Source organism: Triticum urartu, chromosome 2 (genome assembly GCF_003073215.2).
Source record: "Triticum urartu cultivar G1812 chromosome 2, Tu2.1, whole genome shotgun sequence".
In the NCBI taxonomy this organism is placed as follows: Eukaryota; Viridiplantae; Streptophyta; class Magnoliopsida; order Poales; family Poaceae; genus Triticum; species Triticum urartu.
In genome coordinates this window covers 8,957,128-9,029,216 of record NC_053023.1, presented here as the reverse complement: position 1 = coordinate 9,029,216, position 72,089 = coordinate 8,957,128, and the positions used below count along the sequence as shown (strand labels likewise).

At 45.6% G+C, this 72,089-nt stretch overlaps 1 protein-coding gene across 1 annotated transcript; it reads left to right on the top strand.

Moving 5' to 3' along the window:
* The first annotated feature begins 42,871 nt into the window (after window positions 1-42,871).
* Window positions 42,872-45,272, top strand: LOC125534726. Its single transcript, XM_048697861.1, has 3 exons — window positions 42,872-44,141; window positions 44,871-44,890; window positions 45,268-45,272. Exons 1-3 carry the CDS (start codon window positions 42,916-42,918, stop codon window positions 45,270-45,272), a joined length of 1,251 nt encoding a protein of 416 aa, XP_048553818.1. The 5' UTR covers window positions 42,872-42,915.
* Window positions 45,273-72,089: the final 26,817 nt, after the last annotated feature.

Genomic DNA, 72,089 nt, shown 5'->3' with positions numbered 1-72,089 from the left:
GCTCATATTTCCAACAATCCAAAAACCTGATTATAGGCAATTTACTCCGAGTGGTTTTGCTGCGCATCTGAAACCGCCTGCCTTTAAGGGGGCGCAATATAAGAGGTGGCGCGTGAGAGCAGTCTACTGGTTTCAGACCATGGGCTGCTATGATGCCACCAAGGGCAAGCCTGAGGGCGATCTTAATCCAGCACAGCTGGAAGCTTTTGAGAAGATCGATACCCTCTTTAAAGGCGCTCTTCTGAGTGTTCTTGATGAGTCCATTGTGGATTCGTATATGTCGTTTGACAACGACAAGGACATGTGGGCTGCGCTCGAGGCCAAGTTTGGTGCCTCGGACGCCGGCAGCGAGTTGTACGTCATGGAGCAATTCTATGACTACAAGATGACTGATGAGCGCCCTGTTGTACAGCAAGCTCATGAGATACAGTCGCCCGCAAAAGAACTTGAGTACTTCAAGTGTGTGTTACCGGACAAATTTGTTGCCGGAGGCATCATTGCCAAGCTTCCACCTTTGTGGAACAATTTTGCTACTTCCCTGAAACACAAGAGACAGGAGTTTTCTGTTGCGGATCTCATTGGTACTCTTGATGTTGAAGAGAAGGCGAGAGCAAAGGACACACGTGCTCGAGTTGCTGAAGGAGGTACTAGTGCCCAAATGGTACAGAAGAAGAACTCCCAGCCCAACAAGTACAAAAACAATAAGAACAAAACTCAGGGCAAAGGCAAGTTTGATACAAAGAACAAGCCATCACATTCTACCAACTTCAAGAAGAATTCTCATAAGAAGGGGAAGGGACTTTGCCATGTCTGCGGTGATCCTAATCACTGGGCTCCAAAGTGTCCTAACCGCTTTGAGGAGCGCGAACATGAGAAGAGCGGCAAGTCCGCTAATGTTGTCATCGGTGATACTGATATGAAGGAATCAGGGTACGGTATTTTTCCTACCATCCTTTCAGTATTTCAATCCCCTGATTGGTTCACTGACACCGGTGCCAATGTACATGTTTGTGCTGACGCCTCCATGTTTTCTTCTTACCAGGCAACAGGGACTTCACCCATGCTGATGGGGAACGGGTCACATGCCATCGTTCGAGGTGTTGGTACGGTCGATCTGAAGTTTACTTCGGGGAAGACTGTGCGTCTGAAGAACGTTCATCATGTGTCGTCCATTAATAAAAATCTCGTTAGCGGTTCCCGTTTATGTCGAGATGGTTTTAAGTTGGTTTTCGAATCCAATAAAGTTGTAATTTCTTAGTGTGGACAATTTGTTGGAAAAGGCTATGAGTGCGGAGGCTTGTTCCACCTATCTTTGTCAGATATTTGCACTTAAGTTATTAATAATGTTTGCCACAATAATGAGTCTGATATTTGGCATTCACGACTCTGTCATATTAACTTTTGTTGCATGACGCGGTTAGCCAATATGAATTTAATTCCAAAAATCTCTACTGTCAAAGGCTCCAAGTGCAAAGTATGTGTGCAAGCTAAGCAACCTCGCAAGTCCCATAAGACTGCAGAGGCAAGAGACTTGGCGCCACTAGAGCATATACATTCTGACCTTTGTGAGATGAATGGCGTGTTGACAAAAGGTGGAAAAGAGATACTTCATGACGTTGATTGATGACTCCACTAGATATTGTTATGTGTATCTTCTGAAATCAAAAGATGAGGCTTTGACTTTCTTTAAAAACTATAAAGCTGAATCAGAGAACCAACTTGATCAAAAAATTAAACGGCTTAGGTCCGATCGTGGTGGAGAGTATTTTTCCAATGAATTTGATCTGTTTTGTGCGGAACATGGTATAATCCATGAGAGGACGCCTCCCTACTCACCCCAGTCAAATGGGGTAGCCGAAAGAAAGAACCGAACTCTAACTGATATGGTTAACACCATGTTAGACACTTCGGGTCTATCCAAGGAATGGTGGGGGGAGGCGCTAATGACTGCGTGTCATGTCCTAAACCGAGTTCCCACAAAGCATAAGACCATGACTACATTTGAGGAATGGGAAAGGAAAAGGTTGAAACTCTCTTACCTACGTACTTGGGGTTGTTTGGCGAAAGTCAATATACCAATTCCCAAGAAGCGCAAGCTTGGACCAAAAACCGTGGATTGTGTTCTTCTGGGCTATGCTTTTCATAGCATCGGCTATAGATTTTTGATAATAAAATCTGAGGTATCCGACATGCATGTTGGTACGATTATGGAATCAAATGATGCAACTTTCTTTGAGGACATATTTCCTATGAAGGATATGTCGAGTTCATCAAATCAGGAGATACCTACTCCATCTAGTGAGGAATTCACTGTAATTCCTGAACCCACCATTGCGATGGAACACGTTGAGAATCCTGTTGAGGATAACAATGGAAATCCTGTGAGGAGTAAGAGACGGAGGACTGCAAAGTCTTTTGGTGATGATTTCATTGTGTACCTCGTGGATGACACACCCAGGACTATTTCAGAAGCCTATGCATCTCCTGATGCTGACTACTGGAAGGAAGCTGTACGTAGCGAGATGGATTCCATCTTAGCTAACGGTACCTGGGAGATCACTGACCGTCCATATGGGTGCAAACCTGTAGGATGTAAGTGGGTGTTCAAGAAGAAGCTTAGACCTGATGGTACGATTGAAAAGTACAAGGCACGGCTTGTGGCCAAGGGTTATACCCAGAAAGAAGGTGAAGACTTCTTTGATACTTACTCACCCGTGGCTAGACTGACCACAATTCGGGTGCTACTATCACTGGCTGCCTCACATGGTCTTCTCGTTCATCAAATGGACGTTAAGACGGCTTTCCTTAATGGAGAGTTGAAGGAGGAAATTTACATGGATCAGCCAAATGGTTTTGTAGTACCTGGTCAGGAAGGAAAGGTGCGCAAGTTATTAAAGTCTTTATATGGCCTTAAACAAGCTCCTAAGGAGTGGCATGAGAAGTTCGAAAGAACATGAACTACTGCCGGCTTTGTAGTAAACGATGGTGACAAGTGCGTGTACTATCGCTATGGTGGGGGCGAAGGAGTTATTCTTTGTCTGTATGTCGATGACATATTGATCTTTGGAACCAAACTTGATTTAATCAAGGAGGTCAAGGATTTCTTATCTCGCTGTTCTGAGATGAAGGATCTAGGAGTAGCTGATGTTATCTTAAACATCAAGCTGTTGAGAGATGAGAATGGTGGGATCACACTGCTTCAGTCTCATTATGTGGAAAAGGTCTTGAGTCGTTTTGGGTATAGCGACTGCATGCCTTCTCCAACTCCATATGATGCTAGTGTGTTGCTTCGAAAGAATCGACGGATTGCTAGAGATCAACTAAGGTATTCTCAGATTATTGGATCGCTTATGTAATTGGCGAGTGCCATGAGGCCTGACATCTCTTTTGCTGTGAGCAAGCTGAGTCGGTTTGTGTCAAAACCGGGAGATGATCATTGGCATGCGCTTGAGAGAGTTATGCGCTATTTGAAAGGCACCGCGAGCTATGGGATTCACTACACCGGGTATCCAAGGGTACTGGAGGGTTATAGTGACTCAAACTGTATATCTGATGCTGATGAGATTAAGGCCACAAGTGGTTATGTTTTTACACTTGGTGGTGGCACTGTTTCCTGGAAGTCTTGCAAGCAGACCATCTTAACGAGGTCAACTATGGAAGCAGAACTCACAGCATTAGACACTGCCACTGTTGAAGCAGAGTGGCTTCGTGAACTCTTGTTGGACTTACCTATGGTTGAAAAACCAATACCCCCTATCCTGATGAACTGTGATAATCAAACTGTGATCGTCAAGATAAACAGTTCTAAGGACAATATGAAGTCCTCAAGGCATGTGAAGAGGAGACTAAAATCTGTCAGAAAATTGAGAAACTCCGGAGTTATTACGTTGGATTATATCCAAACGTTGAAAAACTTGGCAGATCCCTTCACAAAGGGTCTATCACGTAATGTGATAGATAATGCATCGATGGAGATGGGTTTGAGACCAGCTGCATGAGTTGTCCATAGTGGTAACCCACTCTATGTGATCGGAGATCCCGTGAAGTAGAAGTGGGAGACAAGCTGTTGGTCAGCTGGGAGGAGAGTATCCCTATATTAATTATCCCACTCCGTAAAGATGCAATACTCTCCTGATCTGCATGCCAGGTTGATAATTATCTTAATGTGTTCCAAGTGGCTTATTCGGGTAAGCAGAGATGCTGTCCTACAGAACATCTTCTGAGGAACACAGCTATATGAATTTGACTGTCAACGTCGCAGTCTATGAGAATTGGGTGTTCTCTAATAAATTCATGAAAGGCCCTGGAGTATGACGTATACGCTCCACCTACGGGGAAGCCTTGCGGCAGCCCAGTATCGGTCAAGAATTTGTGTGAAACTAGTTTCACATAAAACTTGTAGTTCAAGGCATAGTCCACTATTCAAGTTGTGATTTAGTGTAGCATAAATTTCTAAGTGGAAGTTCAACTTCACAGTCTCCACTAAGCACCGATATATAAAACAATGTTTTGGAACTAAATGATGAGATGTGCCAATGAGACTTTGTGGGGGATTGTTGGAATTTTGCTAGTAGGCCTTTGGCCCAAAGCCCAACTAAAATTCTGAAATTCTCTTGGCCCATTCATACACACATGTGAGTGGAGTGAGTGAGGCTAAAGTTTAGTCCCACATTGGAAGTTGAGAGAGAGTTGCACCTCTTTATAAGGTGAGCTCTTCTACCACTTGTATGAGCATGAGAAGAGGAGACCTACACGCGCGCTCCTCCTCCTCGCTCGCCTCGCCACGCCATGCCTCGTCACGACGCGCCGCGGGTTGCGGGATTGAGCCGAGCCGAGGACAGAGCTATGCACGTTGTCTATATTTTTGCTGCATGGGAAAATTAATGAGTCATTAATTAATAATTAACGGACACGTTAATTACTGAACCGTTTCTGATTCTTTTGGATCGTGATGACTCGGACGTGGGGTTTACTCCCACGACCTACCCAGCCCGCAATATATAGTCAGGCAGACGTCTACCCTAACCGCCGCTTCGTATGGTTTCTCATCACCGTTCCAGATCATTGCGCCGCCAAGCTAGTCTTCTCCATCCCTCCTTCCGGCGTGCACCGCGAGAAGGGACAGCAGGCCTCCGGAACCCCGCCTCTCGTGATCCTGTACGGGAGAGGGGCGATCAGGTTTTTGGGGAGCGCACTCGCGCGACTGCTGGCAGCGACGACTTCGCGAACGGCGACTTCTTCCCCGACCTCGGCAACCTCATCCTCGACGACATGGGCGACAACATCAATGCCGGCGGTGCTGCACCCGCTGCACCGAATGTGATTCTATCCTTCCTGTTCGAGATCGTGGTAGAATTCATGTTTCTAGTATGTCCCCTAGATGTGATATGTTCATATGCTATGCTAGTTCGCATGATTAGTTTAATCTCTGCTGCTGTGGTCATGATTTATATTCTGTTTATTCGGATTAGATCTCGTAGTAATTTGCTCATATTTCCAACAATCCAAAAACCTGATTATAGGCAATTTACTCCAAGTGGTTTTGCTGCGCATCTGAAACCGCCTGCCTTTAAGGGGGCACAATATAAGAGGTGGCGCACGAGAGCAGTCTATTGGTTTCAGACCATGGGCTGCTATGATGCCACCAAGGGCAAGCCTGAGGGCGATCTTAATCCAGCACAGCTGGAAGCTTTTGAGAAGATCGATACCCTCTTTAAAGGCGCTCTTCTGAGTGTTCTTGATGACTCCATTGTGGATTCGTATATGTCGTGTGACAACGGCAAGGACATGTGGGCTGCGTTCGAGGCCAAGTTTGGTGCCTCGGACGCCGGCAGCGAGTTGTACGTCATGGAGCAATTCTATGACTACAAGATGACTGATGAGCGCCCTGTTGTACAGCAGGCTCATGAGATACAGTCGCTCGCAAAAGAACCTGATTACTTCAAGTGTGTGTTACCGGACAAATTTGTTGCCGGAGGCATCATTGCCAAGCTTCCACCTTCGTGGAACAATTTTGCTACTTCCCTGAAACACAAGAGACAGGAGTTTTCCATTGTGGATCTCATTGGTACTCTTGATGTTGAAGAGAAGGCGAGAGCAAAGGACACACGTGCTCGAGTTGCTGAAGGAGGTTCTAGTGCCCACATGGTACAGAAGAAGAACTCCCAGCCCAACAAGTACAAAAACAATAAGAACAAAACTCAGGGCAAAGGCAAGTTTGATACAAAGAACAAGCCATCACATTCTACCAACTTCAAGAAGAATTCTCATAAGAAGGGGAAGGGACTTTGCCATGTCTGCGGTGATCCTAATCACTGGGCTCCAAAGTGTCCTAACCGCTTTGAGGAGCGCGAACATGAGAAGAGCGGCAAGTCCGCTAATGTTGTCATCGGTGATACTGATATGAAGGAATCAGGGTACGGTATTTTTCCTACCATCCTTTCAGTATTTCAATCCCCTGATTGGTTAATTGACACCGGTGCCAATGTACATGTTTGTGCTGACGCGTCCATGTTTTCTTCTTACCAGGCAACAAGGACTTCACCCGTGCTGATGGGGAACGGGTCACATGCCATCGTTCGAGGTGTTGGTACGGTCGATCTGAAGTTTACTTCGGGGAAGACTGTGCGTCTGAAGAACGTTCATCATGTGCCGTCCATTAATAAAAATCTCGTTAGCGGTTCCCGTTTATGTCGAGATGGTTTTAAGTTGGTTTTCGAATCCAATAAAGTTGTAATTTCTAAGTGTGGACAATTTGTTGGAAAAGGCTATGAGTGCGGAGGCCTGTTCCGCCTATCTTTGTCAGATATTTGCACTAAAGTTATTAATAATGTTTGCCACAATAATGAGTCTGATATTTGGCATTCACGACTCTGTCATATTAACTTTGGTTGCATGACGCGGTTAGCCAATATGAATTTAATTCCGAAAATATCTACTCAGAGGCTCCAAGTGCCAAGTATGTGTGCAAGCTAAGCAACCTCGCAAGTCCCATAAGACTGCAGAGGCAAGAGACTTGGCGCCACTAGAGCTTATACATTCTGATCTTTGTGAGATGAATGGCGTGTTGACAAAAGGTGGAAAGAGATACTTCATGACGTTGATTGATGACTCCACTAGATATTGTTATGTGTATCTTCTGAAATCAAAAGATGAGGCTTTGACTTTCTTTAAAAACTATAAAGCTGAAGCAGAGAACCAACTTGATCGAAAAATTAAACGGCTTAGGTCCGATCGTGGTGGAGAGTATTTTTCCAATGAATTTGATCTGTTTTGTGCGGAACATGGTATAATCCATGAGAGGATGCCTCCCTACTCACCCCAGTCAAATGGGGTAGCCGAAAGAAAGAACCGAACTCTAACTGATATGGTTAACACCATGTTAGACACTTCGGGTCTATCCAAGGAATGGTGGGGGGAGGCGCTAATGACTGCGTGTCATGTCCTAAACCGAGTTCCCACAAAGCATAAGACCATGACTCCATTTGAGTAATGGGAAAGGAAAAGGTTGAAACTCTCTTACCTACGTACTTGGGGTTGTTTGGCGAAAGTCAATATACCAATTCCCAAGAAGCGCAAGCTTGGACCAAAAACCATGGATTGTGTTCTTCTGGGCTATGCTTTTCATAGCATCGGCTATAGATTTTTGATAATAAAATCTGAGGTATCCGACATGCATGTTGGTATGATTATGGAATCAAATGATGCAACTTTCTTTGAGGACATATTTCCTATGAAGGATATGTCGAGTTCATCAAATCAGGAGATACCTACTCCATCTAGTGAGGAATTCACTGTAATTCCTGAACCCACCATTGCGATGGAACACGTTGAGAATCCTGTTGAGGGTAACTATGGAACTCCTATGAGGAGTAAGAGACATAGGACTGCAAAGTCTTTTGGTGATGATTTCATTGTGTACCTCGTGGATGACACACCCAGGACTATTTCAGAAGCCTATGCATCTCCTGATGCTGACTACTGGAAGGAAGTTGTACGTAGCGAGATGGATTCCATCTTAGCTAACGGTACCTGGGAGATCACTGACCGTCCATATGGGTGCAAACCTGTAGGATGTAAGTGGGTGTTCAAGAAGAAGCTTAGACCTGATGGTACGATTGAAAAGTACAAGGCACGGCTTGTGGCCAAGGGTTATACCCAGAAAGAAGGTGAAGACTTCTTTGATACTTACTCACCCGTGGCTAGACTGACCACAATTCGGGTGCTACTATCACTGGCTGCCTCACATGGTCTTCTCGTTCATCAAATGGACGTTAAGACGGCTTTCCTTAATGGAGAGTTGAAGGAGGAAATTTACATGGATCAGCCAGATGGTTTTGTAGTACCTGGTCAGGAAGGAAAGGTGTGCAAGTTATTAAAGTCTTTATATGGCCTTAAACAAGCTCCTAAGGAGTGGCATGAGAAGTTCGAAAGAACATTAACTGCTGCCGGCTTTGTAGTAAACGATGGTGACAAGTGCGTGTACTATCACTATGGTGGGGGCGAAGGAGTTATTCTTTGTCTGTATGTTGATGACATATTGATCTTTGGAACCAAACTTGATTTAATCAAGGAGGTCAAGGATTTCTTATCTCGCTGTTTTGAGATGAAGGATCTAGGAGTAGCTGATGTTATCTTAAACATCAAGCTGTTGAGAGATGAGAATGGTGGGATCACACTGCTTCAGTCTCATTATGTGGAAAAGGTCTTGAGTCGTTTTGGGTATAGCGACTGCACGCCTTCTCCAACTCCATATGATGCTAGTGTGTTGCTTCAAAAGAATCGACGGATTGCTAGAGATCAACTGAGGTATTCTCAGATTATTGGCTCGCTTATGTATTTGGCGAGTGCAACGAGGCCTGACATCTCTTTTGCTGTGAGCAAGCTGAGTCGGTTTGTGTCAAAACCGGGAGATGATCATTGGCATGCGCTTGAGAGAGTTATGCGCTATTTGAAAGGCACCGCGAGCTATGGGATTCACTACACCGGGTATCCAAGGGTACTGGAGGGTTATAGTGACTCAAACTGGATATCTGATGCTGATGAGATTAAGGCCACAAGTGGTTATGTTTTTACACTTGGTGGTGGCGCTGTTTCCTGGAAGTCTTGCAAGCAGACCATCTTAACGAGGTCAACTATGGAAGCAGAACTCACAGCATTAGACACTGCCACTGTTGAAGCAGAGTGGCTTCGTGAACTCTTGTTGGACTTACCTATGGTTGAAAAACCAATACCCCCTATCCTGATGAACTGTGATAATCAAACTGTGATCGTCAAGATAAACAGTTCTAAGGACAATATGAAGTCCTCAAGGCATGTGAAGAGGAGACTAAAATCTGTCAGAAAATTGAGGAACTCTGGAGTTATTACGTTGGATTATATCCAAACGTCGAAAAACTTGGCAGATCCCTTCACAAAGGGTCTATCACGTAATGTGATATATAATGCATCGATGGAGATGGGTTTGAGACCCACTGCATGAGTTGTCCATAGTGGTAACCCACTCTATGTGATCGGAGATCCCGTGAAGTAGAAGTGGGAGACAAGCTGTTGGTCAGCTGGGAGGAGAGTATCCCTATATTAATTATCCCACTCCGTAAAGATGCAATACTCTCCTGATCTGCATGGCAGGTTGATAATTATCTTAATGTGTTCCAAGTGGCTTATTCGGGTAAGCAGAGATGTTGTCCTGCAGAACATCTTCTGAGGAACACACCTATATGAATTTGACTGTCAACGTCGCAGTCTGTGAGAATTGGGTGTTCTCTAATAAATTCATGAAAGGCCCTGGAGTATGACATATACGCTCCACCCGCGGGGAAGCCTTGCGGCAGCCCAGTATCGGTCAAGAATTTGTGTGAAACTAGTTTCACATAAAACTTGTAGTTCAAGGCATAGTCCACTATTCAAGTTGTGATTTAGTGTAGCATAAATTTCTAAGTGGAAGTTCAACTTCACAGTCTCCACTAAGCACCGATATATAAAACAATGTTTTGGAACTAAATGATGAGATGTGCCAATGAGACTTTGTGGGGGATTGTTGGAATTTTGCTAGTAGGCCTTTGGCCCAAAGCCCAACTAAAATTCTGAAATTCTCTTGGCCCATTCATACACACATGTGAGTGGAGTGAGTGAGGCTAAAGTTTAGTCCCACATTGGAAGTTGAGAGAGAGTTGCACCTCTTTATAAGGTGAGCTCTTCTACCACTTGTATGAGCATTAGAAGAGGAGACCTACACGCGCGCTCCTCCTCCTCGCTCGCCTCGCCACGCCACGCCTCGTCACGACGCGTCGCGGGTTGCGGGATTGAGCCGAGCCGAGGACAGAGCTATGCACGTTGTCTATATTTTTGCTGCATGGGAAAATTAATGAGTCATTAATTAATAATTAACGGACGCATTAATTACTGAACCGTTTCCGATTCTTTTGGATCGTGATGACTTGGACGTGGAGTTTACTCCCACGACCTACCCGGCCCGCAATGTATAGTCAGGCAGACGTCTACCCTAGCCACCGCTTCGTATGGTTTCTCATCACCGTTCCAGATCATTGCGCCGCCAAGCTAGTCTTCTCCATCCCTCCTTCCGGCGTGCACCGCGAGAAGGGACAGCAGGCCTCCGGAACCCCGCCTCTCGTGATCCTGTACGGGAGAGGGGCGATCAGGTTTTTGGGGAGCGCACTCGCGCGACTGCTGGCAGCGACGACTTCGCGAACGACGACTTCTTCCCCGACCTCGGCAACCTCATCCTCGCCGACATGGGCGACAACATCAACGCCGGCGGTGCTGCACCGTATGTGATTCTATCCTTCCTGTTCGAGATCATGGTAGAATTCATGTTTCTAGTATGTGCCCTAGATGTGATATGTTCATCTGTTATGCTAGTTCGCATGATTAATTTAATCTCTGCTGCTGTGGTCATGATTTATATTCTGTTTATTCGGATTAGATCTCGTAGTAATTTGCTCATATTTCCAACAGCTCTTGCGGGCTCTGTAGCCCGTGTATTCCTTCCCACCCGGAGCGGATTGACTCTCCCCCGCCTCCGCCGGTTGCCGCCTCGTGGAAGGAGAAATCAACGTCGCGGTCGAGCAGGACGAACGAATGGGCCATGGCGGCTTGCTAGCTAGCTAGGGTTAGGATTGGGTGGAGGCAGAAGTGATTTGGGGATCGAGGATGGCAGCTCGGTTGTGGTTAGGGTAGGGTTGGGTGGAGGAAGCAGGAAGCTGGAAACGATCTGGGGATTGATCGAGGAAGGAGAAGGGGGGTTTCCCTGGTAGATCGAAAATAGCAGGGGAACGGCGTGAAGGAGAAGAGGGGACTTGCTCGCACCGTTAGATCGATCAGTGGACGGTGCATACGATTAGGTCAACTCCAACGGCCAACGTATTTTGTGTTTTTGTCTGCACCGATAAAAATCACGACCTAAGAGTAACTCCAATGCAACGACCTAAATGGACACAGACTTTATTCGCTTTTTGTCCGTTTGTATCATCTGTCCGCCTAGCGGACATGCGGCGGACACGCGTGAATGGTGGATGCACCCAACTTGCAACACATGAAGCGGATAGGACAACAACACCAGGCGAGCGCACAACAACAACACTAGGCATGCCGGCCCCGCGTACGACAGGCAGTGCCCCGGCACCGCGCCACCGCCGCCGGCCCTCGGGCAATCCGGCACATCATCACATCATCTGCCTCCGACGCGACGCTCCTCTTAAATGTATCCATGATAGACCGTATGCTCCGCACTACTAGTTTGTCACCTGCGTCAGGCCGCACCATGGTGCACCACGCCTGATCCGATACCAGTCGCCCGAGCTCCCCCGACTCCATGGCTGCCATGACGGATCCAAGACACAACCTGAGCTCAGACGCTATCAGTTCAGCGTTGACGAGCAGCCATAAGCGCGCTCCTCGATGCGTGCAGTCTGTGAGCAGGAACCTCATCTTCTGCATGGCTAGGTGTAGCTCCACGAGACCGACCACAACGCAGACGCCGACGCCACCGGGAGCACTCGGGTAGGCCAAGCGGCCCGTGCCCGGCTGTGACAGCGATGCCTGCCGCTCCGAGAGCGGCCATGGCTGACAACCCAACATGCTCCTGGGAGCGTCCTTCGATGAGATATGTAGTTCCCCGGGTCAGCCCGGCCCCGCGCCACCTGCATGTAGTTCCCAGACCCAGCAGTGCTCCAGTGGCCCGGCCCCGCGCCGCCCTACTGCTTGGCTCGGCTCAGAACAGGAGGCGGCGGCTAGTGCTAGTGGCCTCGCTAGTGAGCGCGGTGGCGACCTGCGCAGGTGGCCTCGTCGGTGCACATGGAGGCGGCTTGCGCTGGTGGCCTCGCTGGTGCGACAGGCCTCACTCATGAGGGGTCACTGATATGTGGGTCTAGGACGGACACGAGCGGGCAAGAGAGGGCGACGGGAACGTCCACTTTTGTTCTTCGCGGACCCATTTGTCACTCAAATTAGGGTTCAGTTTGGGTCGAGGTGGACAACAAACAGACAGCAGGCGAACGATTCGTTCATTTGGGTCGCTTCTTTGGGCCAACTTCTCAGTTCAGATGACCCAAACGGACAAAATGGGTCGTTGGGTTGGAGTTGCTCTAACACGTAGACCCAAATGAACCGACGTTAGTTTTGCCGTTCCCGGTGGCCCATTTCCAGCACAAATTTGGGTCGGGTTTGTGCCCGCATAGACTTTTCACAGACACATCCATTGTCCTCAAATGGCTCGTCCACCACTGGCACACAATATCCACTCCACCTTTTTCTCTCCCAAATCCCACATCGGCCCTAGAAAAATTTCAATATTGACGGTGTTCCGTCCCCATCCCCGTCGTGCCTGCCGGTACCATGGCCCCGGTGAAGCTGACGAAAAATCTCATCCTGAAATAGAGAGCTGCCAAGACGATGAAATGAGCCAACTAGAGGGAGGTCAAGACAAAAGAAGAAACCGCCGCCGCTCAGGCACGAGCCACCGTTGTGGACGTTGAGGCCATTGTCACCAAAGTTGTGCAATCCACCCTTCTCATGCCATGGATCGTCCGCAAGCCGGCCCTTGTCGTAGCCGCCACCATGATGACCAGCTCGACCTCGGCAATACCCCGACTGCCCAGGCTTCCGGAGTTACCATCCATATCAACATGGCCATTGACATATGGGTACCAACCCATACATGACCCGTCAACGTCCCACTTCTCCACCTCACCTCAGGACAACTCACTAGAAATCGGTGATTCATTGTCGATCGTCCCTGTGGTGCCTCCCATTTTAGCTATACGTCGCTAGTCGAAAAATCCTATAAGGGATGCCTATACTCCCATTTTAGATCAACTTTCCCCTAGCAGCCGCGAGGTCTTGGAGTTTGTCGCAACTGACCCCGAGTGGTCTCCTGCCACGAGGTGTGGGAGAATCAGGGGGCCTTCAAGCGGCCGAGGCCGCACGCGCCGATGATGAGTACATGGCCGAGCTCCACCGGAATTATCCGGATCTCGTCGTCTAGGAGCGTCGTTAGCTTGCGCCATACAAGAAGGGGGCTACCGATGAGGTCGGGCCATCCGATGGGGAGGTCATCAACCTTTGCTCCAGCGACTCTGACTACGACGACGGCGTGAATTGCAGGACACTTGTGAAGGAATAAGATGAGGGTTTTTTGTTTCCATTTTGTTTGAATCATTCAGTTTAAATTCGTGTTATGCAAATGTAGAATCAAATTGTGCTATCTATGTTTAAATTTATGTTATGCAATGTAGTTTGAATCACATTATACTATCTAGGATTAAATTTGTGTGAAAGAAGTTTAAGGAGTTAAATTAAAAAGTTCGGCTAGGAATCACATTTTTTTTAACTCCTAAAATCTGGCTTCGGCTAGAGATGCTCTTAGGACATTAAATCCAAAGCATTAAATATCTAGTTAATTTTATTATTTACTTGACTGGATGCCAAATATCTAGACATTCATGAGTGCTCATGAACCTTCTAGAATGTTCTCAAGTGTGCCTTGCTCATTCTCAACAATGTATTCCCTCCGTTTTTATTTACTTTGCATATTAGCTTTTTCTAAGGTCAAACTCTATAAAATTTCACCAAGTTTGCGGAAAAGTGTGCTCATTCAATGACAAATCTATATGATGTGAAAATAAAATTCAACGATATCACAATTCTATATGATGTGAAAATATATTCAACGATGAATCTAATGGTATACACCACCGAATCAATACCATTAGATTCATCGTTGAATATATTTTCACATCATATAGATTTGTCAATTGGCATTCTTCATATTATTTTCTATAAATTTGGTCAACCTTTATAAGTTTGACTTTAGCCAAACCTAATATGCGGAATAAACAAAGACGAAGGGAGTGTTAACAATTCGTAACGCTGATATGTTTTATCGGTAATATGAATATTGCAATGCAGGTCTGAGTCATGCACATCTTCCTCTCTTGCGTCGTTTGTTTGGTTCATTCCTGGTACATCGTAGGTGCTTTCACATGGTATTGCGTCCACTGTCTTTGCGTCACTGTGTAATGTGCATTATTTTCAAGACGAGTATATCATTCGAGTGTTTATGATGCCAACGCGAGATTATCACCTGCATCATCATTTCCTTTACTTTATTTGCGATGGACAAGTTTGTTTTCTTGTTCATTACTATTTTTTGGACAAGGGGAATATATTAGTATCGTGAAGATACCAATTACACCCAGCCTCTACAACAACAATGTCGTAAAGACATTATGGATGCACACAGCCAAAAAAACAAAAAAAAAGGAAAAAGAAAGTTCTTGCTACAATGATCAATTCCTTGTAGCTGCAGCACCAACCACCTCCTAGACAATACCCGAAGTCCAAACTCTCCAAAAACGACGCCTCCAAGAAGGAAACAGTGTACAAGCACCGTCATCGCCCGATCCTTGATCTTAGGTTTTCAATCTCGAGAAGACCCGCGCTCTCAAATGCCTTCAACAAGGTCACTGCCAGGCACAACCAATTAAGGCCAGTCCTTGGATTTTCACCCTGAAAGCTAAGACTATGTACTCCACCTGTGTTGCCGCACCCAATTGCCGATGCCGATGCTACGAGTCACGAATCACCAAGCAAAGTCCTCATCTGTAAACCTCATTACTATTAAACTTCTATTAACTTCTATTAATTTCTATGGACTTTGTCGAGGTTAGCCGGTTAGGATCGTTGAGAGCACATTTCATACACATGGAATCACCTCAACTCATTCAGGAGCATACACGTACCGTGTAGAACACATGCATGTTTACAGGAAGAACTTACTGTAGTGCACACCAAATAAAAAACAAAACAAGCTGCCCAATGGGCTAATAATCCAATCTGCATCGTTTAGCAGAGATCAAGGAGGCAACAAGACTGCACGAACAAATTAGACTTTTCATACACTTTCAGCCTCAAAAACCATATTTGTTTGGTTACAAGAAGACAGGAGTTTAACCAACATTTACAGTATCATATGTTTTACTTCACAACAAATAAACACTCCATCCGGAATTCATGGTTACTATTTTGCTCTACTACATTTACCTTGTCAATATTATTCCTTCTACGGTTTGCATTTGTTTGTCCGGTCAACATTATTCAAATGATCATGTAAAAAAACATTAGTCAAATGATTGGCAAGCAAAGCAAACATCAAGGTGGCCATCAAATAGTTCGAAACATCTAATATCTAATATTGCCATAAAAATACGTCACATGGAAATTATGTGTGCAATCTTAATCAACACAATCAAAAGAATATAAACATAACATAGTAAAAAGAGATAAATACACATGAAACTACCATGACCAGTTATTACAATCCAAAACAAGCCACTCAGTGGACAATACATACTACCCAGCAATCACCATTCAGTTCAACTACTATTAACATTATATGTCTCGAGTGGACGTACTCAAAATTTCCCAAAGCTTCATGAGTTGCTTTCGGTAGAAGGCGAATCCGTGCTTCTCGCCCTACCGGTGGTTTCCCTGTCTCTAGTGACCCTTGCGGGGAATGGAGGTTGGGGAAACCCTGGATTCAAGCTTGTTGTGCCGATAGGTGTGGATGGCTCGCCGCATTAGCATTGCAGGTGTTGACAACACACTTGTTCATTGTCTTTGGCAGTTGGCGCAACGATCTGCAAGGAGCGGACACATTGTGCTCGAAATAAGGAGCTACCCAGCATGCACAGGGGCGATTTGAAGCGGTTTGGCTTCGCCCCCTAACCCGATGCTAATGAGGCTCAGGGAGCAAGTCCAAGAGGGACTGTAATTTCAATTGGTCTAGATCCATTTCTTCTGATCCGGTGGTTGCTACGGCTCACTAGTGCCTCTAGGCAAGGTGTTTCTTCAGCTCCAGGTTTTGGTTCGGCCAACAGTGCTCTCCTTCCCCAGTTAAGGTGGAGGTCTTGGGTGGATGCTGGCCGTGAGGAATAAAGATTCCTCCAAGGACATTCTTGTGTCACTACACCACGACACTGCATCCCCAACAACTAGGTTGGTTGGCAATACAGGTTCCGCCAACAGACAGTTGGTCGGGAAAGACTATTGCTGACCGACCTTGTCTGTTGGGGAAAGTCCAGACGGGAAAACCCTTTATCGACCGACATAGATTTCCCGACCGACTTCTTGTTGGTGGTGGGGTATCTTTCCCGACCAACAGTCTGTTGGGCCTACCCTGGGCCTTTCCTGACCAACAGTCTGCTGGGGCTACCATGGGCCTTTCCCGACCGACTATCAGACACGGAATTTTTTCCCAACCATTAGCCTTTCTTGACCAACTGTTAGACGGGTTTTTTTTTCCTGCCAACCAACATCCATTAGCCCTCCCATATGTGGACTTCAAATTACCAATACAATATACATCAAGTTATAGTCCATGTCATCAAAAAATATTGAACCAGATGCAAACAATAACAACATATATTTCATTAATTTTCACATATAAATACATTGTCTGTTATGGACTAATGACCATCCAAGTTTCCTATAAAACTAATGGAACTAATTAAGTATAAGAAATATTATGGTTCATTGCCTAATAGCAAAAATTCCTCGCTTTATTTTCTAGAATTTGTCTTAAGAGGCACATCATCTGCCTTGGCTCCTTGTAGTGGGCAACTACATACACATCCTCACAGCGTTCCACAAAGATCCTTGTGTCGTTCTAGTACTTGACATCAAAGCCTTCCTTCTACATGTCATTGGAGAACATCCTCCAGTTTGAAAATCTGCAAGTCAAAACCCCCGGTTAATATTTCCGCACGATAACTAGAGAACATGATATTCTCTCTAAGCTGCCTTCAATATCATTCCATACCAAAGCAACTAAAGAGAATTCATTATCACTGATGGGAAAAGGGGTACCTTTAGCTCCCCTCTTTTGTGTTTCCTGTAACTTCGGTTGCTATATCCCGAGATACATGAAAGGAGTAAAGAATCTAGTAGCGAAAGCATTTGCTAAATGAAAGGATAATTCTCTTCAGGACATGGGGGATAACGCTCTTCAGGCCATTCCTGTATAAATGAAAGGAGTAAGAAATTAGATGATTAATAATAGGTAGCAGCGGAAGCATTTGCTAAGCAACGAATTTACACATGGGGATAGGTGGAGCCTTCAATATTTCCAAATCAGTGACATGCTCAAAGTCCTATTTGCAGGCAAGCCACTTGCTATCACAAACAAGCCGATTAATAATAGGTAGCAGCGGAAGTGGCATATTTGAATGTAACTTTGAAGCCAAGATCTGTTTGTGACCTTTGTCCACCATGCTACTACATTTTTCCAAATCATTCACTGAAAAACAACAGAAAACAAAACTTTATGTCAAGCCTGCTATCAAAAGAAAAAACATGTGTAACCAGTCCATGAAAGTACTTTTTAGAAAACTATAAAACAATAATGAAGCTTAATTAACTGCTGCACATAAAGAACTTTACTGCTTCAAGGGCTTCTTTATTTCCATGAAGCAAAGCAGCATAGATTTTTTTAAAGATATTATTAAACTTACCACCTAATTCAAATCTGCACACTGCAGCACATACAGAGAGAGGGAGGGGAGGGAGAGGCCAAGTGAGAGTGAGATCTTACCAATGTCGTTGCCGCCATGGATCACTGGCACCTGGTCACTGAAAGTTAGTTGGGGGAGATGAGTGTAAAACAAGTAAATTTTAATAAGCATCAACCAGAAGAAGTATATCGCTATATAGCTCTGTACATTGACTAGTAACAATCAATGCTGGTCTATCTTCTCTTCTTACTTGGTAATGGTATACACAATATTTTGGTTATTCTCTTCATCTAAAGATTGTCTCAGATAATGTATATAGTTCATAGCTTACATGGTTCAATAGAATTGTGAAACTAATTCATGAAAATACTTTTTAGAAAACTCAAACCAATAATGATGCAAGTCAACATAAAAGAAGTATACTGCTTCAACCAGAGGGCTAGAAATGAAAGGTAGGCCAGAGTTCTCACAAGAGCATGTCTATGGCATGGTAGATGCCAGCCAAACCTAAACTAACAAGAAACCCTTCACAACAATGAATTACGACAATCTTTCTTATTCTGCATCTCTGGTTCCTTCTTCACTTCAGGTTCTATCTTCTCCTCCGCAGCTTCTTGAATGTCTTTCCAGGGACGAGCTCTACAACGTCATTGTCATCATCCTGGGCAGCACCAATGCTGGCGCCAGCCTCAGCACCAGACATCTACTTCTCGAACTGCTCAGCAAGCCTCCGCTGAAACTTCTCAGAGAACAAATTAGCAGGTACATTGCACAAAGTCTAGCCTCTCTAGGTTCCCACTTTTTCAAAACCAGAATAACACTCAAGAGTGTAACCTGTGGTGACAAGCAGTGGTGGAGCTTCAAAGAAATTTCAGAAGGGGGGAGGGGGGCAAAGCTACAAAATGGTATGATTCTGTTTTTGGAACCACACGTTAGAATTCGTAGCATGTTGAGCATATTGATCTTATCTTCTTACAAAATACTCCCTCCATCCGGAAATACTTGTCAGAGAAATGGATGTATCTAGACGTATTTTAGTTCAAGATACATCCATTTTTCTGACAAGTATTTCCAGACGGAGGGAGTACATTTCTAACACCAATTACATGTAAAGTCAGTCTAAACGTGTGCCATTTCCCAAAGTACCATCATAGTTAACATGCATAGTGAATGGCTAAGTTCTGTCCCCCAAGTTATAGCATGTGAATTACTTATGAAAATCCATAAAGAAAATATATTTAATTGGCTATAAAAAGGCTACATTTAAAATAGGTATTGTAATACCGATTAGCTAGCTCGACATCAACTTAGAACAAATTAACTTGGGCATACATTTTAGAACAGAGTGAAAAAAGTGCCTCGATTGTTATCTAAACAGAAAAATTGGGATGGATATTTATATCTAGTATATAAAGAACAGAACATGACACATTCCTAGATATCTAACATTTATAGAGTTTTAAGTCAGTATGTCTCGTTGCCCGGATATATTATTTTTCACAACCAAACTTTAGCCCATGCAGCGAACAAAGCATCATTAAAAATGGAGTATCAACCCTTCACAGCATTGATATATACAAAAAGCCCTCGCCTGATTGCAGAGCCTGTGTATGGTGTATCTCAACCCTCGCCTGATTCAGAGCATGTAAATTGAATATACTCCTATGTTTGCAAGAATTCTACAATGCTTAACTAAAACTCTGAAACATTAGTACGATTATTTGGACCTTTTGTGGAACCTGAAACTAGTTCTCAGGGTTGTCCCTCTTCTCAAAGCACAGATACGGGGATACATTTATATATAAAGAAAGTAATGAATTTTCATAGGATGAATACCATTGCAATGACCTTCAAGCACACAGCATAATATGATAGTTCAGCAAAGGTTCAACGATCACAAATTCACAACTCACAAGCACTAAAGTTCACAAATCAATCATAACCAGCTCATAAAAAAAGTAGCCAATTAAGATTTCCTGTAACACCGAAAGGAATACCTGTAGTATAGATTTTTTTTTTTTGCAATCATAGCATCAAGCTTATTCTTCTGAAGTTCTCATCCTCTCATCTCCAGAAATCACACAAGCGGTAGCCAGCTCTTAGACTGCATTTCCGGCTACCCCATTAGCAGTTATTGACATTCTGCTCGAGCTCGAGCTCCCAACCGAGGCGCTGCTTGCTGGGTAGAAGTACTACCACAAGTCATGGCGGATTTTCTTATGAAAAGAAAAGGGAAAAGCAAACAAATCAACTAACGGCAGCACTGATTGGGGAGGAGTGGAGAGGGAGAGGAGAGGGAAAAGAACACTCATCCCCGTGGGAGGGGAAGAAGCACCAGAAGTCAACGGCCAGATCCGAGTTCAAACTAACCCGCGAGCGCAGATCGGAGGAGGCCCATGGGATGGCGGCAGCGGTGGCGGCGCCTGGGCGACGAGCGAGGGTGCGCGTGCCTTCTCTCCCAGGTGACCCACGTCTCTCTCACCCCTGATTTGAGAGGGACGACAGCGTCCACCATCGGGCCTTGATGGATGAAGGTGACAGGGCACAAGCTAGGGTTAGAAGTGGTTGCGGGCTCGCGGTAGGGGACATGGCAGCAACCTCGCTGCCACGGTGACGACGTACGGGCTGCTATAGCTAGCGGCCGGCGGCGGATGGAGCGTGTGAGAAGATTAGATTTGGGGAATTTGGGAGCGGCCGGCGGTGGAGGGAGCGCGTGAGAGGATTAGGTTTGCGGGATTTGGATATGAGAGTGCCGGATTGAAAAGTGTGAGGGAGGCTTGCCGCTAAATTTTCGGCCCCCGCGCGCATAGACGGGCTGGCCCAATTGGGAACCAACGATCGGTCGACATTAATCGCCGACCAACAGTTCGATGGAGATAGAAGCTTTTCCGACCGACAATCCAACATCAATTATGTACGTATTCCTGACCGACAGTTGATCGTGATACATAAATATTAACGACCAACAGTCCGATAAAACCTTTCCCGACCAACAGTCCATTGGCGAAAGTGACTTTTCCCAACACACAGCGGTAGGGAAATCTAGTGTGTGGTGTAGTGTGTTTTCTGATTTTTAAGAGGCTTCTATGTTGTTAGGATGCCCCCAACTCACTTGTTTCTATCTCTCTCTCTGCAAAAATAAATAGAGATGTTTGTCACATATAATACATTTAGTGTGACCATATGACAGGTTTGAATTGCTGTAAAAAGCAATTCTAAAAAGAATAAAGACCAAGTCCAAGTGCATGCAGCTACCTGTGCTGATTAGAATTGCTGTAAAAAGCAATTCTAAAAAGAATAAAGACCAAGTCCAAGTGCATGCAGCTACCTGTGCTATGTGGTTTACTGTCAATATTTGACATTTTCCTATTCAAATTGGACAATACTAACACAGCAATGCCTAAGGCCAAGTTGCTCTGAATTAAAATTATTAAACAGCTATATGTGTCAAGGGTACATTTTTTCCTTACTTTTGACATCTTTCATTCGGACACTTGTCAGTCTTCAGCTCTAGTTTGAAATTATGCTTCATATGTTATATGCGTCTTTGAACGGAGTTAGCTAATACCAATTCCGACGACTACTGAAGTTCAACTCGCACCCTGCTATATTCACCGAATGTTCACGTCATCAAATCTTAAAGTGGAAGGTGAAGCTAATGATAACACGGTATGCCCAAGCACAAAAAAAGGGGGGGGGGGGGGGGGGGGAGGGCGACAAAAAAAACAAAAAGGGGGGGGGGGGGGAACAGCCTTAAAACATGCAAAAAAAACATGACATCATGATATGGTCCTAGAATGACAAGGGGGCAGAATAAGTTGGTAGTAGTATGAACTGATTTCAGTCATGATTGCGGATGGCCATCAAATATTAGACACAAACCTTTCAAAATGGATAGGCGGCCAAATATCTTAATTTCTATTAGCAAGGACGGTGCGAACTGGATATTCAATAAACAAGCATTGGAATTTTAACGATTTTATTAAAACCTAAGCATAATTACAATAGCATGCCAATGAAAGCATGTTTAGTGATAGTGAACATAAATAGTACAATTATAATGGTATGCAAATGAAATTATATTTGCTCAGCAGTGACAGTAGTACGTACCAGCCGGGCGATCCTTTAAATACGCACTGATCTCAGTGGCCAAAAGTTCGGAATGCATTCTGGACTCTGGACTCTGTTTATAGAGCTGGACCTTGTTATTCTCCATGTCAACACGAATCAAATACTGGCTTGTGCACTCTACTCGACCCCGGCCTGTGCGGTGTGGTGTATCATCCACCAGCCTGAGACAAGTGAAAACTAGGTAGATGACGCTGTCTTCGTGGATGCTCAGGACAGGGAACAACGGAGCAAGATTTGGCATGCCAGTAGAATGGTAGGCCTCGCTTGCCCAGATGTTTCCAACATTGTACTTCCTGTCTATGGTCCACTGTGACAGGTCATCCGACAGAGCATAGACGGTCAGATCAAAGCTTTTGCCTGGCACTTGGAACACATTGCCATCGACACAGACGAGCTTGATGGTGTCACCAACACAGGTCATGGAACGGAACTCCTCGGCCGAGAGATGCCGATATATTTTTGGGTCGTCTGTGCTACGGGGAACATCGATATTGTAGGATGGACAATCTAGGGGCAACTGAATGAAACGGAGCTCCGGCTCCGGGCTGGCCAGATTACATAATCACCATGCCTCCGAGCAGATCCACCCAGCAGAGGATAGACCCACGATAAGAGAAGCACAGGTGACCGCAGATGGTTCGTGGAAGGGGCAGGCGCGCGGGTTGCAAGACCCATCCTGGGTCGGACGACTTCCACAGCCAGACCGCTACATGGGAATATCCTGGGCTGAGCCTGACGAGTTCGGCAAGAACGTAGTGGCCGTCATCCCCACTGCACATGACGATGGCCGACTTGGACCCGATGGCGGGATGCTCGTCGTTGCCGGGAAGCTGGGGGACCGCGGAGAGGGAGTTCTTCCTGGCGTCGTAAATCAGGTAGCCTCCCATCGTCATCATTTGGGCACCAGGGCGGTGCACGCCGGCGTAGATGGCGACCAGGTTCTTGTCCGCGCTCGAGATGCGGCCCGAGTCAAGCCTGCCGCATGCCCACGGGAGCCCGACGGGTTTCGGCGGCCGCAGTATGTGGAGGGAGGAGAGTTCCGGCGGAGAGGCGACGACAACGGCGTGGGCCTTGAAGGTCCGCAGGTACTCGGTGACTGCCTCAATCATCTCTTTGCGGCTCGGTCTCCTTCTCTTAGTTCCCAGCCGTCGCAGATTAAGTCGCCGCCGGACATCGCCTCGTCGTCGGAGAAATCAACCTCGTGCTTTAGCAGAACCATCGAAGGGGCCATGGCGGTTAGCTAGCTAGGTATTGCGGTTGGGTGGAGGGAGAAGGAATTTGAGGGTCGATGGTGTGGGCTCGGCTAGGGTTAGGGCTGGGTGGAGGAAGCAGGCAGCGATCTGGAGATGATCGAGGAAGGAGAAGGAGGTTTTTTGCCTCGTAGATCTAGATCTAAATCTATATCTATATCCCTATATCTATACCTCTATATATATACTAGCAGAATGCCCGTGCGTTACTACAGGCTACAATGCATGTAAATAAAATAAACAAATGATTAAGGTCATCTTTAAGATCGAAGCTCATTTTTTCCTCATACGTCCAGGCATGTTCGAACACCAAATAAGCGTCCAGTGGGCTCCCCAAAATCCAACCGCCTGGACCCCCAATTCAAACCCATATAGAGGGTTCTGGTTAACCAAACAATTCACCATGTTATCTCAAACACATGGTTCCCACAACAAAAACACAACCCCACGACGCACTTTTCCTTTTCCTGCCGAACCCTTCCCTTCCCACTCGATTTCCCGCTAGAGCCCCATCCTTTAAAACCGTATGACGCCCATGCCACCTTCGTCATGGCACTTCTTTCCTTCACACCGTACTTCCCCATAGACCGTCAAGGAGGAGCCCCCTCCCCACCAACCACCCCGCTCCCCCCCCCCCCCCCCCCCCAACCCCCCCCCCCCCCCGTCTTCATGCCGACCAGCCACCATCATCAAGGAGGACGAGGCATGTGCCGCCCCCGCCCACAAGCCAAGAAGACAGATCCAATGTCTTCTGAGAAATTGCCGCATTGTAACATACAGTTGAATGTCGTGCATTATTACGAAACAAAATATGATGTCCATTATTGGACTTGCAACTGATATGCTACCATGTCCATTATTAACTCTTGAAGTAATCAACCAATGCATTTACCTTTCGATCCTAACCAGAATATTGTATGACTTGATCAAAAACAATATATGAATTGCTTGCTCATGCAATTTGCTTCAAAGCCATCTCTAATGAAATGCAATTTGCCATATTTTTTAAAGTAGGGAAATTATTCCGCTCATAACTGAATAGACCAATCCCAACCCCCGCCCCGCTCACTCTAAACCCTCACTCTTATAAAAAATCCACTAACTCATGTTCTTAGTGAGCCAGTGATCGATGACGCCGCAGCAAGACAACAAGGGACAAGGACAACAACCACCTTCCTATCTTAGTTCTAGTACCTCCTAGTTCTAAATTGGACCCACCATTCATCCCGGGCTCTAACACAACAGTGGAACACAAAATATTTTCAAACAATGTACCAGCATTTCTGTTCTTCGAGCATGGAGGTGTGAGCTTTTCAAGTGGAGCAAGGCACTGTGATAAGAATACCAACAACTTAATAAAAGGGACCGGCTGTGTAAACTACAAGGAATATAACCTCCAAGGGAGTGAGTAAATAGTTTAACCTTTGTAATGTGCAGACATTTACTGAGACATTTCCTTTCCAGTTTTTTTCCTAGAGTATGTGTAAGAATACAATTTTATAGATTGAAGGTGGATTTTCATCCTAACGTGCATTTTCTATTCATGGTCAAGTACAGTTCTCTGCAATAACAAGCATAAATGGACTGAACTGAGTTAGAGTAAACGGCAAAAAAATGCCGAGTATAGTACAATTGTTGTTCATCTAAAATCATCACAGTATGAAAATTGTTCGAGCATATGGGATTAAAGTGTCAAATTTTTCCCCATAGTAAAAGAAGGGAGAGCCAATAGGCCATAATCGCAATATGGACAAAGAAATAGGAAGAAAAACTTTACAGGATGCAACATGAGATGGAGACGCATTCTAATAAAATAGGTTATTGCCCGTGTGTTGCAAATAGGGCATAAACAATTGTGTCAACCATGTATTTTAGTATTGTCAACTTATTTACCAACTCATCACCCTTTTTCTTCTTCCTTTGCCCACCATCTCCGCCTATCTAATACATTCTTGCAACCATACTCAATGGCACATCCAGCTAACAATCAAATTTCAATATACATGATATTTTAGTAGATTCATAGAACTATATTGAGATGAATATGAAATATACATAGTTCTCAATAAATAAAGCTAATGGAGAGGTACATCTTGTTATAATTTACATTGAAGCTACATATAACCGAATTTTTTGTTGTGGTAACAAAGAAAACAAAACTACCCCTAATTTGACCAATTGTAAAAAAACTATGAAGAGCATCTTTAACAACCTAGAAAAGGCCTTGACCTCTGTATTCACTTGTTCTTCGCAAGAAATAATTTAGTATAGAGAATCTGTCACCAATTTGGGTCGTAGAGAGGTGAGTTTTTCTGAGCGGTAGGAGGAAGTTCCTCCCAACTCCATTTGCAATAACCTACCGAGTGAATGAAAATGCTGACTTGTTTGAGAAGTTGTTTGCTAACAAAAGGAAAGCTTAGAATATTTGATGTCTATATCAATTGGAGAATAGGTAAGCTTCAATATAACCCAGAAATAACTTGGCACATTTGAATATAGTAGAGATTCTTTAAACCATGATCATACATACTCACTCCGTCCCAAAATAAGTGTCTCAACCTTAGTACAACTTTGTACTAAAGCTAGTATAAAGTTGAGACACTTATTTTGGGACAGAGGGAGTATTCATTATCAGCAATGATCAAGATGTACTTACTACTACTATATTTTTTCTCAAACTTTGTCGGAATGAAATTACAGTAATTCACAAAGAAATTAAAGGTAAGTACGTAGCTATTCAATGTAACTACTACAAAGATGTTCAGATTTATTTTTGTAAACACATGTATCAAATGGTGTATCAATTAATGAAATATAAGTGCCACATACTTTGGACAAAGAAGAGACCCGCAGATAAATAACACGGTTAAAAAAACAAGTACTGAAATATAAGTGTTCCGCATTAAGCTTGCTAGTAAGAAAAGGACCTCTAAAACAATAATTCTAATACCTCAAACGTCCTTATAGAAGTAAGAAAAATATCAGGAGATGGCTTGCTAGCTTTCACCTCCTCACCCCCATGGCAACTTGATACATCAGGGCAAACACTTCCCAGTGGTTACAAGCCTTCAGTGCAAAATGACATTCATGGGTTCTGAAGACATCACCAAGAAATATCAGGTTCTATATGATTCTAACTTATTGAAGAACAGAGAGCAAGGAAGAAAAGTGCAGTACATTAAATCAAGGCGAAATGATACATTTCATGCATAAGCGAGCAGAAAAATAAATTGTGTGTAACATTTTTTCCCTTCCAATAGAGAGACTCCTTGTATATTTTAACCAGTGATTACTTCTTGTTACACCAACTAAACATAGTTCTAAATGCTACCAACATTTTTTATGAAACAAAGGAAAACAAAAATTAACTCCCCTCGCATCGAAACTTCATGTCCTTTCAACTCTGAAATTCCAGAAAAGGTAAGCATACAATAATTTTATAGTGTATAATTATACTAAAGAAGAACATGCTATGTGTGTTGTCAACGCAAGTTGGCATATTATCATTGAGAGCATATATTAGTACACAGTGTGATGATAATTGGAACCGGATGCGCTGTCAGCATGTCTTTCTCCTGGCGATATTAAACATCATGGTGCAACAAATTACAAATATTAGTGTTAACATAGGTTAATATATATTACTTATGTGTGCAGTTCAATATACTCTGAAAAAAGTTGAATTATTCCTAACTATCACCATCAGATCTAGGCAAATAAGCATTATAATCACAGCCTGAGCCAGAACTTAGGATTGAGGAGGGGTTGGGAAACCCTCAAAGAAAGGAAGACGCTCACCAAAACACAGTTACAGGCCCCAACTATCTCAACCTTGCGCTCAAAACGGCTTGAAAGAGTGATAAGGGGTCAACAAGAGTGCCAGTCGCATAAAGCTTGTTCAGATTGCCAAGGCCCGGCTGCACCTGACAGCAAGACAAAAACTTGAAATTTGGAGTCCGAATGTGGTTAGACAAGCTGCAATAATGTCATATTGATTTTGATCCGACATATGCATTAAACATAGCATGGACCATGATTGAACAGAGCGACCGCTGCAAAATAAATGTATAACAAGAGCGGGCAGCATCAACATGTAATAGACGTGTATTGTTATCTATGAGTGTTGTCGCTAGTGAACGCATACAGTTGCAGTTGCACTTCTGCAACCTAAAGGGGAAAGAAAAATCCAGTTGTTAACCCAAAGGACTGAAAAAAGATCATTACAAAAGAAAAAAAAACAGCTTTCCTAAGTTCACTTGCTGGGTGAAAAAACCCAGCTATTCTAAAAGTGAGCTCCAGATTTCAGCATGTATCATGCAGTTTTGTGTATATGGTTCACACATGAAAAAAGGATTTTGGCCAGTGCTAGGACATGGCATTTGTGGCCTCATAAAATATTAGTTTGTGATATCTTCAGGATAAAATGGGCACGTGAGTTATCAAACCAGAAGGGGAGGCCATGAGTATAGGTGGACTGAAACTTCTTACTCGGTTGGAGCTTAATGAATCTGATCAATAGAAAATGATTTAATTATTTGAAATTAGTATACTAAAAAATGTAAGGTACATTGCAGAAACAACAGATTAGCAAAATTCAATAATGCAAAACCGAAACCACCATAGGGGAAGCATAGAAAGAAAATCATCGTCTGAACCCTATTATCCTAATCCACCTACAGATCCAATTTATATGCATCATGCCATGGAATTTTCAAAAGCATGGCTGCAGCCGCTCGCAACGATGTTGACCCAATGGTGCTTGTGCGGGCAAAGTACAACGTTGTTGGGCTTGTCGCCGGGGAGTTCTGCAACTCACCGCAGCCTCAGGTCGAGAAGGTCGAACCCTTGGGGTGGGATTGGATCCAGCTTCCCCGTAGCATCAAAAGTTCGAGTCCATCGCAATGATGTACTGCGCGACGACGAAGGACAGAGGATGAGAGGAAGACTGGCGAGGAGGTATCGATAAGGAGAGGCAGCAAAAGCGACGTGGGCCGGTGGTGTGTTGGCGGGTGCGAGGGGACATTGAGGACAGCGGCCAGCGCCGTGCGCGAGAGCACGATGGCGCCTGCGGAGGAGCCGATCGAGCGGCGGGTGTGGCTAGCAGCTGCTAACCCTAGCGTGTCGTGCTTTTGTTGACACAAAGACGTGGGTTGGATCTCATTCTTTTGCAGCGCTTGCCCCATGTATGGGTGTGCGGGCAGGGACGAACCGACGACCGTCAAAGAAGCGGTAAAAGAATCGGTAGCTGGGATGCCTTCGATCCATGGGACGTTGGGCAGGAACGAACGACGTACTAAGAGTAGAGATTAGGAAAGATAACAATCGATGCGTTAGGAAAGTTAGGATTTTGATTTGATTTTTATGAACATAAGGTTTTATTGTTTGGTAATGTGATATTATTACCTGCTTGTTTGTGACGTGCCTAGTTAGGAAAGTTTAAAAATTAGGATTTGGAATTGATTGTGATGAAACTAAATTTTATTGATTGGTAACGCGCTATCAGTTCCTGCCCGTTTATAACGTGTCTAGTTAGGAAACTTTGAAAAGATTAGGAAAGTTTTTATTCTGAGGATAAAAAATCAACGTGAGGAGATATGTTGATGGGATGTGAGACGAAAATAAACCGGACGAAAATAAACCAGACGAAATATAACCAGACAAAAATAAACCGTGGACGCAATCCTACCAACTCAGACATTAGGAGTAGAGATATATACCTATACCTACTAATAAAACATCTATTGCTTCTGGTGGTACGTCATATAATTTACCTTATAAGTTGACAAAAATTACCCACCAATGCCACCCGTAAGTCAAAAAACGATTCGGTATTTCCAAAGTCTCCGCTGCGATTAGTGCTCTTATAGAGAAGATACCATAAATAGTTCACACAGACATTGATAGCCCAGTGGCTGGAGCTTGTCTCTTTCCACCCGGAGACTGGGGTTCGACCCCAGGCTTGGCAAATGTCACCTCAATTTTCGTCACGCACCCCTCCTCCACCAATGCGCGTTCATGGGCCAGCCCGTAGGCGCGACGCCCCTGTTTTTTTTCCTCTTTGGTCTGTTTGTTTTTTTCATTTCTTATTTTGTTTTCCCCTTCTCCAAATTTCAAAATGTTGCGAATTTTGAAAAACGTGTTCAAGAAATTATAAAATATTTTTGAATTAAAAAAATATTTGGGAAATCATAAAATTTACATAGTTTCAAAAATATAGTAATTTAAAAATATTAGTAATTTTACAAAATTGTTCTTAAATTTAAAAAAATCACAATTTGGAAAAATATATCCGATAATAAAACCATGTTCATGATTTTGAAAAAATAATCATGTATTCGAAACAAATTCGTGAATCTGACAAAAATGTCCATCAAATTTTAGAGCTAGCTTGCCAAGTGTCAATTAACAGATGGTCTACACAGTACAGTTACAACCAAAATATTTTCTTTAAATTTTTTGTGTGCAGATTCAAGTATTTTTAAGATATTCATGTCTTTCAAACCCAAGCTCTAAATTTAGCACGCTATTTATGAAAATAGTTCAGAAAAAATTGTAGATTCTAAATATGATATTATCTTGCATGTTAATTATTTTTATGTGCAAAATTAATTAGTACTTCTCCTTTTCTATTAAAGGCATGGATGTTTCTTACTCCCATTTTTCGCACGTCACTTATTATCAGATTTTCATCCGTCGTTTAGTTCGTCCATTTGCACATAAAATAGAAAAATAAAATAAAATATGTTCACAATTTTTTGCAAATAATATAAAACGTTTATGAATTCAAAAAATGTTCTTTATTTTAGAAATTGTTCGAAAAATTGTAAAAGTGTTCATTTGAAAAATGTTCATGATTTAAAATGTGTGCACGAGTTTAAAAAATGTTCATGATGTCAAAAATTGTTCATAATTTCACGAAATTGAGAGTGATATTGTATCTCGATGATGCAACAAAATATGGTCATAGCCATTGAAGATTATGAAAAAATCTCCCGTTGCAACGCACGGGCCCTTTTGCTAGTTAAAAGAACTGGCAAACGGGCGTGAAGGGGACTCACTCGGATCGTGGGACCGATCAGGAGGGCCGCAGTTCGGCGCAACTAAGAGGACAATGCTACATCTTTTTTGAGTGGTTTTTCAGCTCTCGGGTGCCTATGCACCCTCTATGAACAGTAAAATCAAAACAAATAGAAAGAAAAACAAAAAAAATCTGATACTTTGCAACATCAAAGATGATCAAACTTTGTAGGCGCTTGCAAGTCTTCATGCCCAAACAAGGTTGTCAGAATCACGATTCTATCGTACGATTCTACGACTTTACGATTCATATTGACTCACATGATTCTACGACTCTGGCTAGTAAAATCTACGCTTCTACGATTTTGGTAGTGAAGATTCTAGGATTTGCGACTCTACCATTAGGGCTCCGATCTGATTCAGAATCACGATTCTGACAACCTGGTGCCCAAACACCATTCGAGGAGCTCTACACACAAAAAAGATTTCAGTGCATGATGTTTTGAGCATTTTTAGCACTGAAACCTGAAACTTGTTCGTACACCTTTCTGTACATTTTTGGCATGAAAACTTGAAAGAACCTACAAAGTTTGATCATCTTTGATGTTGCAAAGTTTCAGGTTTTTTTTATTTTGTTTTCTACTGTTCATAGAGGATGCCTAGGCACCCAGGAGCTGTCACACCTTCCTCGTCTTTTTCATATGGGTTATAAACCAAGTTTTATTGCACAAAGTCCACATGGTGTGAGATACAAAACAGATAATGGGGTTCGGACAACCAAATGTGTCGCCGCTGATCCAAAGAGTGAGAAAACTTGGCTAACCTATCTGTATCTGTGTATGAAGCTCTACCTTTAAAAGAAAATTTACAATTGAAAGCTAATGACCTAGGCTTAATCTCGCAAATAATAGCTCCATAAGATCCACGACTGCCTTTGTCAATGTCAATCACCACCTGTTTTTAGACCGAGGCTATAGTTAAGTTGTGTAGCATAAGATCTTGCGCTAGGGATAAACCCTCACAACAAGCAATCGCTTCCACCGTCGCCACATCAGTTATGACAATGATCACCAGGGCTGATCTACCCCTGAAGTTACCTGACTCATGTCGACACACTGCCACAACAGCACTCCTTGCATCAGCTCTAGAAATTCCCGCATCAACATGAATCTTCGCAAATCCCGGCGGTGGAGTTTTAAGTCTAGCCGTTGTAACTCTTGGTGGTGGTGTTCCTCTAGCTTCCGCTCTCGGGATTAGTTGAAGCTCGGTGATGAACCGTGTAATGAACTGATGGGTTGCCGAGAGGCTTTGATAAATCTCCTCATGGATGGCCTTCCTACTAGCCCACCATATCGCCCAGAGTGTAACAGCTAGTCGAATGAAGGCATCATGCGATAATGTATTGATCATGGTGAATACCCATTGTTTGGCACTTGGTCCGGACGTTGTGCAAAGATGTTCTGCCAGATCTCCATTCACAAGTGCCCATATGCAGCGAGACAATGCTACATCTACGTAATCAGTTTTACTTAATTAAGGTAATAGGCCAGATGGCAATCTGTGATTGGGATCAGGGGGAAGGTGGGGCCCACCCCAGTTAAAATAAGGGGGGATAGAATTATTGTCAGAAGGTTACGTAAGAATTTACTTTAGCCTTCGTAAGTGTAGCATTATCACGAGATAAAATATTATCGTGAGGGAAGACTAATAACAAATCAACAGACCACTGCTCGTCCATTGATTTATTTTCCATCCCATGGCTGAGAGGCTCCAACATATCCCATACCAACCACCCATTATTCCCGCACCCTCCATCCGGAAATACTTGTCTGAGAAATGGAGAGTACAAATTAAGCATGCAAATTATTTCCCCTAATCTCGCACCTTCCTCCTCTAATTTGCTTTGTTTCCTCCTAAATTGCTACAGATGGATGTTTCCTGCACCGCCTGTCACCGGCAGGATCAAAAACAATATATCACCTTCCCCATCAACCATGGCTCCACGTACAGCAACGCCATCGCCAACATAGGAGGTCATGCGCTCTGCACCAAGCGTTGGGAGGCTCACCAGCGGTGCATGGTGGTTGCCACTGCAAGTTGCAGAGTCCACATGCCCTTCTCTAGATCAAAGGTAGATCATGCGATCGACGGGTACGAAACGACGACTCCTATCCTCCACTGCCCTAGCGAGGTGTCAATGGAGAGGTGTGGTTGATGTGAGTGGCCGTAGTGATGGCGAGGACATCAACAAGCAGCGGAGACATGGAATACGATAGGTAGGCGGCACAATCTTCTCGACATCATGTTGGCCGTTTTATCCGGTGATCCTGTGTCCATGGTGCCCTTGCTCAAGTCAGTATCATCTCCCATGCTTCTTCCATCAATGACTCCAGTTCTATGATGTCACTGGTTGTACTAAGTGGGAATGTTGCACTTCATAGTCACAGATGCAATGCTTCAGCGTTTGTGCATCAAGTTTCATACTGCCGATGTATGTGCTTCCTTCGATTTAGTATCACATATGTGCTTGGGTACCACATGACCTATTTCTCCAAGTATCTACATGTTTGCCTCGTTGATTACACATCCATTGTAAATTGGTAATGTTCTGGTCGGGACTATTTTCACTACTAGGAAAAAGCCTAGCAGTAGCGCCGGTTTTAGGTCTAGCAGTAGCGCGGGGGGGGGGTGGAAATATGCCCTAGAGGCAATAATAAATTGATTATTATTATATTTCCTTGTTCATGATAATCGTTTATTATCCATGCTAGAATTGTATTGATAGGAAACTCAGATACATGTGTGGATACATAGACAACACCATGTCCCTAGTAAGCCTATAGTTGACTAGCTCGTTGATCAATAGATGGTTACGGTTTCCTGACCATGGACATTGGATGTCGTTGATAACGGGATCACATCATTAGGAGAATGATGTGATGGACAAGACCCAATCCTAAGCCTAGCACAAAGATCGTGTAGTTCGTATGCTAAAGCTTTTCTAATGTCAAGTATCATTTCCTTAGACCATGAGATTGTGCAACTCCCAGATACCGTAGGAATGCTTTGGGTGTACCAAACGTCACAACGTAACTGGGTGACTATAAAGGTGCACTACAGGTATCTCCGAAAGTGTCTGTTGGATTGGCATGAATCGAGACTGGGATTTATCACTCCGTGTAAGCGGATAGGTATCTCTGGGCCCACTCGGTAGGACATCATCATAATGTGCACAATGTGATCAAGGAGTTGATCACGGGATGATGTGTTACGGAACGAGTAAAGAGACTTGCCGATAACGAGATTGAACAAGGTATCGGGATACCGACGATCGAATCTCGGGCAAGTATCGTACCGCTAGACAAAGGGAATTGTATACGGGATTGATTAAGTCCTTGACATCGTGGTTCATCCGATGAGATCATCGTGGAACATGTGGGAGCCAACATGGGTATCCAGATCCCGCTGTTGGTTATTGACCGGAGAATGTCTCGGTCATGTCTGCATGTCTCCCGAACCCGTAGGGTCTACACACTTAAGGTTCGATGACGCCAGGGTTATAAAGGAAGTTTGTAAGTGGTTACCAAATGTTGTTTGGAGTCCCGGATGAGATCCCGGACGTCACGAGGAGTTCCGGAATGGTCCGGAGGTAAAGATTTATATATGCAAAGTCCTGTTTTGGTCACCGGAAGAGTTTCGGGGTTTATCGGTAATGTACCGGGACCACCGGGAGGGTCCCGGGGGTCCACCAAGTGGGTCCACCTGCCCCGGAGGTTTGCATGGGCCAAGGGTGGTGAGGGACCAGCCCCTAAGTGGGCTGGTGCGCCTCCCACAAGGCCCAAGGGGCAGCTAGGAGGAAAAAAAGGGGAAACCCTAGGCTTAGATGGGCCTAGGGCCCACCCTAGGGGGCGCCTCCCTCTCTTCCCCTCTTGGCCGCCCCTTGCTCCCCATCTAGGGCTGCCGCCCCCCCTAGGGGTGGGAACCCTAGAGGGGGCGCAGCCCCTCCCCTTCCCCTATATATATGAGGCCTAGGGCTGCCCATAACACAGGCGATTCGATCTCTCGTTGGTGCAGCCCTGCATCTCTTCTTCCTCCTCTTCTGTGGTGCTTGGCGAAGCCCTGCAGGATTGCCACGCTCCTCCACCACCACCACGCCGTTGTGCTGCTGCTGGATGGAGTCTTCCTCAACCTCTCCCTCTCTCCTTGCTGGATCAAGGCATGGGAGACGTCACCGGGCTGTACGTGTGTTGAACGCGGAGGTGTCGTCCGTTCGGCACTTGGTCATCGGTGATTTGGATCAAGATGAGTACGACTCCATCAACCCCGTTCACTTGAACGCTTCCGCTTAGCGATCTACAAGGGTATGTAGATGCACTCTCCTTCCCCTCGTTGCTGGTCTCTCCATAGATAGATCTTGGTGACACGTAGGAAAATTTTGAATTTCTGCTACGTTACCCAACAGGGGGGGGGGGCGTGCTACTGCTACGGCGCTATAGCTAAAGGGTAGCAGTAGCGTAGGTTTACCCACGCTACTGATAGACCTACTTAGCAGTAGCGCTTTTTGAAGAAGGCGCTCCTGGTAGTTACTAGCAGCGCGCCTCTCTAACCGCACTACTACTATTATTACGTATTCTATTTCTTTTTTGTTTTATGTCGTATTCATACACCATTATACAAGTTTTCATACAGTAGCAATTTAGATATTGTTTTTACATCAGAATGAGTTATTACATCACTGGGTGAAAGAACCGTGGACTAGTTTCAAGTGGATGGATCCAAAGTGACCAAGTCATGGATTAGCATGACTTGGTCACTTTGGATCCATCCACTTGAAACTAATCTTGCATGGCACGAGATGTACTAATCGAATTGAAAAAAATCTAGAAATTACACGTTGACCAAAAGAAGCACAAGTGATGATATTAATTATGATGAAATGCTTGTCGTTGTGTACCGTACAAACATCAAAGGCCTCGTCCAGCTTCACGGTGAAAAACCTATCATTTTGCAGGTGAAGATACCTGTCGCACAAACTCCAGTCATCGTAGCAGTAATCGCACTCCGGGATCCTATCGTCATCAGACATATCCTATGTTCAAAATTGAAAGATTAAATTTCTGACTATTCATCACGGGTTAACTTTTGGTCTATCGAGTCTTCCTTGAAAACTCTCATATCACCTGGTATATATGGCGGGCACTCCCTCTCTGATATATTCGACCGTCGGTGATGGTCGCTCCTCCCTTCGTCCCCGAGTGCATTAAATCAAATTGTCTAGCACACGGGAACGAAGGAGAAGCGACCCCCACGACAACATGACCTTTGCTAAAAAGGACATATCGAGCGCCTGAAATTTTCCGGAACGGAAATTAATCAACACTCCGGCAAAACATAGGCCACTCTGAGGTGTTCCCTGCAAACATAGGCCACTTGGGCAAGCACATATCCTATTTGGCTACATCATCATCATCGACATCAACGACATGGGGATTTGGCTGCTCCCACCTCAAGGTCGAAGGGGGTCGGTGACGGGGATGGCGACGGGGATGATGCAGGGGCTCCTTGATTACTACAGAAACAAAATATAAACCCTACAAGCTATCAACTAAATATTATTATGCTGATTCAAAAGACCTACATTTACTAAAAATTCAATATGTCTTATAACCCTAATATTTCATTTGGTTAAGAACATAACTAATGTTTCTTACTAAAAATTTCCATACCTTAATTTTCTTACTAAGAAATTATGTTACTAAATTTCTCATATGGCATTGCGATACATTTCTATATTGAAAATTTTGTATACCTAAACAATTTCTATTACTATAAAATTTCTATTCAAAAGACCTAAAATTTTTGTTACTAAATTTGTATACCTACATTCAAATTTGTAGTGAGCCATGAGAAGTAGTGAGACATGAGAAATTTAGTAACAGAATCACTTGTCAAACTATGTTTTTCATGGCTCACTACCACGCAGTAAAATGCATCTGTATTACATTTGACATGCTTCACACGTATGCACAATGTGTTTCCTAGAACATACTACATGCTTTGTTTCTTATACTTGCATCACCATGGTACAAGGAACTGCTACTACATTTCCTATGCTTCAACCATAACAAAATTGTGCGTCAAAAGACATCAGAAAACGAATCATGACAATGCTTGGAGAAAAACGTGACCATGAATTATGAAGCATGGCCTGTACTGTTGGAAGCATATTTACTATATGACGGAAAGAAGAATGAAATGCAAGGAAGCATCGTGCATATAGAAACACACTAATTATATCAGAAACATGTATGGAAGATGGGGCGGTTCTACACCCTAGGCTCCCAAGGCCCAGGCCCAGGGTGTGGCCTTTTCGAGTAGCTATATACCTACCTATATATTTCTATGGGCCCGTGGCTTAGCTCAGCAAACAGCCCAGGCCAAGCTAGGCACGATCCCGTCGAGAAAAAAAAAAAAGCTCGGCCATGACCTAACCTCGCGGGATCCTATTTGACGCGCGTGTGCGTCAAGGAGCCGCAGTTTCGCCGAAGCGAACTAGCGACGACGCCACACGGGCTGGCTCAGGTCAGTAGCAAAGCTAGAAGGTTCAAGTTTTTTGATTTATTTTCCACTTTACGATTTTCTGCTTTTTGCTTAGTTTCTTTTCCTTTTTCCCTTTTGGTTTGTTTTTCTTTTTTCCTTTTCTCATAAATTCAAAAAATTTAATAATTTTTAAAATTTGTTAAAATCTTCTAAAATATTTAAATTTTATTCAAAATTTCCCTTTTTTCTTTGCTCATGATTTACAAAAATGTTCATGTTTTTCAAATAAAACCCCCTTTTTCAAATATTCAGAAAATTAAAAAAAGATCACCATGTATAAAAAAAGATGTTCATTGTGTATAAAAATGTTTGTCGTTCAAAAAAGTTGTTCATCATACATTGAATTCATTGTATATAAAATTGTTCATAGTTGAAAAAAATTGTTGGGGAATCGAAACTTTGGGGAGTGGCCTCCTGCAAGCCTTGCAAACACTGGAGAACGCTGAAGCATGTTGATATCATTGTGAGAATCAGCCATGCCAAAGAAAGAATGTCATATCCACAGATCTTGTGAAGCCACTGCTTCAAGTATGTCAATGGCACCTTTCACATGCCCCTTTGCCCCTGCCAAGCAAATGGACATTTCTTCCACTTCCATTGCATATAATGTATAATATCAAGCTTGCCCGGAAAGCCCCTATCGGCATTGATCGCCAACAACCTCTCTGTATCAGCGGCAGTTGGCTCTCTCAGGTACTCAGGGCCGAACACTGCCACCACGGCCTTGCAGAAACTATAGATTGAGAGGAGACATGTAGACTCACTCATGCGTACATACTCATCCACGAGATCACCAGGAATTCCATATGCAAGCATGAGGATAGCCGGAATGCATTTCTGGTAAGAAGAGAAGCCAAACTTGCCAATGGCATCCTCTTTGCACTCAAAGTATGGGGCATGTCCTACCAAGCCCTCCTGAATACTATTCAACACATGTCTCCTTATTCGGAATCAGCAATGAAATTGATGTGATTTGAAGAGTGCGGCATTCTCAAAGTAATCAGCATATAGAAGGGTGTGGCCTTCCCTATGACGGTTCAAGGCCGGAGCATGGCCGGGGATTGATCCCCTGAACCGAGGCCGCTTCCTACTAATGTGGTTATGGACGACCAATGCAGCCACCACTATGTGACGCCCCCGATTTGACCGTACACTAATCATACACGCAAACATGTACGATCAAGATCAGGGACTCACGGGAAGATATCACAACACAACTCTACAAATAAAATAAGTCATACAAGCATCATATTACAAGCCAGGGGCCTCGAGGGCTCGAATACAAGAGCTCGACCATAGACGAGTCAGCGGAAGCAACAAAATCTGAGTACAGACGTAAGTTAATCAAGTTTGCCTTAAGAAGGCTAGCACAAACTAGGATACAGATCGAAAGAGGTGCAGGCCTCCTGCCTGGGATCCTCCTAACTACTCCTGGTCGTCGTCAGTGGGCATCACGTAGTAGTAGGCACCTCCGGTGTAGTAGGAGTCGTCGTCGACGGTGGCGTATGGATCCTGGGCTCCAACATCTGGTTGCGACAACCATGAAGAAGGAAAAGGGGGAAAGGAGGGAGAAAGCAACCGTGAGTACTCATCCAAAGTACTCGCAAGCAAGAAGCTACACTACATATGCATGGGTAAATGTGTAAAGGGCCATATCGGTGGGCTGAACTGCAGAAAGCCAGAATAAGAGGGGGATAGCTAATCCTTTTGAAGACTACGCTTCTGGCAGCCTCCGTCTTGCAGCATGTAGAAGGGAGTAGACTGAAGTCCTCCAAGTAGCATCGCATAGCATAACCCTAACCGATGATCCTCCCCTCGTCACCCTGTGAGAGAGCGATCACCGGTTGTATCTGGCACTTGGAAGGGTGTGTTTTATTAAGTATCCAGTTCTAGTTGTCATAAGGTCAAAGTACAACTCCAAATCGTCCTGTTACCGAAGATCACGGCTATTTGAATAGATTAACTTCCCTGCAGGGGTGCACCACATTCCCCAACATGCTCGATCCCATTTGGCCGGACACACTTTCCTGGGTCATGCCCGGCCTTGGAAGATCAACACGTCGCAGCCCCACCTAGACCAACAGAGAGGTCAGCACGCCGGTCTAAACCTAAGCGCCCAGGGGTCTGGGCCCATCGCCCTTAGCACACCTGCACGTTGCGAACGCGGCCGAAAGCAGACCTAGCCTAGTGGCCTTCCAGTCCAATCCGGCGCGCGCCACTCAGTCGCTGACGTCACGAAGGCTTCGGCTGATACCACGACGCCGGGATACCCATAACTACTCCCGCGTAGATGGTTAGTGCATATAGACCAAATGGCCAGACTCAGATCAAATACCAAGATCTCGTTAAACGTGTTAAATATCCACGAACGCCGACCAGGGCCAGGCCCACCTCTCCCCTAGGTGGTCTGAACCTGCCCTGTCGCTCCGCCTCAAAGTAACAGTCGGGGGCCGTCGGGAACCCAGGCCCACCACTACCTGGGTGGAACCACCTGCCCCTTCAGCCCCCATCTCCGAACAGTACCACAGGTAATGTAACAGTGTAAAGTATATAGTATATACCCGTGATCACCTCCCGAAGTGATCACGGCCTAGTAGTATAGCATGGCAGACGGACAAGAGTGTAGGGCCACTGATGGAACACTAGCATCCTATACTAAGCAATAGGATAGCAGGTAATGGTAACAACAGTAGTAGCAAGGACAGGCTATGCATCAGGATAGGAATAACGGAAAGCAGTAACATGCTACACTACTCTAATGCAAGCAGTATAGAGAAGAATAGGCGATATCTGGTGATCAAAGGGGGGGGCTTGCCTGGTTGCTCTGGCAAGAGAGAGGGGTCGTCAACACCGTAGTCGTACGGGGTAGCAGCGGCGTCGGTCTCGGTGTCTAGAGAGAGAAGAGGGGGAAGAAACAATAAATATAATGCAAGCATATGCATAGTGATGCATGACATGACAAGTTACGGCGTTAGAGGTGCCCTAACGCGGTAGTAGGTGATACCGGTGAAGGGGGATAACATCCGGGAAAGTATCCCCGGTGTTTCGCGTTTTCGGACCGGTGAACCGGAGGGGGAAAGTTGCGAGTTTGATAGGTTAGGGATGCGTGGCGGACGAACGGGCTGCGTATCCGAATTCGTCTCGTTGTTCTGAGCAACTTTCATGTTGAAAATATTTTAATCCGAGTTACGGATTAAAAGATATGATTTTCTAAAGATTTTATTAATTTCTGAGATTTAATTAATTATTTAATTAATTCGAAAATGATTTAATGACATCAGCATGATGTCATGCTGACATCGGCAGTCAACAGAGTTGACTTGGTCAACCTGACATGTGGGTCCAGGGGGGGCCCACCTGTCATCCTCTAATTAGGTTAATTAGGGTTTAGGTTAATCTAATTACAGTTTAATTAAACTTAACTAGTTAATTAAATTAATTAAACCGGATTAATTAACTTAATTAATTTCTTAATTAATTAATTAATTAATAATTAATTTTATTAAATCATTTTTATTTCTATTAATTATATTTATTTTATTTTTATCTTTATTTTAATTCCTTTTTTTTAATAAAACGTTTTGGGCACGGGGCCCATCTGTCATAGGCCCCAGGGGCCAATCGGGCAAACGGGCGGGCGGGCGCACAAGTGTGGTGCCCGTGCCCGAGTCCAACCACGGGCGCGGCCGCGGAGTGGCCGGCCGGCCGGTGCTGCGCCCTGCAGCGGCGAGCCGAGGCGGTGGCCGGACGTGGGAGGACGGCGCATGTGCGCGGCGAATGGCGGGGAGAGCGGCCGCGGGGGTGGGCGCGGCCTGGCGCCGGCGCGGGCGCCGGAGGTGGAGCAAGGGCGACTCGGGGGGGGCGACGGCAGAGGGGCGGGCACTGGGATGCGTAGGGAGGCGGCGGTGGCCGGAGCGTGCGGCAAGGCGAGGTCAGAGGCGAGCGGGCGCGGCAGCAGCGCAGCAGCATACGCGCGCGGGGGAGGCGATGCGCCATCGGCGATGGTCGAGCGCGGCCCGCAGGAGGCCGTGGCGGGCGCGAACGCGCGTGCGCGGGTGGCGGCCGGAGCATGACCGGCGCAGGGAAGGGGGCAGTAGGTGCGGCCGGCCGAGCGCGTGTGCGGCGGAGCGGGGCAGAGGAGGAGGAGCAGCGCTCACGGTGGGGTTGTAGGGGTTCGGGGGCAGCGTGCTCGTGGAGGAAGGCGAGGACGCGACGTGGAGCGGCTCCGGCGAGCGGCGTCCGTCGGCGAGGTCAGGGCGTCCGGCATGGCGACGGGGATGGGGCGGCTCTTGGCGACGGCGGGGAAGAACCGGGCGGCGTCGGGGTTCGGCGACGAGGGCAGATGTTGACGAGGCGGCGGGGTCGTGCCCCGATCCCGTTCTGGATCGGGAAGGGGGTGAGGACGGGGAGGCGAGCGACGGGGTCAAGGCGGCGATGGCGGCGGGGCCATGGCGCGCCACGGCAGCGGGAGGGGTCGGGGGCGACGGGATCGGGGCGTCGGTTGCCCCCGATCCAGATCCACGAGAGAGGGGGGGAAACGAGAGGGAGACGTGGGGGCGAGTGGGTGGCGGCTAGGGTTCCGCTGGGGGTGGGGGGGATAAGGGGAGGGAGTGGCCGGCTGGGCCGGGGGGGGGGGCGGCCCGTTCGGTCGGCTGAGGCCAGTTGGGCCACTTGGCCCAGCGGGGGGGGCTTTCTCTTTTTTTTTTAGTTTAGCTTTTTTTTTCTTTTATTTATTTTCCTTTTCTGTCTTTATTTATTTTAAAATACTTAGGCAGTCTATAAAATTGTGTTTATTACACCATATTGACCTATGTAAAATATGGCATCTCCCGAACACTTCTGTTTTAAATTTTGAAAAACTTTTATTGTTTGCTTTGACTTTGAAATTTGAATTCGAATGGGATTGAATCATCGCGAGGTTTACAACAGTAAGAGTGGTGATGAGGCATCATTAGCAGAGGTTACTGTAGCTTAATTACCCGGGCGTCACAACTAGCTCTTCATCATTCGAGGACGAATCATCCGATTCGCGAATGAAATTGTGAAAGAAATACTCCTCCCCGCTATCCGTTGCGGTCGTCATGGAGACGCGCCAGAAAGTGCACATCGTGCTCCCCTCACAGGCAGCAAAGCAAGGTTTGGGGTCGGTGGTGGTGATGGGCGCCTTGCAGCAAAGCACGACACGCCGGAAGTTGTTGCGGTCCATGGGCGATGCCGGCACCGTAACTTCTGTTCCGTCGGCAACAAGGAACCACGAATGCCGGAAAAAAGTTTTTAGGAACGCGGGTGTGGGACTGCTATGGCATGGCGTGGTCGTGGTTTCGACGGCATTGGTGGAAGGCGACGCGGCTGGGAATGGGGGGTGGCGACGGCGATGGCAGGGGAAGGGAGGGCAGGAGAAGAGAAAAGAGGCGTTTGTGCCAACGACAGGCGGGCGTGGGGGAGGAGAAGGGCACGCGCCCCGCCCATCCGCGCTTCCGTTTGGCCATAAACGCGGCCCAAAGTTGGGCCAAAAATGGGTTAAAAGTGTACTAAAAACGAACATTCATCCGTTTGCTCCCGCATGTTCGCTTGTTTTGTCCGTTTACCCTCAAACGGATGTGGCCGGACCATTTAAGGTCGCGCGTTGGAGTTGCCCTAACATATCCACCGTCCGCTGGTCGATCCGACGGTCCGAGCGAGTCACCTCTTTCCCTTCACGCCAGTTTCCCTGCTATTTTAGATCTACCAGGCAAAACCACCTTCTCCTTCGTCGATCGATCCCCAAATCGCTGCCTACTTCCTCCACCCAGCCCTAACCCTAGCCGTGCCGCCACCATCGATCCCCAAATCCCTTCTCCATCCACCCTCCACCAAACCCTCATCCCTACCTCAGCTAGCTAGCCGCCATGGCCCGTTCCATGGCTCTGCTCCACCGCGAGATTTACTTCTCCGACGACGAGGCGTTATCCGGCAGAGTGTCGTCAATCCGCTGCCCGTGGGAAGGGCGAGATGATCCACCAAGTCGCCAAGAGATCAGTGACGCAGTCACCGATTACCTGCGGACCTTCAAGGCGCACGCAGTCGTCGCCGATCCGCCGACGCTCTCCTTCCTCCACATACTGCGGCCGCCGGCATCCATCGGGCTCCCGATGCAGTTCCACAGCCTCACCTTGGCCACTATCTCCAGCACGGACAATAACCTTGTCGCCATGTACGCCGGAGGGTACCGCCCTGGCAACCGTTTGCCGGGAGGCTACCTCATCTACGACGCCAGGAACGACTCCATCTCTGGGATCCCCGAACTCCCCTCCGACCACTCACATAGAGCCATTGGGTGCGAGTCGGCCGTCGTCATGTGCGAAGCCGCCGCCGCCGCCGCCGGGAACGACTACTTTCTTGCCGAGCTCGTCAGGGTCTGGCCAGAAGGCTCCCAAGTTGCGCTCTGGCTGTGGAAGTCGTCCGTCCAAAAATGGGACTTGCATCCCAGTCGCCTGCCCCTTCCATCCAGCACCACCAGCCACTTCTCCCCTGACTTGTGCTTCTCTTTTTGGGGCTCTGTCCTCTGCTGGGTGGATCTGCTCAAAGGCATGGTGCTCTGTGATCTGAAGCAAAACTGCAAGTTCAGCTTTATTCAGTTGCCCAAAGATTGTCCAACCTATGATGCCGACAGCAACAAGTTTACATACGCCTGTGCCGAGGAGTTCCGTTCCATGGCCTGTGTTGGTGGCGAAATCAAGTTCGTCGCCCTGGATGAATGTGATGAACACCAGCCGGAAAAAGGATTGGAACTGACCATCTGGACTCTCTCGCATGACCTCTCAGGGTGGAAGGAAAGCCGCAAGTACAATGTTGAAAACATATGGGCAAACGAGGCCTACAAGCCTGCTGGTATAAGAAATCTTCCTCCGTCGTTCCCTGTTCTGAGCATCCATGAAGACGGCGTCGTCTACCTAGCCTTAGATGATCTCAGGGAGTTGGACGATGGACTAGAGTACATGGGCCAGTGGATGCTTCGTGTTGACATAGGCAATGACAAGGTCCAGTTCTATCCAAAGGGTGAAAAGAGTTCTGTTAATTCCCAGCTCTTTGCCAGTGAGTTCAGTGCGCACCGACAGCATTTACAGGATCACCGGTATTACTACCACCACTAAGCACCGTTTCATGCTTTCATTTGCATAATAATGTAATTATGCTTAGGTTTTTAAATGATAAAAATTCCAATGCATGTTTATCACATCCAGTTTGCTTCATTACTTGCTAAAAAAATCAAGATATTTGGCCACCTCCCCATGTTGAACAGTAGATGTCTGATATTGATGCTCATCCGCAATCATGACTGTAATCAATTGTCACTACCTAATTACTCTGCCCCCTTGTCATATTATATTAGGACCCAACTTCTTGCACATCATGATGACACTCTTTTGCATGTTTCACTGCTGTTTTTTATTCTTTTTTCCTGGTAGTGTTGTCATTAGCTTCACCTCTACATGTTGAATGGAGATTCATGGCAGGGTACGTGTTGAACTTCAGTAGTTTGTTTCTGAACTCAGAATTGCTATGAGCTGAACACTGGTAGTGTCTGAATGAAAGATGTCAAAAGTAAATTTAAAAAAACGTATCCTTGACAGATATGTAGCTGTTTCAACAATTTTAATTCAGAGCATCTTGTGTTGGTGTTGCCCAATTAATTAATGTCAGTAACACATTTGAATTACTAGGAAATGGTAAATGTTGACAGTTTAAACCACAAATCAGATATGGCCTTTTCTTTTAGAAAATGTTTTAATGGTAATTCTAGGCTGACATATGCTCACATAAAAGTATTATATTTAACAGACATCTCTATTTTCTGTTGGAGAGAGAGAGAGAGAGAAGCAAGTGAGTTGGGGATTTGGAAATGTGCACATAGAAGATGTACGTGTAGTTTGTTTCTGAACTCGGAATTGGTATGAGCCAAGTTCATTCAAATATGCACATAACAGTTCAAACTAGAGCTGTGCACTGACAAGTGTCTGAACGAAAGATGTCAGAAGTGAAAAACGCACCCTTGAGGCCTTGACACATATAGCTGTTTCAACAATTTTAACTCGAGCATCTTGGACTGACCTTAGATATTGTGTTGGTATTGCCTAATTAATTAATGTACATGCCTCGCTCTTTTTTTCTTTTAAAAATTGTTTTTAGGGTAATTCTGACCTGACATATGGTCACATTAAAAGTATTACATTTGACACATCTCTTTTTGTTTTTCGCAGAGTGAATTGGTGTGTGTGGAAAGAGGATGAAGCTTTGAGATCTATCTTTTTAAGATGTGCGCCGGTAGGCATATGTTCACATGAGCAAGGAAATACTCCGCATATGATGACACTAAAAGGTCCTCGGAGGGCCCCATATCCACCAGGCCCCCAAGACCTCCTTCATCGGTGGAGGAGAGCACCGCTGGCTGAACTAAACTTTGGAGCTGAACCCCTTGCCTAGAGGTGTTAGTGAGCCGCAACACCAACTGAAAATATATTCCCTCTCGAGCTTGCTCCCTTAGGTTCTTGAGCATCGGATCTGGGAGCAAAGCCAAACTGCTTCCAAAGAGGTGGCCAAATCATCCTGCCTCTTCCTCTAGCCCACAACACCAACCGCCTGGTTCTTACCGAGTAACTTACCATTGCCACAACACTAAGCCGAAGCGTTGGACCACTTCTGCAAAAAGCCAAACTCCACAAGCCCCTCGTTAGTGCTGCCGCCTAAGCCTCCTACGAGAAAGAGAGCAGGGGCCGGGTGACCCTTGTTTCATGCACCACATCCCGCTCCTTACAGAAGAAGTGTGCCGTCAACACTCGACGCTATGAGCTATCCTGGCCCTCACAGAAGAAGTATGCCGTCAACACCCAACGCAATGAGCCATCCTGGCCCTCATAGAAGAAGTGTGCCATCAACAATCGATGCAATGAGCCATCCTGGCCTTGTACATGCCAAACATGGATCTAGGATTCTCCCAACCTCCCGCCCCCGCAAGGGCCGACGGAGGCGAGGGAAGCCACTGGGAGAGCCGGGCAGGGCGAGAAGGATGGACTCGCTTTCTACAGGAAGCATTTACTGGTGATACTTGGAGATATGAGATCTTGGCAACATATCATGTGGAAATTAGGCCTAGGTCCACTTGAGACATTTAGTGTTAGTAATTGAACTGAATGGTTATTTCTACTGGGTGGCATCTTTTGGATTGTAATTTAATGTTAGTCGTTTCATGTGTATTTCCTTTTTTATGTTATGTTCTTGTATTTTTCTGATTATGTTGATCAAGGTTAAAAGCATCCTTTTCAACTAATGTAATTTTAAAACAGGAGTATTAGATGTTTCAAACTATTTGATGATCACCTTAATTTTTTTGCTTTGCTTGCCATCATATGGATAATGTTGATTAGACAAACAAATGCATTATGCATAAGACAATAATATTGACAATACAAATGTACCAAACACCATAAATTCGCCGCTGTGTTTTTTCAAAGAAAATGATACATTGGGATAGTGCAGAGGCTGGAGCTAAGCCTCCTTTTTCAAAAAAAAAAAAACTTCTCTATGTGAACAATCAATTGTCCCTTAATCTCCCATGGGAAACTTACAAAAGCCATCAGAATGCCAAGATAGTGATGCATACCCTCCTTTAGAATAAAATGTACCTTTTTGAAGTTCCAAAAGCACCAAAAGAAACCTTGAATTATTTGTGTTTATATGCCTAATGATTTAACAATTACTCATAAGGTCATCACGATTGCGTCCGATGTGACTTGCACCAGTGATCCTGGCATATACTTCTCAGTCGAATCATACTCATCAGTGACAACTTTTGATGATCCAACACTCTTACCCTTGCGTCTGACTTGCGCTCTTTTACCAGGCATAAAGTCATCTTCATCGTCGTTCTTCTATTCCCGAGACACTGCGATTCGACCTTTGATGATTCGGCCCCTATGCACTGATGTACTCCCTCCGTTCCCGAATATAAGTCTTTTTAGAGATTTCAATAAAGACTATATATAGATGTATATAGACATATTTTAAAATGTACATTTGCTCATTTTGCTTCGTATGTAGTCCGTATTTGAAATCTTCAAAAGGATTTATATTTAGGAACGGAGGGAGCATTGCTCTTAGAGCTGTTGGGACGCCGAGTATTGTTGGATAATCCATCCCATAGTAAGTTCTTCCACACGTGGTCATGGATAGCAGGGATTTTAAAAACGTGATGGATATATGGTTCATTCCGAATGGGGCACTATATATGATTCATTCCGAATGGATGTATGGTTGGCCTTGTCGACCAAATTAGTGGTTCGCAACTTCGCATACTACTAACATAGCAGTGCTTGCAGATTAAGAATCCTGCATATCTAGAATGATCTTTTCATGACGTTTTCTTTTCCACAAAAAAATTATTTTACAGTTGTAACTGAATCACTGTATAGGAGCCCATTAGCCTCGCACCATACGGGCTGACGGTACCTGTCATACTTGACGCCAGCGAGACGCTGATCTCCACCCCTCTCCGCCCGCTGCTCCGGCGGCTGATGGAGGGGGGTGGGCTCCCGTTTCTCTCCTTGTTGTTTCATTGATTTAGGACATCGTCTTCGTGTAGTAATGACAGTTTGGTGAGATTAGTGTCGTGTTGAATAAGGTGGCATTGGCCACTTCCTCACCACAGCGACGTTTGTTCCGGCGACGCCGCTGAGCCAATGATCTCGCCTGCTTGCCGTTCGTTTGGACTGGTAGGTCTTATGTTTCTGGCGTTTGGCGGTTGTCATCTCTTATTGCGATGCCGACAAGTGGGACAGATTGATGTTGCTACATGGTTGGTGGCATGATGGCTGCAGATTTGGCGTTCTTCCCCAGCAACGGCGGCGGAATGCGTCAGGTCTGGATCTAGGTTGGCGTGGAGAACATCCTCGGTCGACACGCCACATCGTCAAGCATCTGTTCTGCGGGTCTGGTCTTTGGCTCACAATGTCTACGAAGCTATGTCACTGGCCTGGACTTCGGTTTGCTGGTGCTCCGCCTCTTTCCTTGGGGTGCATCTTGGCGGCACTGGTGGTTGGCAGTAATTTCAGATTTCGTTGTTTCCATGGACTTCAGTAGACTTATTTGTAATATTTTTTGTGTGAAGTTTTTTCTGCAAAGTTTCCTGGACACCTGTCATGTCCCGGTCTTTCTGATACTTTTCGCATGTATGTGCACAATTGTACTCTATTTCATTGATTAATACTCCCTTGATTGTGTATCTATGTGCATGTATGTCCCTTTTAAAAAAAAATCTAAAGGGGGGGGGGGGGCCTTTCCGACACTCCACAAAATTTCTAAAAGGTCTTATATTTAAAAAGGGTAGGAGGGCCTTTCTGATACTTTGTGCATGTGTGTCCAGGCAGGAGGGCCTTTGGTCCCGGTTGGTGGCACCAACCGGGACCAATAGGCATCCACGCGTCAGCATTTCTGTGGCTGGGGTTTTTTTTTGAAGGGGGGAGAGAAGTGTCCTCTCTTATGTCCGTGCTTGGTCGACGCTACGTACTATACATACGTATAGAGAGGACTAGACACGCTAGCTAGCTAGTAAGCAAACGAAGGAAACAGAAGATCGTCATGAACATATATGCATACAGAGAGAAGTGATATCGACCACCTCTCCTTCTCCGAGAGATTGGTCGAACAACAAGTTCTCGTATATCTATCCGACACTACCGGCTACATATATACAATAATTATCTCTTACAAATATAATCTCTCTGAGATGTGTTTCCAACCAACAAGTACAGCTCATCACAAACAGTGTTGTCACCTCTGAGACGTGTTTCCAGCTAACTGCTGAAAATCCTGATGTGTTCACATGTAATCCAGTCATCGCACTGCTCTGGATGTTTGGAGCAGGGACTGTTCTTGCGTTCATCGACATACGGGGTCACCAAGGTAGAGTTCTGTAGAACTGTGTAGTGTGCTTGAGACCAAGAATATCCGTCCCTGCATATTATTGAGTCACTTCCAAGAGTGCCTTTTCCAGTCAGTCTCCCCTCATACCGTGATTTAGGGATACCTATCTTCTTAAGGCCAGGAATGAAGTCAACACAAAACCCGATAACATCCTCTGTTTGATGGCCCATGGAGATGCTTCCTTCTGGCCTAGCGCGGTTGCGGACATATTTCTTTAGGACTCCCACGAACCTCTCAAAGAGGAACATATTGTGTAGAAATATGGGCCCCAGAATGGCAATCTCGTCGACTAGATGAACTAGGACATGCGTCATGATATTGAAGAAGGATGGTGGGAACACAAGCTCGAAACTGACAAGACATTGCGCCACATCACTCCTTAGCCTTGGTACGATTTCTGGATCGATCACCTTCTGAGAGATTGCATTGAGAAATGCACATAGCTTCACAATGGCTAATCGGACGTTTTCCGGTAGAAGCCCCCTCAATGCAACCGAAAGCAGTTGCGTCATAATCACGCGACAGTCATGAGAATTTAGATTCTGAAACTTTTTCTCTGGCATATTTATTATTCCTTTTATATTCGACGAGAAGCCAGTCATGACTTTCATACTGAGCAGGCATTCAAAGAAGATTTATTTCTCTTTTGTCGTAAGAGCGTAGCTGGCAGGACCTTTATACTGCTTCGGAGGCATGCCGTCTTTTTCGTGCAAACGTTGCGGGGCCTCCTGTGCCTCAGGTGTATCTTTTGTCTTCTCATACACCCCCAAGAAGCCTAGTAGGTTCATGCAAAGGTTCTTCGTCACGTGCATCACGTCGATTGAAGAGCGGACCTCTAGGTCTTTCCAGTAGGGTAGGTCCCATAATATAGTTTTCTTCTTCCACATGGGTGCGTGTCACTCAGCGTCATTCGGAACAGCTAGTCCGCCGGGACCCTTTCCAAAGATTACGTGTAAATCATTGACCATAACAAGTATGTGATCACCGGTACGCATGGCGGGCTTCTTCCGGTGATCTGCCTCGCCTTTGAAATTCTTGCCTTTCTTTCGACATTGATGGTTGGTCGGAAGAAATTGACGATGGCCCAGGTACACATTCTTCCTGCATTTTTCCAGGTATATACATTCAGTGTCATCTAAACAGTGCGTGCATGCGTGGTATCCTTTGTTTGTCTGTCCTGAAAGGTTATTGAGAGTGGGCCAATCGTTGATGGTCACGAACATCAACACCTTTAGGTTAAATTCCTCCTGTCTGTGCTCATCCCACGTACGTACACCGTTTCCATTCCACAGCTGTAAAAGTTCTTCAACTAATGGCCTTAGGTACACATCAATGTCGTTGCCGGGTTGCTTAGGGCCTTGGATGAGAACTGGCATCATAATGAACTTCCGCTTCATGCACATCCAAGGAGGAAGGTTATACATACATAGAGTCACGGGTTAGGTGCTGTGATTGCTGCTCTGCTCCCCGAAAGGATTAATGTCATCCGTGCTTAAAGCAAACCATACGTTCCTTGGGTCCTTTGCAAACTCATCCTAGTACTTTCTCTCGATTTTTCTCCACTGCGACCCGTCAGCGGGTGCTCTCAACTTCTCGTCTTTCTTACGGTCCTCACTGTGCCATCGCATCAACTTGGCATGCTCTTCGTTTCTGAACAGAAGTTTCAACCGTGGTATTATAGGTGCATACCATATCACCTTCGCAGGAACCCTCTTCCTGGGGGGCTCGCCGTCAACATCACCAGGGTCATCTCATCTGATCTTATACCGCAGTGCACCGCATACCGGGCATGCGTTCAGATCCTTGTATGCACCGCGATAGAGAATGCAGTCATTAGGGCATGCATGTATCTTCTCCACCTCCAATCCTAGAGGGCATACGACCTTCTTTGATGCGTACGTACTGTCGGGCAATTCGTTATCCTTTGGAAGCTTCTTCTTCAATATTTTCAGTAGCTTCTCAAATCCTTTGTCAGGAACAGCATTCTCTACCTTCCACTGCAGCAATTCCAGTACAGTACCGAGCTTTGTGTTGCCATCTTCGCAATTGGGGTACAACCCTTTTTTGTGATCCTCTAACATGCGATCGAACTTCAGCTTCTCCTTTTGACTTTCGCATTGCGTCCTTGCATCGACAATGACCCGGCGAAGATCATCATCATCAAGCACATTGTCTGGTTACTCTTGATCTTCAGCAGCTTCATCCGTTGCAGCATCATTGGGCACATCGACTGGTTCCTCTTGATCTTCACTAGCTCCCCCCATTGCAGCATCACCGTATTCAGGGGGCACATAGTTGTCATCGTACTCTTCTTCTTCGCGGTCTTCCATCATAACCCCTATTTCTCCGTGCCTCGTCCAAATATTATAGTGTGGCATGAAACCCTTGTAAAGCAGGTGGGAGTGAAGGATTTTCCGGTTAGAGTAAGACCTCGTATTCCCACATTCAGTGCATGGACAACACATAAAACCATTCTGCTTGTTTGCCTCAGCCGCATCGAGAAACTCATGCACGCCCTTAATGTACTCGGAGGTGTGTCTGTCACCGTACATCCATTGCCGGTTCATCTGCGTGCATTATATATAATTAAGTGTCCAAATTAATAGAAGTTCATCATCACATTAAAACCAAAGTACATACATAGTTCTCATCTAACAACATATAGCTCTCCAAAGCATCTAATTAATTAAACCATACATTGAAACTATGTAAAACATTTCAATGCGAAAACAAATGCGATCATAATCGCAACCAAGGTAACAATTGATCCAACGGCATAATGATACCAAGGCTCGGTATGAATGGCATATTTTCTAATCTTACTACTGTTTCGTCGCAAACTTCTATATCCTCCCGGCCGACGGCACCCGCGGGGGCTTGATTCTGGCCACGTCGGACCGCTTCTTCACCCTATCCGACTTCCATGCGACTCCGAGCTCCATCTCCGTCACCGTCACCATGCTCAATGAGAGCGCTTCGTGGACAATCACGGGCGTCTATGGCCCGCAGGGCGAGCAAGACAAGTTGGCCTTCATTGAGGAGCTGAGGACTCTCAAGACCATGGCCAGAAGTGAGTGGCTCCTTCTAGGGGATTTCAACCTCATCACTAAAGCGGCGGATAAGAGCAACACCAACATCAACCGCTGCCTGGTGGGCAAGTTCCGTGGGGCTCTTGATTTCTTGCAGCTAAAGGAGCTTCACCTAGGCGGGCGCCGTTTCACCTGGTCAAATGCGTAGGCAACCCGGTCCTTACCAAGATTGACCACGTGTTCCACTCCGACGATTGGGACATACTTTTTCCCAATGCGCACCTTCAGGCTATCACCACAGCTTGCTCGGATCATGCTCCATTATATCTTCAGGGGTGCGTCGACGACTCAAGAAATCCTTCCTTTAAATTCGAGGAATTCTGGCTTCGTCTCCCGGGCTTCAAGGACACCGTTGCCTTGGCATGGAACAAACCTGTTCAGGCCCGAGATGCCATCCGCAAGATTCATATCAAGCTCTGTCGGACCGCGAAGGCCCTGCGCAAGTGGCAAAAGGAAAAGGTCAGGATGCTTGGCTCCCAGATCGCAGTTGCCAAGGAGATCATCTGGCGCCTGGATGTTGCTGAGGAGGGAAGACCGCTCTCGGACTCGAAGAGGGAATTGCGTAAACAACTTAAGGCCTCGTACCTGGGGCTCCTCGCCATTCAGCAAATCAAGCTAAGACAGCGTTCTCGGCTCAACTGGATCCGACTGGGGGATGCCACCACAAAGCTTTTCCATGCTCGAGCGAACGGACGAAGGCGTAAGAACTTCATCCAGACAATCACCACCACCTCGGGGCTGGCAATTATCAGACAGGACAAGGAACGGGCCCTTCTGGACCAGTTCCAGGCTAACATCGGCACACCTGCCCTGCGCACCAAGTCCATTTTCTGGGAGAGCATCGGGATGCAGCGCCACGACCTATCGGCTCTGGACGCTCCATTCGACGAGGCGGAGATTAAGGAGGCGGTATTCTCCTTACCTTCGGTCAAGGCCCCGGGCCCTGATGGTTTCATCGGCGCCTTCTTCAAATCATGCTGGGAGATCATCAAAGTGGATGTCGTGTCTGTGGTGATGCAGCTCGCGAACCTGAGAGGCGACTGCGCTGTCCTGATCAATTCTGCCAACATTATTCTGCTCCCGAAAAAGCCGGCGCATCCTCGATTGGCGACTACTGCCCAATCAGTTTGATACACAGCATCTCCAAGATCTTCTCCAAGCTGTTGGCTAACCGACTAGCCCCTCTGCTTCGTCGCTGGTTTCCAAGTGCCAGAGTGCCTTTGTGCAGAAACGGTGCATCCACGATAATTTCCTACACGTGCAAAACTTGATCAAAGAATTGCACCGCTCTTCAACGCCAAGCCTTTTCCTCAAGCTCGACATCTCCAAGGCTTTCGACTCTGTGGGTTGGGCTTACCTCCTGGAGGTGCTGCAACAGTTGGGATTTGGGCAGCGCTGGCGGGATTGGATCTGCATGACCCTCGCTTCATCTTCCTCTAGGGTGCTGTTAAATGGGGAGCCAGGAACCCCATTCGTACATGGAAAAGGCCTTCCCCAGGGCGACCCGGTGTCGCCTATGCTCTTCATTCTGGCCATCGATCCTCTGCAACTTATGTTTCGGGCGGCTTCCCAGGCCGGGATCCTCAAGCCCATCAGGGCACGGACGGCCTCCTGCAGGGTTTCTCTCTATGCAGACGATGCGGGCATCTTCGCTAACTCGGTCAAAGAAGAGATCGACGCCATCGCTAGGATCCTTGCCTGTTTTGGGGATGCATCGGGCCTCGTCACAAACATCAGCAAGACCGAGGTGTTCCCCATTCGCTGCCAGGACATCGATCTCCTGGCAATCCTCTCGGCCTTCCCGGCCAAGCTGGCCTCGTTCCCCGGCCGATACCTAGGTCTCCCACTATATACCAGGCGGCTCAGAAGGGTTGACCTCCAACCTCTTCTAGACAAGGCAATGGGCCGGTTGCCGGACTGGAAGGGGAAGAACCTGGCGCGACCGGGCGGGGTCTCCCTTGCAAAGTCCGTATTGTGCGCCATCGCAAATCATCACCTCACTGCACTCTCGCTTCCCACTTGGGCAATCCAGAAGCTCAGTAAGATCACTCATAACTTCATCTAGTGTGGGGAAGACTCGGAAAACACGTCTGGCAGACATTCTCTGGTCAACTGGAAGACTGTTTGCCGGCCTAAGCCCATGGGGGGCCGGGGAATCACTGACCTCGAGAGATTTGGCCGGGCACTCCGACTGCGCTGGCCTTGGCTTATGTGGACTGATCCTGGCCGCCAATGGGTGGGCTCTGCGGTGCCCTGCGATGAGACGGATATGGCGCTCTTCAGGGCTTCTACCACCATCTCCTTGGGCAATGGGAGAAAATCCTTATTCTGGCACGACGACTGGACAGGACGGGGCCCCCTGTCCCGGGCCTTTCCAGAGCTGTATAAAATTGCCACCAGGAAGAGGAGAACTGTGATGAAGGAGCTCCAGGAGGAGAACTGGATCAGATCGGTGGCCCGTCTTTCATCGCCTACTCATCTGCAGGAGTTCATTGCCCTCGCATCAGCTATCTCTCAGGTTGAGTTGAACCCGGACCAGGAGGACTACATCACTTGGCGGTGGACCCCAAATGGCATATACTCTGCTGCTTCGACCTACGCGGTCCAGTTCTCTGCATCCTATCCCAGGTTTTCCCCAGCCAAGATTTGGGAGGCACACGCTGAGCCAAAATGCAAGTTCTTCGCCTGGCTTGTGCTCCACGGAAAAATCCTCACGGCCGACATGCTAGCCGTTCGTGGCTGGCCGCACGACCCTCGCTGCCCCCTTTGCCTTGGGGCACCGGAGACGGCCACTCATCTCTGCAAGGACTGCCCGTTTGCCGCCGCAGTTTGGTCTCACGTCCAGGTGTGGACGGGAGAGGATTCTGGGGCCACGCCCACGTTGCCCCCTTCGATGGGGATTTCGGACTGGTGGGATTCGTTCACCACCAATTTGCCCAAGTACGACGGAAGAAGGCGGAGCGGCCGCTTCCTTTACACCATCTGGAAAATCTGGAAGGAGCGAAACCGACGCATCTTCAATGGAACTCGCCTCACGCACCTAGAGGTAGCAGCTATTGCCTTCGACGACATCAAGCAAAGGACTTTGGCCTTTGGCCAAGCACAGGTGGCAGCCGGTATCGGTTGATTAGTTCCTAGGGGTTTTTGTCCGGTTTCTCTCAGAAAACCGGAACTCTCTTGTACATAAACTTTATCCTCCTTCTTATATGAAAAGGCAGTGCTCCTGCCGGTTCCTAAAAAAAAATCTTCAAGAGAATTGCATCCATCTTGATCTTGTGATCATCGACGACATCCGCAACATGCAACTCCAATATCATCTTCTCCTCCTCAATTTTTTTTATTTTTTCCTTCAACAAATTGTTTTCTTCTTCAACTACATTTAACCTCTCGACAATAGGGTCGGTTGGAATTTCCGATTCACATACATCCTACATAAATAAAATCTATGTCACATTGGTCGGCATAATTTTCATAAACAATAAATGAACCAATAGTTATAAAGATAATATATATACCACATCCGAATCATAGACAGGACGAGGGCCGATGGGGGCGGATACCAAAACCATCGCACTATATAAGATGCAATAATAAAAGTAAGAAAATAATACAAGTATCTATGTAAACATACAAGTAAGAATATTTTTTTTCTTTCAGAAAGAAGATAAGAACAAGAGGCTCACCACGGTGGTGCTGGCGATGAGCTCGGCGCGGGTGATCGACGCCAGTGAAGACGGGGACGGGGCGTGACGGACCGCTAAATCTAGACAAATATTGAGGAAAATGGAGCTTGGAGAGGAGAAAGCTTAAGTAGTGTGGCTCAGGCATTCCATCGAACACCTTGTGTGCATAGGAGGTGAGCTAGAGCACCACCAAGCCCTCTCCCCCTCGGCCAGAAAAAACAGAGCAGTGTGCTCTGCTCTTACGCGAGGGGGTATATATAGGCACCTCATTTGTCCCGGTTGGTGGCATGAACCGGGACTAAAGGGGAGCCTTTGGTCCCGGTTCAAGCCACCAACTGGGACCAATGGTGGTGGGCCAGGAGCGAGACCCATTGGTCCCGGTTCGTCCCACCAACCAGGACCAAAAGGTCCAGACGAACCGGGACCAATGGCCCACGTGGCCCGGGCGGCCCCCTGGGCTCACGAACCGGGTCCAATGCCCCCATTGGTCCCGGTTCTGGACTGAACCGGGACTAATGGGCTGACCCGGCCTGGACCTTTGCCCCTTTTTCTACTAGTCTTACTACCTCTTAAGCATTTTACATAGGATGATGGGAGGGCAGCTTCTCTTTCAAACACACTATAAACGCAAACGCTCATACATCCACACATACACTTATTGTGGTATACATAGCAGGCCTTCTGAACATTTTACTGCCTCTTAAGGTATTTACGGGGGATGATAGGAACTTTTCTTTTAAACACAATACAGACGCACAATACATACATACACACATACACTCACCGTGGTATACCTGACATGTCTTTTTTTACATTTTTACTGCTTCTTAAGGAATTTATGTGGAATGAAAGGAGGGTAGCTTCTCTTTTAAACAAAGACGCTCATACATAAACACATACACTCATCGTGATATACCCGGCAGGCAGCTTCTCGGTGTATTTTGTCCAGTGGTTTTTCTAAAGCCAGCCAACCAACCAAAACAAAAGATGCATGTCCACTCACCGCTTTGCTTTATCTCTCGGGAGTCCTCTTCCCGTCTCAAAACCATTTCTTTGACTTTCCAGCCACCTCCACACCGCCGTAGTCCACACACACACACATGAACTCAGCTGCGGACCACACCACACTACACCACAACACTTAATTGGGGGCAATTAACTGCCGGAAGAAGTATGTGAATAAGGGCAAAAGATCTGCCGGAAAGCTTGTTACTGCCGGTAGAAGTACTTTAGGGCAGAAAAACTACCGGTAGAACTTGGCGAACAAGGGCGCATAAACTGCCGGTAATCACGTCCACATTAAAGGGCGCACTATCTGCCGGGACAACCAAACCATGGCCCATTAGCTGCCGGGGACTGTAGTATTTCAGCGGGAGACCGAAATAATATTGGGCCAAGGCGCGCGCTAGCGAGGGTAGGCCCGCGAGAGGCAAAATTTTTGGCACCGAAGGAAGTATAGACTCGGCCCCAATCTCCCCGACTCTTCTTCCAAATTGCCCCCAAATCGAGTCTATTGTGCCCTCGCCGCCGCCCCCAACCGCGATGTGCCCTCGCCGCCACCCTGCAACCACCGCCACTCCGACCATTGCCGGCGTCGCCCCCAGCACCCCACCGTAGCGCCGCCGAGCACCAACTAACACGGATCTAATTCCCCGCCGGCCGGCCCCGTCGCCGAGCCCTTCGCCCCTGTCAAGTATCCTCAGATCTCGTCCGCCGTTCGCTTCATTCCCAGCGCCGCCCAAATTTGGTCTATCCATCCACGCATTCTCCTCTCGTAGCACCATCTACTTGGCATCTCTCCCGAACTGCGAGATGAGGCATGCGCCGGGCTAGGGTTTGGCGCCGCCGGCCCTCCTGGTCGTCCTACTCCGGTGCTTGCTCCTCCGCCGCTGGTCCACCTCGACGTTGTGCTCGCCCATCATCCTTTGTCCGTGCTCCCCAGTTCGTGCTTCTACGGCCTCCCCCTCTTGTACTTCGAGCCTAAGGTATTGCCCCTGGTGCTTCCCGTTCTCTTGATTCTTTTCAGTTTTTCTATTAACGTAGCAATAATCAATAGTTGACACACTTGTGAGAAACTTATGCTTACATTTACTTATGCGTGTGCCTTGCAGAATCACAGGTCAACAGATGTTGGTGTTCAAATTACAGGTAATACCATTTAAAATTTTCAATGATTAATGACACCACATGAGCTCATATGCCAAATGTTCTTCCTCTGGTTTGAAGAAAATAGCAGAGCACTCGAATGGAAGAATATATCTGGAACCGTCAGCCTTACAAAGTGCTATTTTCAGCTGCATGTTTTACTAATAGTTGCTGTGCCTGGTATCTTGTCTGACCTGGAACATATGGTCATTTTAGTAATAGCAACGTCAAAGTAGAAATTAGGTTGGGGAGGGAATTCTTCTGTTTGTTTATAGTTTCTAGCCAGTAATATAGTTCTTGTGTTGTTTTGGCCGTGTTTGGGTTCCTTTTGCTTTCTCTTCTGTTGGTTATCCTTTTGCATTTGCTTTGCCTCTAATGCTTGCTTTGTCTGTTGCAGGAGACAGGAGACACTCGCAGTTTGGCTGTGTCCATGCTGCTGCTTTTGCCTAAGATGGATTCAATTAATTGAGCTATGCTCCAGATATAGATATGAATTTGTTTTTTCTTTTGGGCAGAAAGCTAGCTAGAAGTAAACTAAGATATTTGTAAGTACTTCCTTGCACCTGCAGTTGTTTTCTTATTCAACTTTGCTATACATAAATACAGGTTTGTTCTTTTGGGGTACAGAGCTAGCTAGAAATAAGCAAGGGCTTCCTTCATGTGGATGTTTGGTTCTTATTCCAGTTTTGCCTTACATATATGAATTGCATATGTGAATTTTCTTTTGAGAAAAACAAGGGCAACGTCTAGGTGTCAAGTAATGTTATACATATGAGATTAGAGTATCTTCCTCAGCTTCGAGCGATACCATCTTAGCTACATGTAAAAGTATATACTTTGCTGCACATATCGGATGTTCTCACATACATGGACTGCACCTTATTTCTGTCTGTGAGAACCTCACTGCCGAGAAAAAAGTCTGTAGTTTTCCGTGCGAGCTAAGTAGCATATGAAAAGGAAAGATCTGTATATGTATGCAGTTCTGTTCATTTTTAACATCCCGCCATACAGATAATTGTAGTTTGTAGATTGTATGCTATACTGACTTGCCTTTGGTCTAACCTAAAAGAAAGGTTCCATTGCTGTTTCATGTAGTCGTTTATGACCCCTTGAATGCACACAATTTTCTTTTCTCATCTAATAGCTATGAAAGAAGATGCATGAGAACTATGGCTTATGTAATCTTCAGAGATTCATCAAGTTGCAATTCTATTTTTAAAATTACTTACATTATAGATTGTACTGAGGTTCTATACATACTTTCTAAGTATTTTGAGAATACTACCGTTTTTCATGATACTATAATTTTATTTAGTTAGGTGTTTGGTTATCACTAAAATCTCAGATATTAATATCAGAGTATTTACAAAACAAGAGTAGTAAAGGATGCACACTAATAGTCAGTTTAGTTTCTGTTTCTTCACAGATTGTACTGAGGTTCTTTATTTTTACTTACACTACAAAAGTGTTAAACTGCATTTACTATGTCCTTCAAATTTCATTAATCCTGCTGCAAGTTGTTTCTAAACATATGTCAAAGATTCCAGTTATGTTTGTCCCAATGTGGTTTAAAACTCCTTACTATTTTAGTGAACTGCATGCTCTTGGTTTTCCCCCATTGACCTCTGTTGCTCTGAATTTGGCGCCTGGGTAGTGTAGCAGTACTTGTTACATGCAGGTAGTGTTAGAAATCAGCACTAATTCAGATTTCCTTCCATCATTGCTGCTTAGCACTCACATTTCTTCGCTTAAGGATAGAATCATGGAGTGACAGAAGCTTTGGGAAAAAGGGCTGGAGCTCTAGGGCTTATGGTGGTTCTACCTAGAAATTGTTACAAACAATCTTGTCCCTAAAATTTAAACATCTAACTAAATCTAGGGACTTCTCACAAGCCTCTCACTGTTAATATATATTTATTGACATTGTTGTTAACCTATATCCTGGTTCGAGTAGTACACTGAATATTGTTAGTATATATTATTACTCAATGGTTTTGAATTAAAGCTATACGTTTCTTCTTTTACACTCTAGACCAACTAATACTAAACCTGATAAAAGAGAATGCTACAACAAACACCTAAAAATTGCCATAGCTACAGAACCATGTAATATGTGCTTACTGATATATTCTACCAAGGAATATAATGCAAGCTACTTGTCATTGTTTTATTTTTTCAGATGGAGGTGGATTATAATACTTTGGTGATAATAACACCAGCCTTACAGCCATATCATTTACGAATAACTCCATAAGGTAATGTAATAAGTTCCTTCTTGGAAGATGTTCTTTTGAGATCAAATGTCTGGCAGGCATTATCTGTCTCTGCATGTTGCAGATTCCAATGTATATCTTGAGAAAGAAGTTTGCTTGAGGAACAAAGTATTTTCCCATAAGATGTTTATGAATTACTTATGGCAATGAATCAGAGTTTGGAACCACATGCTTATTCATTGTTAGTATTGGCCGGAAACTTAATATATAACTACCACTCTGCTTCTGCACTTTTGAAAGCTTAGAATTGTTAATATGATTCAGTTTCTTAAATTAAAGCTAATTGTGGACATCTTTAGTGTCTTTGCCTTATTAGAAGTGTCATTTGATGATAACGTGCTAGCATTCAAGTTTTTCTGGTGGTAACACCCTCGTCATCTTGAGAAGTTCTATATTATTATTTCCTTAAGATATTTGCAAGCCTGTCAAAATTCCTTCTCAAAATTCCTGTCATCTTGTAGTGACAATCCTCAAGCTGATAAGGATTCAATTTAGTTTTCCTTTTTTTTCGCTGGCTAGTACAGTAACTTTGTGCATGTAACCTGCTTATACCACTTTCTCTGTACAAGATAGGTACACCTAGTGGTTACTGTTAATATTTGTACAGACTTTTCACACTATATTTGGACGAGAAGTAAGATAAGCTTGCTACTGTCAAGATGATAGAAAATGAACATGGTCTCTACTAAAGAAGAGATTACTCTAGAGATGTTACTGTTTTCTCTAGGTTTCAAAACATATGCGCTGTTGTATGTGGCCATGCGGCTGTTGTATGTGATTGTTGTAACACCTTCCTATTAATATTTGTACAGACTTTGCACACTACATTTTGATGAGAAGTAAGATTAACTTGCTACTTGTTAAGATGATAAGAAATGGACATTTTCTCTACTATAGTAGAAATTACTCTAGATATGTTACTATTGCTCTATATTGCAGAACATAGAACATATGCGGCTGTTGTATGCATTGGCGAATCTATGGAGTAAATGTAGGGTAGGCTCAACTGTAATTATGCCATTGAGATGGGCTGGGAAACAGCAGTTTTGCTGCGTTGGGGTCTAATCTTTGGTACTAAAAAAGAAATTACTCTTGTTGAAGGGCAGGCTTAAGCCTGTTAAAGCATGCCTAGTAGATTCGCCCCTGGTTGTATGTGATTATTGTAACATCTTCCTTAAGTTCTGAATGCAATAACATTTTCTGATCTATTGCAGATTTCCCAAAGTTCTGAATTCAATAACATCTTCTGATCTATTGCAGATTTCCCAAAGTTCTGAATGCAATAACATCTTCTGATCTAATGCAGATTCCCCAAAGGTACACAAGTTCACTAAGGTTTGGAGGACCTTCAAGTTGCTGAAGATTTGGAAGACCTACAATTAAGTTGGTGGAGTGATAATGTCATTTGTCTTGTTTGTTGAACCTAGAGACTTGATATGCTCATTTTGTTGGTTATTAAGCTCATTTTGGTTGTGTGGCACACATCTAGAAACATATGTACATCTCCTTTTGTGGCACTATTTTATTTTGGTTGTGTGGCAAACATATATGTACTCCTTTTGTGGCACAACCTCCTTATATATGGACGAATGAAGTTTTAAGGTTTTCAATGAAGCTTATATGTTACTTTGATTGAGTGGAAGGTATAAATTGTGTGATGTTAACTGATTGCTTAGACATATATAATGGATCGATATTACATAATATGGATGCCTAGAACATTTTGCTAGTGGAATCAACTTGCCGGCATAATATCTACCGGCTAAACATGCTTATGCAGGCAGTCGAACTGCCGGTAATGGTATCTGCCGGGAGAATATAAACTGCCGGCAAATACATGGGCCAGGGCGGAAAAACTGCCGGGAGAAGTTTATCTGCCGGGACAAGTAATCCCCGGCAGCCGTTCTCGTGGCAGTTCTATCTGCCGGGAGAACTACTGTCTCGACAGTTTATCTGCCCTTTAAATAGCCTTCTCCCGACAGTTTTTCTGTCCTTACATCAGTGTTGTGGTGTTTTGCATCCATCTTGATCTTGTGATCATCGACGACATCCGCAACATGCAACTTCAATATCATCTTCTCCTCCTCAATTTTTTTTATTTTTTCCTTCAACAAATTGTTTTCTTCTTCAACTACATTTAACCTCTCGACAATAGGGTCGGTTGGAATTTCCGATTCACATACATCCTACATAAATAAAATCTATGTCACATTGGTCGGCATAATTTTCATAAACAATAATTGAACCAATAGTTATAAAGATAATATATATACCACATCCGAATCATAGACAGGACGAGGGCCGACGGGGGCGGATACCACTAGTGCAGAACTGGGCAATAGCACCGGTTCGTAAGGCCCTTTAGTGCCAGTTTAGGAACCGGCACTAAAGTTTCGGCACTAAAGGCCCCCCCCCTTTAGTACCGGTTCAGCACGAACCGGTGCTAAAGGGAAACCACGTGGCACGAGCTAGCTCCGGGGGCCGGGAGCCCTTTAGTACCGGTTGGTAACACCAACCGGTACTAAAATGTTTGGGGGGTTTTTGGTTTTATGATTTCTTTTTCATTTAATTTTGTGTTTTCCATTTTAATTCTTTTTCATTTGCTGGTATTTTACGGTACTACACATTGTACACGTTATGCATATATATATATAAATAGAATTTCTAGTAGAACCAATCATATATATATATATATATATCATCAATGTCTCACAAACCACCATATTAATTTACACATACACACATGTATAGCTATATACAATTTCTCCTACATATGCATGTTGCCTTCGGAGCCAGTGGCATTAGCCTAATTGGTGCCTTCGGAGCACGATGACAATTGGAAGTGGTTCATGACCTGGTCGATGGGGACGGTAGCGGGTAATAGTATTCTCCCTTCGGATTTATGACCTGGTCGAGCAAAAATCCCGCTATTTTCTCTTGAAGTGCTTCTACGCGCTCCGTTTCTAGGAGCTTGTCCCGCACCTCTTTGAACTGTTAAGAAGGAGATCAATATGCATGTGTATTAGTTGTGTGACTAGATATCGATAATGGTGTAAAAATTGTGAATGGTGTTCTGACAAGCGTACCCATTCCTGTCTTTGAGATCTGCTCCTTTCGGACGCCATCATGCGAATGTTCTCGCAAACGCAGAATGCACACAGATCAGTCCCCTGCGCCTGCTTCAGGGCCATTATTACGAGAATGGAATTTAATTTGATCAGATAATAATTAATCAAGCATGATAATTAAAGAGATGGCAGCTAGCTAGCTAGCTAGTACTACTTAATTACTTACCTTGGGTCGAAACCATTTCAGCTGTGGTTTCCATTCGCCTTCCGTGACGCTGATGAACCTTGCCCAAGCCCTGCCCGCCGACAAAGAAAATGAATAAAGGGGTTATTAAATAGTTCATATCATGAAATGATGAACTAAATAGGCTGAGATATATAGTTAATAATGATTGAAATTACCTATCGACTATCCCAAACAAGATGTTATAGTCACTATTTGCTTTGAGTAGCGAGTCCATTATTTCAACTGTTCCGGCGTTAACTTTAATGATACACAAGATCCAGTGAAATCTGCATGCACACACGTTTGCATGTCTTAATTAAGCGGGCATATGTAAGCAAAAACATATAGCTAGCTAGTAGGCAAAAACAGAGAATTTGTAGTACAAGAAAGTGTGACTCACTAGAAGTTGTAAGGAAGTAGTATATCTTCATTGTATTTGAGGCGCTTCAAGAACTCTAGCATGCTGTCCTCTACCTCTTTTTCATAATGCTTGTTTATTTTCCATGTGTATTCATTAACGGTGTTTGGGTCAATGAACCCAATGCCATAGCGTCCACCTTTTCTCATTTCATACATCTTCATCCTGCATAATACCACAGAAAAGAATATAGTGAGGATAATTACACGTAATGATTGATCAAAAGGATCACTACAGCTAGCTTGAGACTTAAATTATAGAAAGAAATCACTTACAGACAATAGCAACTGACGATAGATTTGTCGAGTGCGTCTTGATTGTATAACTGAAACAGTTCAGAATACTCAACGGCCACAGCTTTCTCATGGTAGTAATGATCCGTCTTGACATACACCATGAGGGACTCTCGATCGGATCTCTTGGTAATGTCCATGTACCATTGATGCAATTCATACATTCTCGTTGGGAGCTTCTTGACATCTTCTGGCTCGACCAAAGGTTGGCTCCGGACATATTTCCGTTTTATTTCCTCCTCTGTAATCACAGGCATGTCCTCGATCTCGAGGAGTTGTCCAACAGTGATCTTGAGTTCTTCAGCCTGCATTATATGCTCCTGTGTTATTACCACATCGCCCACCTCGGAAACGTAAACTGTTTGGCCACAATAATATTGGGCGCGCGTACTGTCACGTGTTGTTGGCGGCACAACAAGCGGGGGGATCGATTGTGCCGCCTGTTCTCCCAGCTGGGCAACGGTTTTCCCGCATTTTTTGACAGCTGCTTGTTGTTTGCTCGAGCTCGAGCTCGCCTCCTTCTGTAGACGTTGTCGATGTAACTTCCTGATGTGGCGCTCATAGTCTGTGTCAACAGGCTGAGGAGCTGGTGGTTGAGCCATACAAATGAAGTGGTCAACTACTTCCACAGGCACTTTCTCCCTTGGCGGCGGTGGCGGTTTCGGTCCAAAATGGGCGTCGACTTCTGCCCGCACTATGGCATTGGTTTGCTCCTCGGTCCTGTCGTAAGCCCTCACAGGAAGAGGAGTAGTGAGGTTTGGACCATATTTATATCGCTTGCCTCCGCCTGTACTTCCTGTACTATGACCTCGACTCGTACCGCTACGCACCATAGCTGCGGGGTGTCTCTTCTGCGATTGTTGAGGCGGCGGAGACGGCTGACGGGGCTGAGTTGGATGAGGAGGTGTGGCCTGAAGCTGTGCCGGACTTGGAGGAGGAGTGGCCTGAGGTTGTGCCGGACTTGGAGGAGGAGTGGACGTCTGACGCTGTGTCGGACTTGGAGGAGGAGTGGCCTGACACTTTGCCGGACTTGGAGGAGGAGGAGTGGCCTCACGCATTGGTGGACTTGGAGCGGGAGTCTGCTGACTTGGTGGCGGACTTCGACGAGGAGTCGGGTGACGCGGTGTCGGTGGCCTTCGAAAGATGATGCAATCCTTTCTCCATAGGATGACATGATGTATGGCCTCTCCCAATGTGTGCTCGTCGTCACCTCCAGGAATGTCAAGCTGTAGCTCCGAATATGGGTCCACCACCTCATCAACCAAGACACGAGCATAGCCCGCTGGAGTCGGGTTGCAATGGAAGGTTGCCTCGGGGGAATTTGAAAAAGCAACAGCGTCCGCCACCTTCATGGATATGTTCTTCACTTTGAAGTGTAGCTCGCAGTTAGTGTTCTCCGTGATGTCATCCACGGGGTATCTATCCAGCACTGCGTCGCCCGGGGCGGAACCCACGCTGCTTCTCGGCATGGATGGGGTGGTGCTATCCAATGCTGGATCATCCGCTAGCTGCTGCAGATGCTGAGCCCCCCTTTGCTGGCTAAGTGAGTCGATCTGCTCCTGCTGCCGCTGGAATTTAACTGCCAATTCCGCTTGACTTGCTTCTAGGCCTTGAAGGCGTTCATAGTCCCTCTTCCTCTGCTCCTCCTCCATCTTCCTCTTCTTCTCCTCCGCAATCTTCTTTCTCGCATGGGTTCTGTAGTCGGCGTTCCAGTCCGAAAACCCCTCATACCACGGAATAGCGCCCTTGCCTCATGTTCTTCCCGGTCAGGATTTCCCAGGGCACGCGTAAGCTCGTCGTTCTCTCTGTCGGGCTGGAACACCCCCGATCGAGCCTCTTCTATTGCAACAGGTAGCGCATCGTCGGCTCCGTTCAGACATGCCTTCATCGAAACATTGCCTGTCTTCGGGTCCAACTCCCCCCATGCGCATAGAACCAAGTCCTGCACCTGGGGGGCCAGCTCTTAGTAACCGGAGTGACACTTGCATCCTCCATCTCTTTCTCAGACTTATCCCACTTAGGCATTGCCACCGCGTAGCCACCTGGCCCCAGCTTATGGAACTTATCCTTTTTTCGGCATTCTTCTTGTTTATTCTCGACCGTTCCTTAGCTAATTCTGAATCCTTGAATTTCACGAAATCGTCCCAATGAGCACTTTGATTCTCTAGTATCCCCTCGAATACTGGAGTCTTCCTTCCTCCCTTGACGTACTTCTCCCACGTCGTTCTCTTGTGGTTCTTGAATGCAACCGCCATCTTCCTAAAAGCAGCGTTCTTGACTTTCTGCACATCTGCTTCTGTGAAATGATCTGGTAGGGTGAAATGTTCCATGAGAGTATCCCAAAGCAGTTTTTTTATTCTCGTCGACAAAAGTAACGTTTGGACGTGGCTTTGCTGGCTTTCTCCATTCTTGAAGGGAGATCGGGAGTTGGTCCTTCACAAGAACTCCGCACCGACGAACGAACTTGTCCGCAATCTTCTTAGGCGCTAATGGTTCGCCATTAGGTTTGAATGCCTCGATATTGTACTTTACGCCCTCCTTCAACTTTTTGTTTGGGCCTCGTTTCGTCCTTTTGCCTGAAGATTTGCTCGATCCGGATGGCTGAAAGAAGAAAGATCGATTCGTTAATATATCTTCAACTCATTTAAAACATGCGATGATCACCAGATTCCTGCTTATATAAATATATATACCTCGCCGGTGTTTGTTGTTTCAGGATCAACATGTTCGTCGTAGTTCATGACTTCATCTTCTCGGTCGTCGCGATCGAATATCATATCACCCTCTCCGGTGTTGTTTAGAAATTCGGAGCCGTCAAAATCTTCTTCATTCTGATCATCATCTGGCCTGCGTATGATATCGAACATGGTCTGTTCTCTCTCTCTGTCGGTATTGTCCGCCATATCTTTTATTTAACTATGCCAAAAGAAATATAAAACAATTTAGTATAATCTCGAATAATAGATATAATCTCGAATACATCGTCTCGAATAATAGATATAATCTCGAATACATCGTATCGAATAATAGATTTAATCTCGAATACATCGTCTCGAATAATATATAATATTGAATAGTACATCACTGGCTAGGCGGTGGACACCCAAAGAGAAGGAACCCTCACAGGATCATAGCTGAAGTGAGATCCCTGAAGAAACTGCCAGGTATTAGAGAACCTGCCGCCCTCTAACGCAACCATGTAGCGATGGACGTGCTCGTCCTCCTCCCTGACACGACGACGTACCACCTCCGGCGGGGCCGGCTCCCTCCGCACCGAAACAGGCCCACGCGAATGCCACCAAATGAGATCAGGGTCGACGATGGGACCCGGGGCCGGGTTCCTCATCAAGCGGCGCGCCCCTCCAGGTAGCACCTCCCAGTGCCAGCCCGGCGGAGCCCAGTCCCGGACATGGGTCAGCTGGACGTCGTCGCGGACGTGTCGACGGCGAGGATGCGGGCCGGGCATCGTCGACAACAAATACTATATGCCGCAAAAGTAAAGTAACATTTTTTAAATGATGGATTGTGATGATTTCATATATGCAAATTCTAAATTTTATAACTAAAAATATAAGAAACTAAAAAAACATCGATCATCGTCTAACAACTTGAAATTAATCTAATTCATCTAGCTAGCTAAAACTAACATTTCCAAAATTTCTAACATTTCTATATAACTAACATTTCTATAACATTTGACATTATATATATATTATAACTAACATTTCTATATACTATTTGACATTAATCTAATCTAATTAATTAATTCATCTAAAACTTTGTATGAAAAACAGAAAAACAGAAAAAACTAAAAGCTAAAAACAGAAAAATTGTGTGTGTGTGTGCGCGTGTAGTGTGTGTGTGTAGTGTGTGTGTGTGTGTGCATGTAGTGTGTGTGCGCGCGCCTGTGTGTGTGCTACGGTCGGCGCCGGCACGCGGTGTGGCTTTGATCGATTGGAGGGAGGAGAGGGGCCGGGGGAGGGGCTCACAGCGTGCGCGGGCAAGGTCGAGGCGACGGCGATGGCGAGGCGAGGTCGATCCAAAGGCGACGGTGACGGCGAAGCAAGGGGATCGACGATGGGCCGGTGCGGCGACCGGGACGACGACGGGCCGGTGCGGCGACAGGCCGGCGACGGGGGCGCCGCGGAGTCGACGGGGACGACGCGACGAGGACGGGGGCGTCGCGGAGTCGACGGGGACAGCGCGACAGGGGCGGCGACGACACGGGATGGGGCGGCGGCAGAGAGAAGTGGGAGATGAGAAACTAAAAATTTTCGAAGTGTTTCTTATATAGGGGACACCTTTAGTACCGGTTGGAGCCACCAACCAGTACTAAAGGCCTGTTTTGGCCAGGCCAAGCGGCGGGAAGCGACCCCCTTTAGTACCGGTTGGTGGCTCCAACCGGTACTAAAGGCCCCCCTTTAGTACCGGTTGGTGCCACGAACCGGTACTAAAGGGGGGTGCGCTGCCAGGCGAGGGGCGCAAAGTTTAGTCCCACCTCGCCTAGCGAAGGGCAGCTGCACTGGTTTATAAACCCAGCCGCGGCTGCTCCTTCGAGCTCCTCTCAAATGCAGGCCTTCTGGGCCTACCTGTGCTGTGCTGCCCCGTGGGCCTACTGGGCCTTTGCGGGCCTGCATCCTGGCCCAACAACGGGTTGGGTTTCTAGTCGTATGCAGGCCGCTCTAGCCTAGTAGGCGGGTTTTTTTTAGTTTTTATTTTGCTTTATTTATTTTTGAGTTGTTTTTTTTGTATTTAGAGTTTCTTTGTGAATATTTTTGCTTTAGGTACAAAAAATTACAAACTTTCTGTTAGTGCCCGTAGTTTTCAAATTTGAATAGTTTAAATTTTGAATTATTTGAAATTAGTGTGAATCACTAGTTTGTGAATAACTTAACTTTAAAAATCAGTAAAGGCATGAAAGAATTTGTTTGCACATAAAATTTCTTCGCGTTTCAAATGCCAAAACACATAATTAACTACCCTAACTATTACAGAGATTCCCTTCTGGGTGTGAAACACAGAAGAAAGTGATGATAGCTAGTGAAGCCGATCACATCCCAGATCTTCGGGTGTGAAACTTTTTCTTCGCGTGTGTCCCTTTGCACCGTAACCATGGAAAATCTTCATCATTTAACGGGATGCTCGGGTCAATATTCACTGTGAATGGAGCAATTTCATCAAAATTTTCATAATCTTCTGACTTGTCTGTCTTGTCATCCACTCCCACGATGTTTCTCTTCCCAGAAAGAACTATGTGCCGCTTTGGCTCATCGTACGATGCATTCGCTTCCTTATCTTTTCTTTTTCTTGGCTTGGTAGACATGTCCTTCACATAGAAAACATGTGCCATATCATTGGCTAGGACGAATGGTTCGTCTGCATACGCAAGATTGTTGAGATCCACTGTTGTCATTTCGTACTGCGGGTCTTCCGTTACCCCGCCTCGTGTCATATTGACCCATTTGCACTGAAATAAAGGGACCTTCAAACCACGTCGATAGTCAAGTTCCCATATGTCCTGTATATAACCATAATATGTTTCCTTTCCCGTCTTGGTTTCTGCATCAAAGCGGACACCACTGTTTTGGTTGGTGCTCTTCTTATCTTGGGCGATCGTGTAAAATGTATTGCCATTTATCTCGTACCCTTTGAAAGTCATTATATTCGAAGATGGTAACTGGGACAGCAAGTACAGGTCATCTTCAATAGAGGTGTCATGCATGGTACGTGCTTGCAACCAGCTGGCGAAACTCCTGGTTTGTTCACGTGTCGGCCCTCGACATCACCAGGGTAACTGGGACAGCAAGTACAGGTCATCTTCTTCCTGGGGCGCCGGCCCTCGACATCATCAGGGTCATCGCGGTTGATCTTATAGCGCAATGCACCACATACCGGGCAAGCATTCAAATCCTCGTACTCACCGCGGTAGAGGATGCAATCATTAGGGCATGCATGTATCTTCTGCACCTCTAACCCTAGAGGGCAGACAGCCTTCTTTGCTTCGTACGTACTCTCGGGCAATTCGTTGTCCTTTGGAAGCATATCCTTTATCATTACCAGCAACTTTCCAAATCCCTTGTCAGATACACCATTCTCTGCCTTCCATTGCAGCAATTCCAGTGTGGTGCCCAGCTTTTTCTTGTCACCTACGCAATTCGGGTACAACAATTTTTTGTGATCCTCTAACATGCGCTGCAACTTCTTCTTCTCCAAATCACTTGCGCAGTTTCTCTTTGCATCGGCAATGGCCCGACCTAGATCATCAACGGGCTCATCTGATGCCTCTTCTTCAGCTTCTTCCCGCATTGCCGGCTCAGCTTCTTCCCGCATTACCGGCTCAGCTTCTTCCCCCATTGTTGTATCATCGTATTCAGGGAACCCATGGCCAGGATAGCTGTCGTCATCCTCTTCTTCTTCATTGTCTTCCATCATAACCCCTCTTTCTCCGTGCTTGGTCCAAACATTATAATGGGGCATGAAACCGGACTTAAACAGGTGGACATGAATGGTTCTTGACGTAGAGTAATTGTGACCATTCTTACAGCGAGCACATGGACAAGGCATAAAACCATCCACCCGCTTGTTTGCCTCAGCCGCAAGCAGAAAAGTATGCACGCCCTCAACGAACTTGGGAGAGCATCGGTCATCGTACATCCATTGCCGGCTCATCTTCATTACACAACACCGAATAGACCAAATTAATACAAGTTCATACATAAAGTTCATACAACACTTAAATGCAACAAACAAATAACTCTCTAGCTAAAGCATTTAAATGCAACAACAAATACGATCAAGATCGCAACTAAGGTAACAATGGATCCAACAGCATAATGATACCAAGCCTCACTATCGATGGCATATTTTCTAATCTTTCTAATCTTCAAGCGCATTTTCTCCATCTTGATCTTGTGATCATCGACGACATCGACAACATGCAACTCCAATTCCATCTTCTCCCCCTCAATTCTTTTCAATTTTTCTTTCAAGTACTCGTTTTCTCTTTCAACTAAATTTAACCTCTCGGCAATAGGGTCGGTTGGAATTTCCGGATCACATACCTCCTAGAAAAAATTTCTATGTCAACTTGATGGGCATAATTTGTCATAAACACGAAATGCAACTAGTTTTAAAAGAGAATATACATACCACATCCGAATCATAACAAGGACGAGGGCCGACGGGGACGGATATCAAAACCATGGCACTATATGTATAACAAACAACATACATGTAAGATAATTATACGAGTAACTATATATCCAAATCACACAAACATCAATTTTTATATAAAATTTCATGAACAAGAGGCTTACCACAAGGTGGTGCCGGCGACGGGACGGTGCGGGCGATCGACGGTGGCTACGATGGAGATTTAGAAGGCACTAAGTAAACCACACCTACATATGCAAACTAAGTGTTATTTTTGACCTCAAATTGCATATAAATCAAATACTAGCACATATATATATATATATCCTCCCAAATTACTAAACTCACAAATTAATCACTATATAAAGCATTGCAAGAGCTAATCTAGCAATGAGAGATGAAAGGACAAAGTTGCTAATCTTTGTGATCATTCGAATGGATGGGGGCCTTCAAATCTTGACAAATTTTGGGAAAAATGTGTGATGAGCTCGAGAGGAAGAGGGGAAGAACAGAGAGGAGAGGGGAAGGGGGAAGAACAGAGCGAGCTCGGGTGGACGAAGGGTTTATGTAGGACGACCTTTAGTACCGGTTCGTGCCAAGAACCAGTACTAAAGGGGCTGGAGGGGCCCCAGTCTGACAACATCCTGCCACCACTCTCATTAGTACCGGTTCATGGCACGAATCGGTGCTAAAGGTTCGCCACGAACCGGTACTAATGAAAGCGGCCCGGCTAGCCGTTGGAACCGGCACTAATGAA

What these genes read in the sequence shown, in the direction of transcription:
- LOC125534726 (XM_048697861.1), top strand. Translation starts at nt 42,916, where the DNA reads ATGGCCCGTTCCATGGCTCTGCTCCACCGCGAGATTTACTTCTCCGAC. An exon ending in CAGCATTTACAGGATCACCG is followed by an intron (nt 44,142 to 44,870) that starts GTATTACTACCA and finishes TTTCTGTTGGAG; the next exon opens with AGAGAGAGAGAGAGAAGCAA.